Source organism: Balaenoptera acutorostrata, chromosome 7 (assembly GCF_949987535.1).
Source record: "Balaenoptera acutorostrata chromosome 7, mBalAcu1.1, whole genome shotgun sequence".
NCBI lineage: Eukaryota > Metazoa > Chordata > Mammalia > Artiodactyla > Balaenopteridae > Balaenoptera > Balaenoptera acutorostrata.
In genome coordinates this window covers 111,959,362-112,031,450 of record NC_080070.1, presented here as the reverse complement: position 1 = coordinate 112,031,450, position 72,089 = coordinate 111,959,362, and the positions used below count along the sequence as shown (strand labels likewise).

Here is a 72,089-nt window from a genome sequence, read left to right as displayed (position 1 = left end):
GGAGAAAGACAAATACTGTGTGATATCACTTATGTGTGAAATCTAAAAAACCATTCTTGCCACTTTTATTCAACATACTTTTGGAAGTCCTAGCCACAGGAATCAGACAAGAAAAAGAAACAAGAGGAATCCAAATTGGAGAAGTATAATTGTCACTGTTTGTAGATGACATGATACTATACATAGAAAATCCTCAAGACGCCACCAAAAAACTACTAGAGCTCATCAATGATTTAGGTAAAGTTGCAGGATACAAAATTAATATACAAAAATCTGTTGCACTTCTGTACACTAAAAACAAAGTATACCTAGGAATAAACCTACCTAAGGAGGTAAAAGACCTGTATTCAGAAAACTATAAGACACTGATGAAAAAAATTGAAGAAAACACAAACAAATGGAAAGATATACTGTTGTTCATAGATTGGAAGAATTAATATTGCTAGAATGACCATACTTCCCAAGGCAATCTACAGATTCAGTGCAATCCCTACCAGAACACCAAGGGCATTTTTCACAGAACTAGAACAAATCATTTTAAAATTTGTATAGAAACATAAAAGACCCCAATTAGCCAAAACAATCTTGAGAAAGAAGAATTGAGCTGGAGGAATCATGCTCCTTACCTTTCAAATATACTGCAAAGTTACAGTAATCAAAACATCATGGTACTGGCACAAAAACAAACACTTAGATCAGTGAAACAGAACAGAGAGCCCAGAAGTAAACCCACACACTTATGGTCAATTAATCTACAGCAAAGGAGGCAAGAATATACAATGGAGAAAACATAGTCTCTTCAATAAGTTGTGCTGATAACACTGGACAGCTACATGTAATAGAGTGAAATTAGAACACTCTCTAACACCACATACAAAAATAAACTCAAAATGGATTAAAAAACCTAAATATAAGAACAGAAACCATAAAATTCCTAGATGAAAACATAGCAGAACACTCTGACATAAATCGTAGCAATATTTTTTTGGATCTGTCTCTTAAAGCAAAGGAAGTAAAAACAAAAATAAACAAATGGCACCTAATTAAACTGAAAAGCTTTTGCACAGCAAAGGCAACCATCAACAAAATGAAAAGACAACCTACTGAATGGGAGAAAAGATATGCAAATGATTATACAAAATATAAAAACAGCTCATACAACTTAACATCAAAAAAACAAACAAACACCCAGATTTTAAAATGGGCAGAAGAACTGAATAGACAGTTTTCCAAAGAAGATATGTATACAGATGGCCAACGGGCACATGAAAAGATACTCAACATGGTGAATCTTCAGAGAAATGCAAATTAAAACCACCATGACATATCAACTCACACCCATCAGAATGGCTATCATCAAAAAGAACACAAATAACAAATGTTGGCTAGGATGTAGAGGAAAGGGAAACCTTGTACACTGTTGGTGGGAATGTAAATTGGTGCAGCGACTGTGGAAAACACTAGTTCAAAAATATACATGCACCCCGATGTTCATACCAGTATGATTTATAATTACATTGCTTTTTACAACAGCACTTGTTTTTACAATTGCATTTACAACAGTGTTATTACAATACAAGATATGGAAACAACCTAAATGTGTATCAACAGATGAACGGATTAAGAACATGTGGTATATATATTCAATGGAAGACTAGTCAGCCATAAAATGAATGAAATTTTGCCATTTGCAAGAGCATGGATGGACTTGGAGGGTATTATGCTAAGTGAAGTAAGTCAGACAGAGAGAGCCAAATACTGTATGATGTCACTTATATGTGGAATCTAAAAATTACAACAAACTAGCGAGTATAACAAAACAGAAACAGACTCTCAGATACAGAGAATACCAGTGGGGAGAGGGAAAGGGGGGGCAAGATAAGGCTAGGGGGTTAAGAGGTACAAACACTAAAAATAAAAAAGCTGCAAGGATATATTGTACAGCACAGGGAATATAGCCATTATTTTTAATAACTATAAATGGAGTATAACCTTTAAAAATCATGAATCACTATGTTGTACATTTGAAACATATAATATTGTACATCAGCTATACTTCAATAAAACAAGAAAAGGGGAGAAGCATGAGATGGATGATCTCTCTCTCCACCATGTGAGGACACATCAAGAAGACAGCCAGGAAGTGTGCGCTCACCAGGCGCTGGGAAAAAACCCTAGGCTTGAAGGGCTAGCAGGTTTGAAAAGTGAGTTCCAGTCTCTTATCTGCCATGTTGGACTTTTATAACCTAAACACTTGTTAATTTTTCTGGGCTTTTTTGAACATGTAAATATATGGGGGCGGGGAGGTGGAGTAAGTTATATTTTATTTCCCTTCTGCCTATACAATTGCCTGATTCACTAATAATTAACGTAAGTATACCACGTAAAGTGTTATGTTCAAATTCAAGTTTCTCTTCTATGAACTGTTGAAAGTGTCACAGTTGCATTCATGACTTGACTTGCAAATTATCACTACAGCTTTCGTAAGTAAAAAGCAGACCATCTGCCAATAAACTTGAACAGAATTGAAGCAGCTTGAAAGCGAAGCCTACTTAAATCATTTATAGACAATTTTCTCTCCTACAAATTTTAGGAAAAGTTTTTCAAAGTTTAAATAGAAAACAGTCAAAAGAGAGAAGCTTCTGGATGGCTTTATCTCCTCAGCTACTACAAGAATTATGGCAAAATTGGACAGATGCCATCCTGTTAAATTTATGTCTTGGTGAAATATATATTATCATTAAATATGAATAATTTTCAACAAAAAAAGGAAGTCGTAGCAAGATGGAGATTTTGGTTTTATTTAATCAAGTTAAAATGTGCAATTTTATAAACTGTAACCAAATTGGACCAATTGGTGAGAAAATAAACTATTTTACTTCCCACACAAGTTAAATAAGCAAGATTTTTTTAAATTCCTCTTTCGTCTGAAGTAATCATACAAAAAACAAAGAGAAACCCTGTAACTCTAGGGAGAGATTGACTGAGATAAGTGTACCAAAGTAATTTAAGCCAAAACTTACTTTTACAAAGAGTTTACAAGAGGAAAGGGAAAAAAAAAAGTCTTAAGTAATGTCTAAAGAAAATAGTAACTTACATAGTATTGAAATGTTTTAAAATAGAAGTGAGCCTTAAAAAAATCTTTTAACTAAAAGTTGTTAAGTAGTAATTAGCTATTTAACTGTAAAATACTTTGCCTCAAATTACTTTATATGCTGATTTGTACTTTAAGATTTTAGTAAAACTTATGAAAGAAATGGCGTCCACATGCAAATCCACGTGTCATGCAATCCCCAGTAACAAGAGTCTCTGTTATCTGAGATCCTTCATAGATCTAACATATTTTGGGTCATGGACTGTGTCCCCATTTTGTTTGACAGAAATTACATTTGAACTCTCTTCCTCTCTAAGACGACCTGTAATCCAAGAGCTACCACTTATCTACAGTGTCTATAGCTCACTTTTTTACCCATCAGGGTGAATATGGGTAAATAGCAAGTAGGAAGCATCACTGACAGAGCTGGGTGTAGGGCTGAGCAGGTCTTCCTAGGAGAATGTCTCTTCAGGTGGGGTCTGGGAACTAGCATCAGAAATCCCTGGAGGCTTGCTTAAATCATACTTTTTAATTGAGATAGTATTAAATATAACCATTAAAATAAAGAGAATTGACACCTCTATAATGTTGAATTGTTCTATCCATTAGCATGGAGTATATCTTTATTTATTCATATATGTTTTAAAACTTGAATAGTCTTGTGCATACATTAAACTACAGTAATTGCTAGCTATTGTCTCTGTTTTTATTGTAAATATTTCATTTTTTCCTGTAATTTCTAGGTTTTTACTCAGTTCTAGAAAAATGCAACTGTTTTTCAAAACTAATCAATTATCTACAGTAACATTTCCAGAACTTTTTATTAATTTTGTGTACAGTTGCTAACCTTTTCCATCTAAATCTTATTCTTCTTTCTTGTTTTGTAGAATAGGCTTGGATTCTGGTACAGTATTAAACAGCAGAAATAGGACATTGTTAAAGTAAAAGAAATGACTAAATTTTCTCTACTAGATATGATTTCCTTAGGTTTTGTTATATCACAAAACCTGCACCCCCTGCACCAGAAGGCAAAGTCTTAACCACTGGACTGCCAGGGAAGTCCCTATTTTATGTTGTTCTTATCTGATTTGAAAACATAAGTTGAACCAGCCACAAAAAATGAATTGGGAAGATTTTCTCTCTTTTTCAACCTTACTACCTTTACTTGTATAAGATAGAAATCATCTGTTTTTTGAAAGTTTGGTGAAAAATTACTTTAAAAAATATGAATCCTTTCATAATGTGCATGCATATCAAATAACCATGTTGTACACCTTAAATGTATTACAATTTTATTTGCTAATTATGCATCAATAAAGTTGTAAAAGTGATACAATAAACCCTCCTCAAATTTGGGAAACATGGGAAAGTAAAAAATAAGAAAATAAAGTCACTCAACATGCCAACACTGAGAGTTAAGCCCTGGTAGCATTTTGCTGTATTTCCTTCAGGTCTTTTATATAACTCGCCATTCACTCATTTTGAAAACATTCGTGTGAATTTAACTGATTCTGAGCATAGTGCAAGGCACAGGGATACCCCGGGAACAAGACAAACACGGTCCCCTCCTGGCAGAGCTCACCGTTTGGTGACAGAGGCAGACACTGAACTGGGGTCCACAAGTGCAGCTGTGCTGTGACAGCAGGTCCGGGGGGCATGAAGTGTAGGGACATGATGCTGCTGAAAGTCCAGGGAAAACTCGGAGTTAAATCTGAGGCTGAAGAGGAGGCGCTGGGCTGGGGGAGAGTGTTCCACCTGGAAGCGAGAGGATGTGGTGAAGGCACTAAAGTGGGGGGAAAGATGCGCTTCTGAGGGACAGAGAACTCTTCAGATATGGCGGAGCACATAGAGTAAGGAGGAGAGCGGCACGAGCTGAGTTTGGAGACCTTGGAGGGACTTTGGAGGCCATTTAAGAGAGATGGGAAGCTGGTCCAGTTCCTTCCGCAGCAGTTACGTGAGGACACGGGATGTCTGGATCCCTCACGCTTGAGAGGATGTGGAGGACCTGGCAGGAGGTGATGGTGTTCAGGTGAGTGACGATGAGACTGGACGAGAGTGTGTGCGTGCCGGGGTGGGTGCGTTTCTTAGAGGGTGAAAGAAACTCTAATTACTTCAGTAGTGTAATAACTATTCAGTATAGTAATAATTATTACTTCAGTATAGTTTGATCTAATCAATTTCCTGTTTCTATTTGTGCTACTTTAGTGCTTCATATTTTCTATAAATATATCGATTTCTTCTGGGTTTTTTACTTTATTGCTATACTTTTCATAATATTCTAATTCTTTTTAAAAACGAGTTTATCTTGTTTATTTCCTATTTTCATTCTGTATTTTATTTCTTGTCTCCCCTTTTTTGTGATCAGTCTCTCTAGAAACCTTTTTTGGCTTTTTTGTGGGTTTTTTTTGGGTTTTTTTGTCAGTCTTTTTGTGGTCAGTCTTTCTAGAAACCTTTTTTGATTTTTGGTTTTTGGTTTTTTGGGGGTTTTTGTCAGTCTTTTTGTGGTCAATCTTTCTAGAAACCTTCTTTTATATTTTTAAACAACCAGCTTTCATTTCTTGTTATAGCCTTATCAGATTTTGCTATCAAAGTTATGAAACCACTTGAGAAGTATTCCAATTTTTTTTGGTTTCTGAAAGAATTTTTTAAATATTTGTGTTTTTATTAGTATTCTAATGCTTAGAAGACTTCATTTGTGAAGTTATATAGACCTATCCTTTTATTTTGTGAAGATTTAATTATTAAGATTCTACTTCTTTACTAGGTAATAGGACTAGATTGTCTATTTCTCTTTGTGTCCGTTTTGGCAAGCTCTATTTTTCTAATAATTTGTCAATTTCGTCTAAATTTAAAATTTATTAGCAGAATGTTGTCATTCTCTGATGACCTTTCTTAATGTCTCTTCGATCTGGAGATATTCTCCACCTGATTTTCAGTTCACTAAGTTTTTCTTCAATAATGTACACTGTTATTTTTCCCAACATGTGTGTTCTTTATCTGAATTATTACATTTTTATAACCAATGTTTCTACATGGCTCCTTTTTATGACTCGTTGCTTCAAAATACAAAAATCTGCCTTTATTTTGCAGGGGATATGTATTGTACTTTTTAAAAATACTAATCCTTTCCTTCTTTCATTTATTCTTCATCACGTGACATTGACTATGCAATGTATTTTCTTGGCTCTTATCATAGTTGCATTCCTTGGGTAGGAACATTCTTCTCTGGGAGATTTAATAAATGTGCATGAAGAAGAACGAGTTTTAAGAAGGGAAGTGATGTGCACCAAAACCTAAATAAAACCAGAGGCACAATTGTGCTGTGATTTTGACTGCCCTTCCCCCGTATCAGCAAGAATATATGGTATTCACTTTAAGCTCTAAAGAAAGCAGCTCTGGGAAATGACAGTTTCCTTTCTTATAATCTACCTGTCCTGGAGGTGTGAAGCAGGTGAGGAAATGTAGGAGTAGGGGATCCTTGGAGCTGGTTGTTTTTGTTTGTTCCTTACCCCAGCAGGTTATTAGGACTCCCCGGAGCTTCACCCCAGGTAACTTGCCTCACATGTCTAAACAACAAAAAAATAATGAGCCCCTAAGGGCACATGGGGTCGAGAGAAAACTTTCTCCAGCCTAATTCCTGAACATGGAGACCTGCCCATACTTCCCCAGAGAGCTCTGGGGAGAGCCTCACCCCAAAGATCTGATCAGAACTGCCTCCTGGGCCCCAGACAGTCTCCACAGTTCCTAATTTAGTTCTCAGATTATACTGCTCATGTGTCCAGAGCTTTAAACCATTCCTGATCTTTCCCTCCCTCCCTCCCTCCCTCCTTCCCTTCCTTTCTTCCCTCTTTCCTTCACCCCCCCCCCCTTTTATTTTTTTCTCCTAGTCCAGGAATAGAGTACAAACTGAAGAAACATTCAGAAAGAATGAAATGAGACTTTGCAATGCAAGACAATAGAGAAATATTGGCTACATATTGAAATGCAATGGAAACATTCTACTCACAGCTAAGATATTCTTCATAGTAAGTACCACAGAAGGACATTCTTAAAATGCAAGAAATCCTGGTATCTATGTATTTTTAAGAATATCAGAAATTACTGAAAAATGATATATTTAACATTTTGCTTTATATAATTCCTGGTTCAAATGAAAAAAATATATAAACATAATAAAAGCAGAAGGAAATGAGTACAAATAGAAGCCAAAAAAATGATAACATTCAAAAACAGAAAGACAGGACAATAGATAAACGAATCCAATAACAAGTTGTTTTTTTTTAATCTATAAATTAGTTAATCATCTGGCAGGGATCATTAGAAATGAGAAAAATACATAAAAATCAACTTTTGAGTCTTAAAGGGAGAATAAGAAAATGACAATGGCATCAAGCTATACAGGGTATCCTACTTAAAGTCTAGGAATATGTGTGTGTATCTCCCAGACTTTCCCTGGTTAGCGTTTGGCTCCCTCTCTTTTCCAGGTTGAACACTGTATTTCATGTTCTGATTTTTCCACATCCATTAAACAGAGGCTCAAGCTGGTTACCTTTGTCCTTTAAAATTCTTTGCTGTTATTCTTATATAAAAAATGTTGAATTATTTTTTAATTATGGGAATAAACCATTCTTGGTAATGATATATCAATCTTCTGGGGATTTCATTTGTTATTGTCATATTTGTATTTTTCATCTATGTCATAATCTACAGTATTAAAATCTGTATCCTCTAGTTTTTTTTCTGCTTTTTGTTTGTTTGGTTGGTTGGTTTTGGAGACAAGTAATCATAGTTCTGGTTTTAGGTATGTTCTTTACATTTTGTGCTCTAGAACATTTAAAGTAGCACAAGAATTCTTGGTTCTTGGAGGCTTTAGAAATAAGTCCTTGGTCTCAGATATGTGGGTTGGATTCTTAGATGATTCTTCAAATTCTGCCATGTTTCTCAACTATCTAGTTTCTCAGTTCTTGCTTGGGACAATTCCAGTTCTTATCCCCAAATTCATGAGCAGAATTGCATTCAATAATCTGTTTTGTCTGTTTTTTTCTAAGATTCTTTCTTTTAAAAATCTTTTTATAATTTGTTTTTAAAATAGCATGAGGCTTATTGAGATATAATTTATGTAAAATAAAATACACAAGTACATAGTTCAAAATTCTGACAGATGTAAACACCTGTGTAATCAATACTCAATATATTTCCATCACCCCCAAGACTTTCCTTGTGACACTTGCAGTTAGTCCCCACTGCTGCCAGGCAAACATTGTTCTGATTTATATCACTATAAATCAGATTCACATGGAATATATGTATGTGTGTGTTCTCAATATAATGCTTTTGTGCTTTATGCATGTTATTACATGTAATAATAATTGCTTTAATTGCTGAGTACAATGCCATTGTTGGAATACACCACAATTTGTTCATCTGTGCTCTTGTTAACAGATATTTGAGTTGTTTCTGGGTTTTACCTATTATGAATAAAGCTACCATAAATATTCATGTGCATGTCTTTTGGTTGACACATGTTTATTTTTCTTGATAAACATGTAGGAGTAGAACTGTTGGATTGTAGAGTAGATGTAGGTTAAAAAAAAAAAAAACCCACAAAGGGACACAAAGAAACTCTTAGAGGTGATGGATGTCCATTACCTTGATGTGGTAATAATTTCACAGGTGTTTACATATGTCCAAACTCATCAGATTGTATATATAAAATACATGCAGTTTTTTTGTATATGAATTGTAACTCAATAAAGCTATTATTTAAAAAAGAAAGTGCCAACCAATTTCCTAGAATGATTTTACTCTTTTACTTCCAACCAGCAATGTAGGAGTTCCAGTTGTCCCACATCTTTTCCAACACTTAGTATTGTCAGTCTTATCAATTTTAGCCATTTTAATCTTTCTACAGTAGCATCTCATTGTGGGTTTAACTTGCATTTCTTAATGTCTAATTACAATAAGCACCATTTAATGTGCCTACTGGATAGTTTTTCTTCTTTTTGGAAATGTCTGTTCAAGTGATATGCCCATATATTTTTTAATTGGGTTGTTTATTTTTATCAACATTCATTTTTGAAAACTTCTCCTTAGTGCTGGCAGTTATAAGTTTATTCTTTCATGCTAATTAGTGTGAATTCTAATAAATTATTCATCATAGTGATTAATAACAACCATATCTCATTTAATAGATGTTATAATAGTTGTTAAATTTCAAAACTCCATTTTTGTACAAATAAAACATAATTATAAGAAGTAAAGGAATAAAAGACCAAGAATATTAGCCTCAATAAACAACCAACATCATACTTAAATGTAAAACTCTAGAAAACACACTTCACAAATCCTGCTATATCATGCACTGCTAATGACATTGAGGATGGAAAAGGATTCAGAAAAATTTGGCCTTTTTTCACCCATGATCCTTTAAAATGATCATACCATTGAGACTGAAATTTCACTTATAGAAATTTTTAGATATTCATGCAGAGCTCTAAAAAAGAATTTCATTACAATATTATTTACAACAGTGAATAAATTAAAGCAACTTAAATGTCCAGTATAGGAAAGAAGTTAAATGAACCATGCTAAGGCAAAGTGATATCAGGTAAAAAAAAAATCACATTTTAATAACACAAGAGAATGTATAAAAGCTATGTATAATGAGAAGGATCATTCTCGAAGTGTGAAAAATTAAAAAAATGTTCAAAGAAAAAAGAAGAAATTATATCTCATAGCTTTAAAACCAGAGGTGAGATTGCTAACAAGAATTCTTCCCAACTGTATGGAAAGATAGATTTGTGATATTTGTGAGATACATCTATTATTTGCAGTATATATTAATATTTAATACACATACATGTGATATATATCATATGTATGATACTGAAATTTATCAGATATGAAGTGCATGGGTTTTAGGTTCAGATGCCTGGGTTTGTGTCTTCACCTGCTACCTTGAGAATTAATTTTTTCCCTTTGACTCTCAACTAAGAACAGCAGCTTCCTAACAGGTTTGTTATAAGTACTGAAAGAGTTAATGAGCAAAAAGCAAAAGGCCTGGCAAAAAGTGAGAGGTATCTTAGTAAGTATTAGCAAAACTTGCTGGCTTTCATTACAGTATTATTTTTACTATTATTATTTAGTTATTACTTTATATTATTGTTATTGCTACTTTTTCTCTGTATTTCCTATTGCTATTTAAAAGCACATTCGTTATTATCATTCTGCATGAAATGCAATTACAAATCATGCTGCATATAGCGTGCTCATTTAGTACAATATGCTACCTTTTCGAAATTATGTGTAAATATATTGATGATTGCATAATGTTTCAACAATGATGGTGTCACTATTTAACCTCCTGTATAAGAAGGATGATTTCGTAAGATCCCAATCTTAGAGGTGGAATTAGCCCGGCTGCCAGTTTGTCTCTCAGCTCCTAACCCACTCTTGTCGGGCTCTTCTCTGCAAACCACGTTTCAGTTTTTCGCTCCCAGACACTTGGCGCGGTTCGGCCCACTGGGACGTTAGAGGGATTCTGGAATGTTCAGAGGGGGCAAGGACTTGCTCTGCCCTGCGCACTTTCTGTCCTTCTTTGCTTCGTTCCCCCGCAGGCTCCCGAGCAAGGCTTCCTCCCCCAGGCAGTGGCTGCCCTGCCCGCAGACGCTGGCGACAGTTTGCCTCGTTTGCAGCGCTCCAGGGTTTGCAGGGAGCAAGCCTCACTGCCCTCTGCTCCTCCCAGACCCGGATCAGCTCCCTGGGAGCTCTGGTCCCACCTGCACTGGACCCTCCGCGGAATTTCTGAAGCATCTACGCCAGCCTAGCAGCGCCCTCTTCAGAGACCTGACTCCCAGCTCCTCAAGCTTCGAATTTCAATTATCTCCAGCTCCTCTGTCCCCCCTGTCCTGGAAGTGGTACCTTCATAATACCTTCACATCCTATTACTCAGTCTCCAATACTCAATTAAAATCCTTTATGTTAAACTTTGTCTGTTAAAACAACTAGCATGGTTTCTTTGTCCGGATTAGATCCTAACTGGTGGAATGGGTAAAAATGTGAGTCCCTCCAGACTCAGTACCGGTTTGGCTGTGAGGTTGGAACTGCCCTTCAGCCAGGCCACTGTCACCAGCAGTAAGCTCCCCTTGCTGTCCCCTCTCCATCAAACTGGACACATCTGATATATTAACTATTCATTTCTGTGATTTCTGGCTTGAAGAGTGCAGCCTAAAATTATTGGTCATTTATTTGTTTTCTTACTAAATAATATTGTCATGTCCTTCAACTCATTTTTTTTTTCATATTTTCTTCCTTTTATTCTGGTTCTCTTCTACTTCTTAAATTAAATCTTTATCTTTTAAAGCAGCGGTCCCCAATCTTTTTGGTACCAGGGACCGGTTTCATGGAAGACGGTTTATCCACGGAAGGGAGGGGAAGTTGGTTCAGGTGGTAATGAGAGAGATGGGGAGCGGCACAGGAAGCTTCCCTCGTTAGCCCGCCGCTCACCTCCTGCTGTGCCCTCCAGGTTCCTAACAGGCCGCGCACCGGTAGCACCTGGGGGTTGGGGAACCCTGTTTTAAAGTATTTGTTAATACTTTGATTTCAATTTTTCCTTACACCAATTTCTGAAAGTTTTTTTTTTTTTTATTCTTTTTAAAGCAAATCGACCACTGTCTGATAAAGTCCTAACTGTGGAAATACTGTCTTCTTTGGTCCCATGTTTCTAGTTCTGTTTCTCAACTTACATCCTGCTCCAGGCATAGCTCTGTCCTCTTTCCTCTCAGTTCCCTCACTTCTCATGTGTGTTTGATTTTGCTCCCAGATGGCTTGCCCACTCTCTTCAGCACTGAGTCCCCCAACACTTGGCAAGCCCAGTCTGCATGCTCACCTGGGGGCAATTGAGGAAGGCGGTGGGGAGGGAGGCTCTGCTCCAATATCTTCACTTTGATCACACATTGCAAAATAGTTCCTTGTTCAAAAAATATTTATTAAGTACCTGCTTTGTACCAGATATGGTTCTTAGCACTGGAGACAGCAGAGTGAAGAAAGAGACAATGAACAAATACACACACGTGTGTATCTCATTTTGTCACACAGAGTATTTTATATGTATTTCTGTGAGGTAGTTAGAAGTGCTGTGATCAAGAGGGTATGTAACTGATTAGAGAGTAATGGGCATAAAAGTTCAATAGAAACACATAGAAAAATCCCAAATGCCCACTGGAAGGAAAATGGATAAATAAATTATAGTATTGTCAATGAAACATCAGCAACAGTAAATGTAAATAAACTGCAGCTACACACAGTAATGTAAAGAAAAATTCACAATATAAAAGTGAGTGGGAGAGTTAAGTTCCGAAAGATTAAATAGTGCGTAATACCATTTTTATGAAGTTAAAATATTTTTTTTTCTTACACACTGGACACAAGATTCAGTATGCCTGTTATGTCTGGTGGGAGTTGCAATAGGACAGAACAGAGAACTGCATGTTTAGATGTAAGTTACTGTCAATATTCTCTCTATGTGTTAGGTGGTAATTTCAGGATGCTAAGTAGGGGAGAGAAAAAGTGAGAAAGGGAAGAGGGAGAAACAATTCTAAAAATTCTTTTAGAAGAGAAAATTTCCTTTCTTTTCTTCCTGAAAAAATTCAGTTCAAAACCCTACAGGCAGGGCGGGTGAACGTAGGTGTCCCTAGAGGGGTGGAGAGACTAGATGCTACAATGGTCCAGGAGGGGACGCGGAGTGTGGTGAGGAGGGCAGGGCCATGGGTGGGTGTTATGGACTGAATGTTTGTGTCCCCCACCCCTAATTCATATGTTGAAGCCTAACCTCCAGTGTGCCTGCATTTGGAGCTGAGATCTCTTTGAACTCTGAGGTCATATGGGTGGGGCCCTGATTCGATAGGATTAGGGTCCTTCCAAGAAGACTTGTGAACTTCTAAAGGTCATAAAGTCAAGAAAAGAGTGAAGAGCTGCTCCAGAGTGGAGTGTACTAACAATTATGACAATCCACTCAGCAAAGGATCTCGGATTTGATCCTTTTGTGGTAAATGACATTAGTTGGTCAACGGGTGAAACCTGGTTGGGGTCTGATGATCAGATGGACATAGTGTATCACTGATTTAGATGGTTGTTTGTGGTTATGCAGGAGAATATCTTTGCTTGTAGCAAATACACAGCACAGTGTTCAGGAGTCATGGGCTTCAGGTCAGCAGCATACTCTCTCATGCTTCAGGAAAAATATTATTTGTCCTATTATTGAAACTTTTTGGCGAATTTGAAATTGTTTCAAAGCAAACAAATTTTTAAAAAGAGAGAAAAGGGAAATAATGATGGCAAGTACAGGCCAAGATATATGTCTATAAAACTAGCAAAACAAATAAACGAACAAAAAATACCATAGCTCGAGTGGAATCAGCTGAAGATTATCTTAAGGTGGGTATTGGGTATATCCAATGTGTTTGTAAGTTATTGGGAGTGACACAGCAGAGAATGAAAATCTATTATTGTGTAAAGAAGGGTAGAGTGGCCCTTGAATCTAAAGCCCTTGAATAGATGAGAAGGGTGGGATTCAGGCAGGAGGGCAGGAGTTGCCATTTTCTAGGAGCATAGAAAATTAATCTACTGAAAGAAGGACAAGACAAAATCTATCAGTCTAGAGGTATGTGAGTTTGTAGATTTAATCATGGGATTATAGGTAGGTTCTTTGTTCTATTTTGTCAGTGACATATCAACTTGTCAGGCAAGGGAGAAAGGATAAAAGAAGTTGATTGTGATATGGATAACGGAACGTAAGCTGGATAAGAAGAGAAATAAAGAGATAATTAGGATGATGGACCAAGAAAAGGTGATTAGGTTAATGGATTGGAAGCTTTGATGCGATACAGAATTGAAGAGGTCATGCTGGAGAATGTAGGAAATTTAGGGATGAATTTTCAAAGACTGGGAAGTTTGAAAATATGACACTCATCCTACTAAGTTGTATATCATAATAATATCAGAAATAACATAGTTCAGTTATCTTGGGACTGGAGATGTGTCAGTGTCAGAGATGATGTGGGTGGATAAGAATGAAAACATTTTTGGAACAGTGTTAGATACAGGATTGTGGAGATGGTGAGTCTTAGGAACATCATTCAGGAAGACACTGGTATGCAGGAGAATCAAGTCACTCACATTTTTTAGTACTCATGTTTTAGTTAAATGTATAAGTAAGGGATTTAAAAATCATAAATGAATAGATTTAAAAACACAGCCAGTAAATTTTTAAAACTTTATACAGTATGATAGAAATATATTCAGCCATTTTTCTATGCTTAATTATTTGCCCTTATTAGAAATGGGTTTATTTTACTAAGAAAAGTCTATGTCTTGCCTAATGATTGCTGAAGACAGGTAAACAAAAATGAGGAAACATACTCATTTTGATAATGCCTATGTTGAGCTACTTAAAAATATATTTGTTAATCAAGACCTAGGAATCATTGCAGAAGTTGTGGAAATCTTTATAACAATATGAGATCTCAAAGTTAATTTATATTTTATGATAAACAGTAATGACAAGGAATACGTTTGATGAATAACTTGGGTCTCTTTCTGCCATTGTTTTGCTTTTATTAGAGAACACAGGGGACCAACTGAGGACCATTCTGAGGTCCTTCTGAGGTCTGTGAAGTAAGTGCAAACGGAAGGAGAGATGATTATTTTTGAGAAGAGCTGGGACTATAGTAAGTGGCTAAAAACATGAGTATTTCATCTATTGTTTCAAAATAATTAAATCACAGAACATTAATGGTGAAATATGCACATTTTAATGAGTTTCAGGGTGCTTGTTTACTCCAGACTTATCTTTAATGTATTCTCAAAATTTCTTTCTTCCTTTCTCTTAGTCATGGTTCATTAAATGTAGCTCACAGTTTCCATAGAACCTTGCATTTCTTCTTTTTTTTTATAGAGCTGAAATAGATTTTTTACAATTTCCATTTGTTCTATTATGCTTTAGAATGTCAGCACAAATAGGTGTAAAAGTTACTTTTATAGGTCATTATTTTTCTAAATTAAATGTACAACTTTTAAGTCCAGAGTTTATGGAATTATAGTGTAGAACCAGCAGTTAAAAAGATGAATGAAGTCCTGTGCACTTGTTTTCATGTTTAGGAGCTGTCAAAATCATCCTGGAGACAAAGATTGAAAATAAAAGCCTGGCAATCAATACTGTATTCTCTAAAATTGATAGATTTAACTTAATAAAATTAAAGAATGTCCCAATCCAAGCAATAAATTCCTAGCTTCATAAAATATAAATATGTGTTGCCTTTTAAATATATGATGCATTGCTTACATGTAGGAAAATATGCAATCTTAATTACAATTTATGAATTTTGAAAAATGTATATACATTTAACCTACACAACACAGCAACAAGATACAGTGCATTTCCATCATCCCAAAAGATTCATCAAGCTCTCTCCCATCAGTCCCCCCACCTCGCACCAGAGAAAATCGTCATTGACTTCCATCATCATAGATTAATTTTTTCTGTACCTGAATTATAATCATTCATTATTAAGCTATTATGTCTAATCTCTTTTACTGAACATTACAACAATGTGGTTCATTCATGTTAGTTTGTGTAGCAGAAGTTTGCTCTTTTTTATTATGTAATATTCCACAATTTATTTATAAATTATATGAATATACCACAATTTATTTATCCCCAACTCTACATTAACAGACATTTGGATTGTTTCTTATTTGGAGCTCTTAAGAATAAAGCTGCTATGAGCATTCTAATTCAAGCCTTTTGACAGACATATTTATGCATTCATACTGGGTATTTACCAAGCGTAAGACTGCTGAATCATAGAGTAAGTGTATAGTTATTTTCAGTGATCCTGAAAAAGTTTTTGACTTGCTTGTTCCATTTTATACCCGTACAAACAGTAGATAAGAATTTCCATTGCTCCACTTTGAAGCCAGCATTTGGTACTGTCACTGTTTAATTGAATTTAATCATCCTGGTGAGTGTGCATTTTCCTGATGGCAGGGCCAGGACTAGGGTAGGCAAGTAAAATTCTACCTCAGGCACAATGTTTAGGAGGGAGGACACCAAAAAATTCAGTAGTAAAGATAAATAATATTTTAATTCAATAATTTAAAAAACAAATATTAATGAGAAAAACCCATGTGGAACAAAATATCAAAAATTTAAGGAAATATGTGTCATACTGACAAAGATAGGGAAAAGCCTTTGTGCTTTGCCATTTAGTATAATGTTAGCAGTAGATCTTTGGTAAAAAGCCTGATGATCAGATCAGATCAATTTCCTTCTAGTCTTAGATTTTGTGCATCTATTGAGATAATCATATGGTTTTTTTCTTGACTATTAATTGATGTTAAAATTTTAAACCATTCTCCATTAAGTCGTTGTGATATGCAAACCTATTCATACATTGCTGAATTCAATTTGTAAAGATTTTTGTAGAAATTTTATCCCTATGTTTCTGAGATTGAATACCTGTGATTTTTGTGTTTTGCCAGGTTTTGGTATCAGGTTTACATTAGCCTCATAAAATGAGATGGAAATGTTCCCATTTTTTCTACTTTCTGGAAGAATTTGCATAAAATTAACATGATTTCTTCCTTAAATGTTAGGAGAAATTCACCAGTGAAGACATCTGGACATGATAATGTCTTCAGAATCAATCTATTTATAGATAGTATATTCAAAATGTCTACTTCTCCTTGTGTTGGTTTTGATAAAATGTGTTCTCAAGGAATTTTTCATTTCATCTATGCTGTCAAATTTATTTGCACATAGCTGTTTATAATATCCTCTTATTATTGGTTTGTCTTACATTTTCTTTCCTGTTTTTTCTCTACCAGTCTTGCTATGGATTTATTAATTTTACTAATTTTTTTGAAAAACCAAGGTTTAGTTTCTTGGTTGAGTTGCTCTGTTGTATGTCTCCTTCCTGTTTTATTGATTTTTTTCTCATATCTTTATATTTTATTGCAGTTTGATGATTTATTCTGCCACCTTTTACTAGCTTCTTGGAATGAAAGTTTAGATCATTGGTTTTCAACATTTTTTCTTTTCTCATATATACATTTAAAGCCATAAATTTCCTTTCAAACATTGCTTCAGCTGTATCCCACAAATTTGAGATGCCTTGTTTTTGTTTAATCTTTCATTTAAAAATATTTCAAAATTTTATTGTGATTACTTGAGTACACTGTAGGTTATTGAAAAAAGTTTGTTGCTTAATTTTCAACCCTCTGGGGATTTTCTAATTATCCTTCTGTTGTTAATTTCTAGTTTAATTCCACTGTAGTCAAAGATTATAATCTTCATTATTTTATTCCTTCAAAATATGTTAGGACTTGCTTTATGGCTCTCTAAATAATTTTTTTCTTTTTTGGCAAAGAATCTATGTGCCTTAATGTATTTGAAAAGAATGTGAATGCTACATTTGTAGGAAGTGGTATTCTGTGTGTCATTTAGGCCAAATTGTTGATCAATGTGTTAATTGTGTTGTTCTAATCTTCTATATTGTTTATTGGTTTTGAGATTGCTTGTTCTGTTATTGAGGGAGTGAGTTAAAAATCTCTAGCTATAATTGTGAATTTATCTATTTCTCCTTTTTTCTCTTATATTTTTGTTTCATATATTGTTATTAAATGCATACAAATTTATGATTTTATTCTTTTAATTTTTTAATTTTTTAAAATTTTTATTGGAGTATAGTTGCTTTACAATGTTGTGTTAGTTTCTACTGTACAGCAAAGTGAATCAACTATACGTATACATATATTCCCTCTTTTTTGAATTTCCTTCCCATTTAGGTCACCACAGAGAACTGAGTAGAGTTCCCTGTGCTATACAGTAGGTTCTCATTAGTTATCTATTTTATACATAGTATGAATAGTGTATATATGTCAATCCCAATCTCCCAATTTATCCCACCCACTTTTATCATTATAAACTCTCCCTTTTTATTTCTAGTAATATTTCTTACTATAAAGTCTGATTTTTCTGATAGTAACATAGCCAAGATAGTTGGTACCTGTCAGCTTCTAGTCACAACATATTCACCAATTGATAACTACATAACCTTGTTTTATATGTATTTCTGGCTAAAGACCCCTTATTTAAATACATTGAACTCATGGGCAATAGCACTATAACACATGTCTGAATGAAGCTTACCTTAATTTCTCTAGAAGGCACATAAGAGCCTTCTTGCCAGTAGGAACACTAGACATCACTTTAGTACTATTTTGGGGGGCCATTTAAACACAAAAATTCACAAAAAAAGAACCCCACAAAAATGTGAAAAAAAGTGGCACTAAATAGACTGCAAAAAGGACACTTATTTACAGTATGAGAGTGGAAACAAGAAGGCAGACTGTCACCCTCTTCAACCTCCTCTGGAAACCTGTGTGTTGGGAGACTCAGATTTTTCACCACTCTGCACAGATTCACACATGACTTGAAAGCACAGGAGCATTGATTTCAGGGTTACAAATAAATTTTAACTAGTAGGTGAATTTGAATATGTGAACAATGTGGATCAAGTATATGTCTTTTTTCTCTCCTTTCAAGTTAAATCTTTCTGTGTTCTTATATGTAAAGTGTATCTCTTTTAAATAGCAATGGTTGACTCATGTTTGTTTTTTAATATCTATTCTGACAACCTTTATCTTCTAACTGGAAATTTTAGTCCATTTAAAATTAATGTAGTAATTACATTAATTTTTGATGTAATTTTTGACTACAGTCTTTCTATTCATTTTCTAATTTTTTCACATGTTCTGTGTTTCCCTATTTTACCTTTCTTGCCTTCTTTTGGAGTAATTATTATTTATCTTACCTACTTTTTAGTTATATATTTTAAAAATTTTATTTAGTGGTTCTCTGTGGAGCTGAATATTAGTCCTTTTCCTGTTACAATTACCTTAAGTGAGTCTTGTAAAAACTTTCCAAGTAAATCAAGAACCTTACAACAGTTCACAAGAATAGGATCCTGAAACATTTCAATAGTACAAGCCCCCAGAACATTTCAAAGTCACTTACATTCCCTTCCTAATTCAGTTCACTGCCATCACCATGTCGAAGAATAATTCACTGTTTACAGTAAAGCATTGTTTTAAAGAAATCAACTGAGAATTGTGTTACATTTATATTAAATTGTATTATGCAGCTCCTACCGCAGGAGACATCGCTCAGACATGCTTTTTTTATTGTCAAACATCAGCTCATCAAAGAGGAGGTAAACATTAATATTACATAAAACCTGCAGAACAATCTCGTGCAAAGCTTAAAGAGCTCCTTGAAACCATACCTTTGTTGCCAAAGTAAATTATAAAGTGTTGTTTAACATTGAGCAGTTATTGTAATTAAACTACAATAATTTGTAATGTAATTTTATTCTCAGATTAGATTTTTAAGTTTCTTTAATTGAGGTATAGTTGATTTACAATATTATATTAGTTTCAGGTATACAACATAGCGATTCAAAATCTTTATAGAAATAAATCCATACACTTAATGTCAATTAATCTGTGACAAAAGAGTTAAGAATTTACAATGGAGAAAAGACAGTCTTTCCAATAAGTCATGCTGGGAAAACTGGACAGCTATATGGTAAAGAATGAAATTAGGACATTTTCTCATACCATAAAGAAAGAAAAAAACTCAAAATGGATTAAAGACCTAAATATAAGACCTGAAACCATAAAACTCCTAGAAGAAAACAGGCAGAACACTCTTCGACATAAATTATAGCAATATTTTTTTTGGATCTATCTCTTAAGACAAAGGAAACAAAAACAAAAATAAGCAAATGGAACCTAATTAAACTTAAAAGCTTTTTCACAGTGATGGAAATCATCAACAAAATGAAAAGACAACCTGTTGAATGGGAGAAGATATTTATAAATGACATGTCTGATAAGGGATTAATATCCAAAATATATAAAGAGCTCAAACAACTCAATATCAAAGAAACAACCCAATTAAAAAGTAGACACAAAACCTGAATAGACATTTTTCTAAAGAAGACATGCAGATATCACCTCACTCCTGTCAGAATGGCTATCATCAAAAAGTCTACAAATAACAAGTGTTGGAAAGGGTGTGGAGAGAAAGGAACCCTCCTACGTTGTTGGTGGGATATAAATGTAAACTGGTACAGCCATTATGGAGAACAGTATGGAGGTTCCTCAGAAAACTAATGACCCAGCAATTCTACTCTTGGATACATAGCCAAAGCAAAGAAAAACACTAATTCAAAAAGATAAATGCACTCCAATGTTTGTGGCAGCATTATTTATAGTAACTGTCACATTAGATTGATACAAGATTAGTTTAGCTTTGCAAATGATTTTTATGCTTTTTCAGCTTTTTCTATTCTCTGCAATAGAAATTTTCTGAATCTTGGTACTTTAATAACAGACCTAAAGCTACATGGTGAGGTATTGCCAAAGAGTAGAGTGAGAGAGAAGCAGAAGGGTATAACTAGTGAGTAGTTACTGATTTTTAATCCATGATTTATAATCCATAATTTTGTAAAAATAAAATTGTCTATATTATTAATATTTTCTCCTTTTTACATGGTTTGTACATATTGTCCTCAAACATATTGCATATGTACTTTAATTGTGAAAGCATTAAATTCTATCATAGTAAATTTTAAAATACATTACAAAAATAAAAGTCACTATTAACCTTAAACATCCAAAGAGAATCATTGTTAAACTTTTAGGGATTTATTAATCCAGTAATATCCATTCAATCTACTCATCTCAAAAGAGTTAATATTTGTATTGTCTCTATTTTATATTATTATGGGTTTGGATTGAAAAAGCAAGTTGTAAAAAGATACATTCAATATAATAATATTTAAGAATATTCAAAAATAATGATGAAATTATATTCTGAGCACATACATGTATAGAAAAATATACTGGAAATAAATAAAAATTGTAGCTTCAAATACTCGTTAACTAATGAAAGGCAGAAATAGAAATGGGATGGGGATACAGGGGTTTTTAACTCTGTAACATTTCTTGGATAAAAAAGAGAGTTGAAGCAAATATGATAAAGTATGTTTTGTCTGGCTGCCGAATATGTTGTTGCTTTTATTACTATTTTCTGGATTTTTCTATATTTTATTATTAAAAATGTATTAAGCAAATAAAAAAGAGCTAGTTACTGAACATACTTACCAATTCAGTGTTTTCTACTTGCTAATGCAACCATTTCTCCCCTTAAAATTCCATCCCTCCACCCACTTTCATGAAGTTTTACTTTTGATAACTTCTTTATTTGAATGTTTAATTTATTTATTTTTAATTTTCTTGGTTAGTAAGAAAAACATTTAAGTTGAGAAAAATTTTTTCTCAGTACAGCTTTAGAAAATTCCATCTGTTTTGGCATAAAGTATCCTTATTATTACAAATATATATATTTAAACAAATATTTAAACAAATACCTTACATCTTTTGGATCATTCAGTAAACATTGATTATTTCCTAATATCACTGTCAGATTCTTTATTATACATTCATATATTTCATGTTGCTTAATACACTCCAAATTACTCAAACGTATTTTTAAAAAATCAAAAAGTTACATAATCTAAAATCTGTCCCAAATGTGACAAATTCATGGAGAATTCTAATGTAAATGTTCAAGTTGTACAATTTTTGTAACCCTCAGCATTTGTTACAGTATTTTCTACATTAAAAAAAAAAATCAGAGTACAAAAGTCAGTGAAAGCCCATAAACACACTAAAAACTCACTCATTAAAAAAATAGTAAAATGCAAGTGGGAATTTTTGTTATTTAAAAAAAATCCCAATTGCACTATCATATTCTTATTACACTTACGTATTCTTCAACAAATTAAGTGTTTCTAGACCACCATTGGCAAGATCACAGTTTTCCAAGTAAAACTAAGACAGAAAACAAAGTAAATTACATAGCATCTTCCAGTTTGTTGTTAGCTCTCTGTGAAGACCATTGAAGTACTTCTTTCAAGATATTTAAATTTTTTACATGTTTAAGTCATCCTACATCTGTTTTACATCCCTCTCATGGAAACAATTGGAAAAACCTCACCAACTTTATTTCACACAAAACAATCAAATTTTATATGACTTACTTCCAACCCAATTAAAGGAAAATAAATCTAAAAGTTGAAGAGTCAAAGTGAATTATTATATTAATAACTATTATATAAATTCATCTATAATAGAGTACTATCAAGAATATTTAATTTTATGAATCAAAAGAATATATACTTTAAATATTTCCAACAAAGAGATACCTAAAATAGTTGACTCTTTCCGTGTGCACTATAGTTTATTCTGGGGTTTCCTATGGCCTTAGCTGCTCACCCACTCCTCAGTTCCATTCATTCAACAAATAATGTTGAGAATCTATGGTAGCCATCGAGTTAGGTGCAGTGAACACCATCGTAAATAAGAGAGACGTGGCCAATGCCCTCTTGGGTCTTATAGTCCAGTATGAAAGAAAAACACTAAATCAACTAAATGAGTAATTACTTATCTGGCATTGTGATATACTCTGGAAATACATAGGAGACAGAGTGCTTATACCAAGAGGTCTGAACTGGATTCTTGGACTGCTGAGTCTCTTACACAAATCAACCCCAAGTGTCTGTAAAGAAAGCAATCATACATTTGTGGGACAGCTATGTCTGAATAGATTTCTATGCAAACAAATTGAATAAACAAACTAGCAAAAAAAAAAAAAAATGAAACAACTATAGATAAATTTGGTAAAAAAACTTTGGAGATAACCCCCAAATTCTAGCTAATAAAAGAATATATAGCTTGAAAGATATAGCATAGGAAATAAGCAATTTTTAGATAGTTACATTCTGTGCACTCAAATTAAATTACAAATTAAAGAAAATGTGTGTAACATATAAAAACTAGATTGTAAGACAATAGCCTAAGATGAAAGAGGGAACAAGCTGTGATAACACAGTAACATCAAAGCAGAACTGAAGATCGCACTAGGAACTGAAGACAGCCTAAGAGGCATTTCGGAGAACTGAGTTAGCAATTGTAAGTGGATCTTAAAACACTATTCAGGGACTTCCCTGGTGGCACAGTGGTTAAGAATCCGCCTGCCAATGCAGGGGACACAGGTTCGATCCCTGGTCCAGGAAGATCCCACACGCCATGGAGCAACTAAGTCCCTGCGCCACAACTACTGAGCCTGCCCTCTAGAGTCCGCGAGCCACAACTACTGAGCCCATGTGCCACAACTATTGAAGCCCATGTGCCTACAGCCCGTGCTCTACAACAAGAGAAGCTACCACAATGAGAAGCCCACGCACCGCAACGAAGAGTAGCCCCCGGGTAGCCCCCGCTCGCCGCAGCTAGGGAAAGCCCACGAGCAGCAGCAAAGACCCAACGTGGCCATAAATAAATAAATAAAAATTTAAAATATATTAGTAAAAAAAAAAAAGCTATTCAAATACGCAGCAGAAAAAATCAGAATAGAGTATAATGAAAGACGAGATAATAGATAGGGAAGACAGAAGAATAGTGATAAACTGTATAAAGGGAACAAATCAAATGGATCTCAATTAATAATCAAAGTTATAAATGAAAAAAACATTTAGTTGAAGAAAAACAATGATGTAGAATAGAATGGCCCATCAAATTCAAGACAAGAAAACAGTAAAAATTACTAGTGGTTAAATTCTTTTTTGTGTCTGTCAATAATTCTCTGAATTTTTACAATGGATATATAATTTTTAAAAGTAAAATCTTCATGTATTATTAAATAAACTTTTTATTTTAGAACAGATTTAGATTTATAGAAAGATTGAAATATCATACTGATAATTCCTATATTGTACACTTCACACCCAGGTTCCCCAGTTATTAGCATCTTACATTTGTATGGTACATTTTTTACAAATAATAAACAAATACTGATAAATTATTATTACCTAAAGTTGATAGTTTATTCAGATTTTCTTAGTTTTTACCTAATGTTCCTGTTCCAGGATTCCATTCAGGTTACCACAATACATTTATCCATCATTTGTCCTTAGGTTCCTCTTGGCTGTGACAGTTTTTCAGACTTTCCTTATTTTTGATAGTTGTGAAGAGCGCTGGTCACGTGTTTTGTAAAATGCCCCTCAACTGTTATTTATCTGATGTCTTTTTTCATGATTAGACTTAGGTTATGGGTTTTGGGGAGGTAGACTCCTGAATGCCATTTTCATTACACCATACCAAAGGTCTATATAAGTATAGATTCATATATATTTATTTTATACTTTGGGTTATAATACAATACTACCTCACTTACATTTTGTTCAAATTGTTCCAACCTTGACCTCTGAGAATTCTTTCTGTTGGCCCCAGTGTCCCTTTGAAATGTCCCCATCACTGTTTATTGTTGTCTTCAGCACTTCCTTACTCTCTGGCACTACAAGACGCTCCAGGCTCACTTTGTGTATATCCTGCCACTGTCCTAGAATCAGCCATTTCTCCAAGGATTTCTGGTTACTTTTACTGGAGAAGGGTGTTAGAAACCAAGTTCTGAGAGGTAGGTGTGCTCATTGCTACTGCATCTAGGTCTTCTCAGCTGATGGAAACAGAAATATAAGTAGGTACTGACCATGTATCAATACGTGCACACATGTATATTTATTTCTGTGGGTAACCAGCTGCATCTAAATTACTTCAGACATGAGTACATACTGATGTCTCCAACTCTAATCTATGACCACATGGTCCTTCTAGCCTCCTCTCATTACTTGTCTGTAACTTCCCACTCCAGCCGTGACTTGGCTCCCAACCACCTACCTCCTGTTCACATTAATTCATGTAACGTGCAGTGGCTTGTGAATTGTTCATTCATGCCCTCATAGAAAACAGCTCTATCAACTAGAGCACAGTGCTTGTGCTCATTTCCTCTTCTCGTTAGACTTTCCTACACACTCCACTCCATTCCAAAGTTACTGAGGTCAGCACCTTTCCCCCACTACATTCAGCAAGTTTGATTCACACACGTGTGATAGAGCGTGTGATAGAGGAGTTAGACCCCTTTGTTATATTCTGCATTCCATCCCAGAATCCTCAAACGTCTACTTGATTTTTTAAATGTGCATATGCTAAGGTTCAGTCTTCGTGCAGTAAAGTTCTATGAGTTTTCAAAAAAACATAATATTATATATCCACCATCACAACATCATACAGGATAGTTACATTACCCTAAAAATGTAATGTTCATCCAGTCAACATTCTCACCCTCTTTGATCCCCTGACAACCACTGTTCTATTTACAGAATGTCATATAACTGGAATCAAACTGTATGTGGTCTTTTCAGACTGATTTTTTTTTTTCACTTAGTAATTCGCGTTTAAGATTCATCCATGTTGTTGTATGGATTTGTTAGTTAATTCCCTTTCATTGTTTAAGAGTATTCCATTACATGGATGTCCTATATTTTATTTATCAATTAACCTATTGTAAGATATCTTACTTGCTTCTAGCCATTATGAATGAAGCTTTATATGGCACTTTTGTATGCTGGTTTTTGTGTGGACCTATGTATTCAAATAAGTTTGGTAAACACCTAGAAGCACTATTGCTCATCATTCAGTAAGGCCATGATTAGCTCTGTAAAAAGCTGCCAACATGTCTTCTAAAGTGGTTGTACCATACTGCATTCCCACAAGCAATGAATGAGAGTTCTTGTTGCTCTGCATCCTCTTCAGCAATTGGTATTGTTAGTTTTTTGGATTTTAACCATTGTAATAGGTATAGGGTTATAATTATAATTTTAGTTTCATCTCCCTGATGACAAAGATGCTGAGTGTCTCTTCACATGCTTGTTTTCACTCAGCGTGTCTTCTCTGCAGATATCGCCTTTGGGTATCCTCATCTCCTTGGTGAGGTGTTTGTTCAAACCCTTTGTTATATTTTAATTTTGTTGTTTCCTTATTGTTGATATTTAAGAGTCTTTGTATGTTTGAGATCAAATATTGTTAAGTTCCTTATCAAACATGTTTTTCAAACATTTTTTCCAAGTCTGCAGCTTGTCTATTTATTCTCTTAAGACTGTCTTTCACATGGTAGACATTTTTAAATTTAATAAAGTCCAACTTAACTATTTCTTTTCATGGATTATGCTTTTGGCTTCGTATCTACAAAATCATCACAAAACCCAAAGTCACATTGATTGTCTCCTGTTTTCTTCTAGAAGTTACATAATTTTGCATTTTAGATTTATGTCTATTATCCTTTCTTGAGATAAATTTTGTGAAAAATATAGTGTATATGTCTAGGTACATTATTTTACATACAGAAGTCCAATTATTAAAGCACCATTTGTTGAATACTATCTTTTCTACATTGAGTTGTCTTTGTGCCTTTGTCTCTTAATGTATTTTTAATCACTGACATGGACACATATTCCAAAATCTCTTGAAGTAGGGATAATAGATTTAGACTAGTTTCATTATTTAATGAGCAAGTATTTATCTCAGCAATGGTCCAGGCATTGAACAAAAAATACATCCAGTTCCTAGGTATATAATGTTTTATTGAGTTGTGCTTGTTATTCCTTCCCAGGAACAACATTTTATTGACAGACACCAAGTTAGGAACTGAAGAAAAAATATTGAGCAAAATAACTCAGATTCTGCATCAACAGAGCAGAATATTAAATAAGCAATTACCAAACAGTATAACAAGTTTTACAAGAGAAATACAGGATGATTAGGAATCATAGGACAGTGTATTCTAGTATGAAAGGATTGGGAGCGTATTATTTTCATGTTGATTTGGAGGCATAGGGTGGGAGTGGGGACTACAAATGGCAGGGGTGGGAGTAGGGAAGGTATTGTTCAGAGAGAGATTTTGTGCTGACAAAGCATAGTTCTTCACCAGGTATGAGAAGCAACGTAACATTTAAATGTGTCAGTGGCAAGAGATACGGCTAAAGAGGTAGGCAGGAATCTGGTCATAGAAGTCACCCTAAGACTTTGCAGCAATTATTCCAGTGATCATGTTGAGATAGTGACAATATCTGATTTGCAGTATTGGAAAAGCCTTATTACTACAGAGTGGAAAAGACATGGGGTAGTTAAGAGTGGAGGGAAACGATCACATTCGAAAGTTGTGTGTGATTCAAGTAAGTGATTCTAGTGACCTGGTGTTGAAGCTAAGAATTGAAATTTGAGTAATAATAGCAGGTAAAATCAGCAGTACTTGTTGGCTCGGTGAACACAGGGAAAGAAAAAAAACGAAGGAAGCGAGATGACTCGCAGCTCTTCTAATTGCAGAGTGATTTACAATCTAAGGCCATTCCTGAGTTAGAAAGCAAAATAAGTACAGATTTGGAGAGGAGATCATAAGATAAGTCCTGGACACGTTGAGTTTAGTGTGACTGGGAGATATTAGAGTTGGATATTTTCAATAGTCTAGTGGGCCTAGATCTCAGGAAAGACATTTTAGATTAAATTGCAGGCTCGGGAGTTACCAGTAGTGTAATGAAATTGAAGTAGCTGAAACTGTTAAGAATTAGATCAAGAACAAACAAAAGTCCAATTATTGGTAGTTATGCTCATTATGGCATGGAACAGAGTTCTTAGCAGTACTGACATTTAGTGGAGGGTGGAAAACAGGGCCTTGAAAAAAAGATACTGAGTGAAACTGAGAAGGATCCTGCAGGGCTCTCCCAGGTGTTCCCTGTTTCTTGTTTGTAGTAAAAGGTGTTAGTCTCTTAGGCCTTCCCTTAGTTCCACAGAGTAGACTTAAGTAGTTACTAATTAAGGAAGTGAGGGAATGCAGAAACAAAGGAAAAGCAATCCAACCAGAAAAGTAATGAGAGGTTAAACAATAGTCAGTGATAAAACAGAGTCCTAGTTCTTCCTCAAGAGATACACATAACAATCTGATGCATATCTTTGAGTTGTTCTGCAGAAACTAAGAAGACCCCTACCCACGTGGAGGATGGTGGTGACTACATGCTGAGCACAAGCCCTAGACCCCAGACTGGTTGGAACCAGAAGGTTGACAGTTAAGATTCCTGTTATCTCACTACCAAACAATCAGAAGAAAGTCATGCACCCTGCAGCCCTCACCTCAAATGTTGCCTTTATCAACAGTTCCCTGAAAACCATCAGGGAGTTTGGTCTTTTGATTGGAGGTAAAAAATCAAGAGAAAGATGTTCAGAAATCAAGGGAAAAGACAGTTGGTGAAGAATGGGGTAGCCTTCAGGATGAAATGATGTTAAGAAATCAAAGTAGATAAGACGTGAACAATGTCTATGGGTTTTATTTTGCAAGAGGGATTTAAGTCATCATGGTGAAGTAATTTCAGGGAATTTTTGTTGGCAAAATCTAGATTACACTGGATTAAGTAATGAATGAGAGGGAGTATATTATGTTATTTTTTACATGTGCAAATGGATGGGCTGTTTGCACTGGAGCTGGCTGCACTTTATAGAAGCTCTTATGGATAAAATGTATTACAAATGGGAGAGAGAGCCAGTTTAGAACCATTCTAAATTTGGCCCATGGGGATGCTCTGGGAAAAGGTGATTCCAATAGAGTGAGTGTGGAGTGAAGTACAGAAAATCAGTAAAACGGAAAAGCAGACCTAGAGGAACGTGCATTGTCCATCACAAGTCCCCCGCCCATCTTCGTGTTTGTCCTGTGTCCTTTCCTTTCTCCTACGCTGCTGTCTGGAATGCACATGTGGCCGTGCTGAACCGTGAAGACAAAGGCACATTCTGCCTTTCTGAGGTTCCCAAGAGTAGAAAGCCTGATGGGCCCTGAACCACCGACTTCCATTGACCTTGTTGTTTACGGGACTGAGAGATGAGGTTCAATCTTGCTTAAGGTTATTATTATTTGGGTTTTTTTTTTTTTTAATCACTCTGAGCAGAACTGAATTCTTACTGATAAATCTGTCCTCTTTAAATAATTAACTTCAATCCTGCAGGTAAGTTTGTGTGTCTGGTGACAGAAAGTTGGATGAGCTTTTCTTCTGATTGAGAGATTCTATTTAATATCTGGAGTGAGAACAGAGGGTATCTGCACATCATAAAAGGGGAGCTCTGAGGTTGAAGGTTGAAGAAGCCGGCAAAAGTCTGAAATAGTAACTGTGGAGAATGTGGAGTGACCCAACTAAGAAAATAATAGATTTGCTATTGCTGCAGTGAAAATAACATAGTTACAGGCTTCATTGAGGGCCGTTCGAGGCTGGTGAAAATGAATGTTTAATGATGTCAATTTAATGGTAATGATTTTGAATTTCTTGTTAACTTTTTATTAAAGGGAACTACAGAAAACATAAATGTTCAAATCAATAAATTATCACACTGAGGATACCCATAGAACCAGTTCCCAGGTCAAAAAATAGATATGACCAGCCCCCTTCACGCCACTTCCTACAATTTCAATATTGACTTCCAGTTGTGTGGTGTAGTGATATCTGGGGTTTTTTGTAATTGTATTGAATAGTACAATACAATACATATTCTTCTGTGTCTGATTTTTGTGCTCAATATGTGTATGAGGTGTGTCAATTTTGTTGTCTATAGCTGTATTTGTTAATTTTCTTTGAAGTCTGATATATGAATACAGCACAATTTATTTATCTATTCTACTGTAGATAGACCTCTGGTTTATTTCCAGTTTTAAGTTATTAAAAGTAGTGCTACTGTAAATATACTTGCACAAGTCTCTTAGAATACATATATACACATTCCTATTCTAATATCAGAATAGCTAAAACTAAGAAATTGATATTCCCAAGTGTTGGCCTGCCTGTGAAGCAATATAGGAAAACTCATGTTATTTAGTAGGAGGAGTAGCAAATTGGTGCTACCATTTTTAAACAGAGTTTGATATATCTATGAAATCTAAGGTGTACTTAACATTACAAACTGTAATTCCCCTTCTATGTATATATACCATATGAATGTGTATATATCTATATATACAAGAGAAACTTGTGCAAATATATTTACAGTAGCACTACTTTTAATAACTCAAAACTGGAAATAAACTAGATGTCTATCTACTGTAGAATAGATCTGTTTTAATTTCATTTGTCCACTTGTAATCATGCTAATGTGACAATATCTTAAAAATTCTTTACACTGTCTTGATATATCTAGTAGACCAAGTCTTCATTTCTCTTTTCTTCTAATCTTGCCTATGTTTATACTCACAAATTTCCAAAAGAAATTTCAAATTAGTTTATCAACTACTGCAAATAACTTCTTGAGATCTTGATTGGAATTGCATAGATACATATGTCCATTTGTCTTTCAATCAATAAAGTTGGAAGTACATTCATTTTATTTAGGTCTTCCCTTATTTCTCCCCAAATGTTTATAGTTTTCTGTATAAAGACACTTGATATTTTTCATTAGATTTATCCCTGGGTATTTGACAATTTTATTCCATTGTAAATTCTATATATTTTTTGTAATTGTAATAGTCTAATCTTTATTGCTAGAATATAGCAATGTAATTGATTTGATATATTGACCTCCTGTCCAACAATTTTTTCAGGACTTACTCATAAATTCTGACAAACTATCTTCATATTTTATATCTTCTACATATATAACATATCAACTGCAAATATTAATAGTTTCAACCTTTTTTAATCCTTACCTATTTTATTTATTTTTCTTAACTTAATGCATTAGCTAGTACCTTCAGTACAATGATGGGTGGTAGTAAAGATTGTGGAAATCTTTGTCTAATTCACAAACTCAGAAGTATGCATTAAGACTTTGTGATTAAACATGATGCTTAATATTGATATCTAATAGATATTCCTTATAAGGTTAAGGAAGTTCTGTTATATTCTTTGTGTACTAAAGGATTTTTTACAATAATCATAAATGGATATTTAGTTTTATCATATTTTTATTAATTTATCAAAATGGTTCACTAAATGAGATTCAAGATTTAAGGTGGTAGCATTAGAAGTTGAAAGTAACCTTCAGAATTGACTTGACTCAGTAACTAAAACTTGGATTTAAAGATGGCTTACCTTCAACAAAGTCAAAAATGATAAATTTCCTTAGTATAATGTGGAGGAAGATAGCTAAATGTTTAGAAACATAGGAGTGCTGTATGTATTTATTATATGAAACACATTAACCTTCCCACTGTTCCCTATGAAAGATAGGAAGACACCTCATTCATGAAGACTTTGGCAAATACCTTAGTGAAGTGTCACCAGCTTCCATGAAACCAGCGCCATGGGGTCAATATTCTGTAGGGCATCATTGTAATGAGCTCCTTTTCTGATGGGAATAATTACCTGGTGGCAGCACTCAACCACAAAAATACAATAATAAGCCAAAGGAATGCTATGGTAGTCTAAGGGTCTTGACCTCTAGGGATCTCTGGTTGTGGCCAATTGATCATGAGAGCACTAGAAATAAAATAGATGACTACTCTTTCAAAGCATTACTCAATCTGTACAACTTGGGAGAAAAAAAAAAAAAAAAACCTTTACGTCTGATGAACAGAAACATGACTTCGGTCATTATCAAAAGATTTTTTAAAAATCCTCTCACTAAGTTTCCAGACACAGGTTAGATCACAGATGGGACCTCGGTACACACTGAAGTCATGCCAAGCCCTTTCCCTGATGTAACTGTGTTAGACAGAACATGGCCCCATCAAATATAGAATTCTGGACTGTTGCCTTGGCACCTCCTCATACGCATCTCATGAATACAGCCTCAAGGCCCTAGTGTATTTTTTATTTAGTGTTGATGTTTTGAACTAACTCCAGTGTTTCTCTCAAACATCAGGCTCTTTATCCCAGAAACACAATTTTAATTTACTACTGTTTGCCTTTGGAGGAGCCCAGAATACTCCAATACTTTCCTCTTAAAAACTCATTGTAAGGTTTAACAAGACTTCCCTTTTCATTCAGTCTGAATTTTATAAAAAGGCTCATGAGTCAAAAATAGGGATAAATGACAATACAATAATAGCTAGCTTTTACTGAGCCTTTACTGTGTACATGGCATTTTCCTCACAAGGTACAAAACAGGAACTCTTATTTATGGGGAAACTGGCTGACATCTAGGGATGACGTCACTTCACTTGCTTAAGGATGTAGAGATAATAAATACTGAGGGGAACCTTGAACTCAGTCTATTAACACTCACTAATTGGGAAACGTGTACTTAAAAATGTAAGGCTAGTTAAATGTTTATAAATTGCTTTTGTTTCTTGAAAGCTTTTCAATGGCATTATTATAAGTTATTATTAACTTTCCTTCAAATTGTAAATATAGGCAAAGAACCATGGACAAGTTTGAAAATTATAGACTCTACCAAAAATTGTTGGTTTTCTTGTATTTTGGTTTTCTTTCCCCAGATAATTATCCATTGTACAAAAATAGGTGTAGAAGGTAGTTATTCATGTCTAATCAAACCCACAGAATTTTTAATGAATAAAAAGCATATGTTAAAATTAACATCATAAACGCTGTGTTCCTACTGCAGCATAACTTTGAAGCAAGAAGAAACAATCTGGACGTAGTAGATTCAGTTACAAGAGCCTCAGCTTTCTTTACCTTGTGGCTTCTAGTTACAGATATTTTACCATGGGACGGACACGTACCATTCATGTTAACTTTTTTGCTAATGAAGAACTTAACAGACACAACTTATATTTGATTATTAGCCCATTTCAAACTCTCCTAAGAGAAAAAAGATGGATATAAGGGTTCATGAGTTTTGGGAGGGGCAAGATAGGGGTAGGGGATTAAAAGGTACAAACTATTATGTATAAAATAAATAAGCTACAAGGATATATTGTACAACACAGGGAATATAGCTAATAGTTTAGAATAACTATAAATGGAGTATAACCTTTAAAACTTGTGCATCACTTTGTTGTACACCTGTTACTTATATAACATTGTACGTCAACTATATCATAATAAAAATAAAAGGGTCCATGGGTTTGTAGAGGGCATCTAAGTGGATCATGATATTAACTTTTAGAGAAAATGTGAAGCTTACCTTTGCTCTTTCCAGAGGTCACCTCTAGGCCAGACATTACATAACATGACCTCATGAATAACATGAGTTCTAACTTCATGAACTTCAGTTCCAAAGTTACATAGAGCTCCACAGAATATAAGTTAGATCTAAGTAATTTACATCTTAGTCATGTGCAAAAGGAAAAGATAAAGGGAGAAATCCCGCACAGAAGTGTAAAATGAACAGGAGTCATATGATGGACAGTTGGAGTTCATATAGGCCACCTGGCTCTTTGAAGTGGTTGATCATTTCCAACAACCATCAGTAGCCTCTCTCTCTGAATTGTTTACTTTATAAGACATGAGATACGAGACAACAAGAAGTTGTATACAGGAGATTCAAAGACTATTCTCAGAGTCTGAAAATTCAAGTAACCTGTGTACTAGTGTCTAGGAAAGAGTTTGGGTGCAACTAATTTTGTTTCTAATGGTCACTTTTTCAGTATAAATAGTAGAACCTAGAGCATGAACAACAAGGGTTTTTTTTTGTTTGTTTGTTTGCCTTAAAATATTTAATCCTCTGCCCTCTGTTTTAAGCATTTTGGAGCTGAGAACCTGAAGAAATAAGATCCTGATTTCTTTTTTGTGACTCTTGTGACTATACTAGCAGCCCTAGTCCTTCACATGTAGAATGAGTGGTTTGGATTAATTCCTTACTGAGCTCCATTCCAGTTCTGAAATTCACTCATTTTGTAAAGAAACGCTGTGTGCATGTCTGAAAAGAATATTATATATGCTGTTTCTTCTGTCATTATTGTGTGTCGTTGACTCAATCTTTGGAAATTCAACAATGTGGAGGATACTGGTAAACACAGCATTACCAAGGCTTCTAGAATTCAGTGGAAAACAAATTTTAAAAGGTCATCTTTAGTTGATATGAGTTAGTGGCTTTCTCCTGGGCACTTTCTTCAGTTGAAATAGAGTTTCTTTGGATTTTTAACATTGCTTCCATATTTAAAGACTCTGTAATAATTCCTCTTATTTCCCCAAGTGAGAAAGAAATAATACAGGCATTAGGTTACAAATTAAAAATTTCCTCAATACCCTGAAATATTCTCTCCTACTCAGTTTTGAGCTTCTCCAAAGAATGTGTTCAAGACCACAGAGGGACGCACTTTAGGTGCAGGAATGGAAAAGCGTGCTCAGCTCCATAATCCAGCGAAATGCCTGCAAGAGAGGTGAAGAAATAAAGCTTATGCCTCCAATCCCTAAGGGTGATCTTCCTATTCCATAGTTGGCTTTATTGTAAAGGTCATTTCTAAATAAAATACCTAATTTTGTGTCTTCCAATTATTCAGAAAATGAAAATTTTTTACATTGGGCACTTAAGTCCCAATTTAGGAGAGATGATGAAAATGTAATATGAAACATCATTCTACCATGAGCCTATGGCAGTGAAATATGGTGATTCCCCATTAAGTCCAAGATGCAAAAATGCCCCAAAGCCTTCTTAGGAGGATATAGTCTATAATCACAGAACTTGAAGAGACCCCTCTCCAGTTCGCTCTTGGATAAATCAATGGCTCTGAAAGCCTTTGTAAATGCCTACAGATATCATAAGGGAGCAGTATTTGAAAGACAAAGTTAAACAAGTTTTTATACACACACACAAAGAATAAATCACAATCAAAATAAGATACCAAAGGAAGGCAATGGAATGAACTCAAACTGAGGAAGGAGTATATAAACATTTATATTATAAATTTTAGGGGAAAGGTAGCTGTAACAATACACATATTTAAACTTTAAAAAGAAAAATAAGAAACCAAAAGCTAATTTAAAGGGCAAGAACACAATAATAAAAATTAGATCATAGGATTTTATTTTTGGAGCATCTATTTCATAAATAAGTATTTTTAAAGAAGAGATATGCAATCACTTTTATAGGATAAGGCATCAGCAATAATTTCGGGTAGGAAGAAATGGGCAGGAAACATCTCTCCCACATCTGGATGCAGACAAGTTGTCTTTCCTCATAAGTTACTTCCAATCTTGTAGCAGAATATAGTGTTTACAAGGACTTATTTAAAATAATGGGCCTTAGTCTCAGAACTGTATCATTTGATATACTGGATATATTTGGTTTTTAATTCAATTTTCTTATTTCAAACTGTTTATACAGAGACGCTTTGTCTTTAATAAGGCAAATGTTCTAAAGGAGATAATGCAAATGTGTTTAGAAGCACTATTTACAGTCCTTGAGATGATGTACCAGGTATTAAGAGAAAATTTTTGGTCTACACTGGCAGAACTGAAAATAAAATATATATCGGCACTTTTCGTAAGGAAAAGAGCATAAATCCTTTTCCAATTTTATCTTCTTTCTTCATTTCTTACTTTTTCCTTTTTTCCTTTGTTCCTTTCCATCATTCTTTTTCTTTCTTTCATTGCTTAAATGCTTATCATTTTCTGTTTAAAGTAGCCTGATGGTTTATCTGTCCTATAAAAATTTTCTCAGACTTTACTTTTCACATTTTTCAACTTATTTTTATTGTACTTCTGCAGTTACAGTGACCAAGTTCCCCTTAAAAGGAGTTGAAGTGCTTTGCTAAATTAATTCAGAGCTTCCCTTGCTTAAAATGGATGCCCTTTTCTTTATATTGGACACTGCTCTAACAGCAGATAACCTTCAAGTCAGGTCATATTCATGACATATTAATCTCATGTTTATGTCAAATGTTCAAAGAAAGCTAAAACCTTGTGATAAACACTGAACACATCTTGTTAGGCATACAATTTAAAGCTGGAGGTGACTAACCTCTGAGGATCTAATACCTGCAAAGTTTTGTTTATTTTTCAGATAATGTTTAATATGGGGTAGGTGGATTAACTTGGATTTTTTTTTCCTCTATTGTGAACACATTCCCCATGAGAGAGTGTTTGGGTATTAAAAGATTTATTTTCTTGAAATGACATCCTTCAGAATCCTTTGCTCAATGAGGATATGGAGTCTTGCTGGCCTAAATATGAAGAGATATAAAACATCCTTCATGACTTTCTCCACGTCTTATATTCTGCCACACACCACAGTGAAAAATAAATATATCTTCAGAAAATAATAATATTGTTATGAAGTTACTGTGCCTTAATTTTCTGATCATTTAAGTTACTGCTGTATTCAGCAGAAGGATAAGCGGTTTAATAATCCGACAGTAATTTTTTTTCTGGTCAGTGAAGGAATTAGCCAACTACAAATTTTATAGCAACAAGATGAAAATGCATATACTGCACTGGTTTCCTGACAGCACTGTTAACACTGAGTTATATTTCTAAATAATACCGAACATCTGTGGCAGAGTTGCATAGAAGTAAGCGTGGGAATGAAATATCTGGTACTGTGCTTAGATAGCAAATGATTTCAATTTTGTTAAAAAGATTTAAATGCACTAACGGTTAGACTCCATATGCACAAAGAGAGTCTTTAAGGCGACAGATATTGTTTTTAGATTCTTAATAATTAATAGAATATACATCTCAAGTCTTCTCCAGGGAAGATAGCTAGATTTGTTCCAAATCCTAAAACTTACTGTGTTTTTTCATCCTAACACAATATTCCTTATTAATAAATCTTAGGGAACAGTAAATCATTACTGTGTTAGGCAAAAAAAAAAAAAAAAAGAGCAAATAAATAAAACAAAAATAGACCTTGCAATAAAGACCTTAATGGTGTTTGAAACCCCTCCTCCGCTCCACAAGACAAAATACACGTGAGATGGAGGCTGGGAAAGCGGAGCGGTATACGAATTAGCAAAAAAAAATTAAAAAATAAAAATAAAAGTAAACGTGCTCTGGGTTTTCTTTCTGGAAAATTCTCTCAAGACGTGACTTTTTGTACTTTACGTCTCTTCCATTCACCAGCGAGAGTGGTACGGTCCCTGCAGGAGCTGCTTCTCTTCCACTAGAGGCTGCTCGGCAATAAATTCGTGTGAAATAATAGCCTGCGCTCATTCTAGTTAGCAGTTAATAACTGGTTAACAGACATTTCCCTCCAATGGCTGTTTTCATCGCCCCAGAGCAGTGTCTTTCGCCCCGTCGCATCCGTCCCGTCTTCAGCAAAGCCCCAACCTCCCCCTCCCACCCCCCAGTCCCCCGGAGCCCCGCACCGCGGTCCGCCCGCCGAGCCTCCGCCGAGGCGACAGAGGCTCAGTCGACGGGGAAGAAGCACTTTGCGAAGGAACGATGCCGCCGCTCTCCGGAACGCGAGCGTAGACGGAGCGCGGCCCGGCGCGCACGGAGTTAAAGGCGCCGCGGCGCGGAGAGGGGAGCCGGCGCGAGCCCGCGAGGCCCCCGCCCCTCGCCCGTCCCCGCGCCACGCGCCCCACGCCGCGGGCTGACGCCGGACCCGCCGCAGGAAGCGGAAGGCGGGCGGCCGAGCGGCCAGGCACTGCCCCGCGCCGCGATCCGGGTGTGCACGCGCAGCCCGCCGGAGCCCAGCCCGGCGCCCAGCCCGCCACCGCGCCGCCGGCTCCCCGCTCCGCGCTCCGGGTCCCCAGAGCCGGTCCGCGCCGGCGAGCAGCAGCATGTTCGCGGCGCCGCGCCCCGGGCGCTGAGACCGAGCCCGCGAGACAGTGGCATTCCTTTCTTTTAGGGCTCTTTGGCTGTTGGCTACACGGATGTGACGACCCCCACCCCCTTTTTTTTTTTTTTTTTGGAACGATGGGGATCTTTTTGGCGTATGTTGGATTTGTTTTCTTTTCCGTTTTATATGTACAGCAAGGGCTTTCTTCTCAAGGTAAGTCTGTGCTCACTGGCACATATACATTTGCTTGCGCTGTGAGTGTGTTTGTGTGTCTTCTCTGTGTTCAAAGAATGGCCAGGCAGATGTGGTGAGGTTCTCAGCAAGTAACAGAGGAATAGTGTTCTGTTTGGCATTTTTCTTTAAAGTTTTTTAAATAGTAGCCCTGCTAGATTTGAGAGCAGATCTAGTTGGTGCCCGACAACGAGGTGGGTTCCTCGGTGAGCACAAACACAGGGTTATAAGTGTGTGTGTGTGTGTCCCTTCTGTGTGCACGCACAGGGTGACCACTCGTGCATACATAATCATCGCAAACAGAGCTGGGGATTGGGGACTGTCCATGGCCAGCTCTCCTCCTCGATGTAGGCAGTATGAGCTTCGAGTTTCCTTTTTCTGGGTCCGTGTGACTTCGTTTGCCTGTGTGTTTATCAAAGGACAGACTCCCCTGAGGACCCATAAAAAGGCACGGCTTGCATTACAAGCAGCAGCAGCAGTAGCCTGCTAAATCCAGTTGTTAGGACTTCGCAGGCTGCAGTGATCCCTTCAGCACCATGAACAAATCACACCTCTGCTGTCAGAGGACTGCATCGCTTCTGCAAACAGAAATGCCACACTCTTCCTTCCAGCTTGAACGGAAGAGTCCTTTTCAGATCAGAATGTCTTCTTAACGTCTCCCATTTCCTCTGGGTATAAATACAGTTCAATTTCAATAGAGATCATGTTGGGATCTTATAAAAAAAATTTTTTGGAAAGAGACACTGATGGTGCCTCGCATTGAAAAGTGGGGGCAAAGTGCATCCACCCTGAATCGGCCCCGCAGCCCCCTCAGCCCTCCTCCCCATGAGTTCGCGTTGTAGCCGTGCACTTCCTTCAGCCACAGATCTCTCCAAGACTTTTAGGGAATCATCAGCTCTTTGCAAAATATTTCTTAGACAAGATAAGAACAACCATCCAAAGCATTCCATGTTGGAGAAGTGCCTTTGGGAGAGAGGAAACATATTTTTGTGAGTTTCACCATGACTCCATGAATCTTGCAAACTAGCAGTGTCGAGATTGGTAATGAAAAGGCTGGGAAAAAATGTCTCTAGTGACTTCAGAACAATCTTTAATCTGAACCAAGCCCAGGTGTGTGATTCTTACATCCCACGATGTATGACAGTTTACAATACAGTTGCTTGATGGGAACAAATATGAAGGTTAATTTGGAAAGAAATATCCACAGCTTAGAAAGTGTGCAACTTGTTTCACTGCTGTAGCCTTTGAATCACAATTGCTAATCAGTGTCATGATATATCAGGAATGTAAATTTTGACAGATAATCACGATCCCTTCTCTATAAACATGAAATGTCCAGTTAGTCATAGATTGTTTAGAAACTTGGAGGCAGGAGGCTCTGGTCTTGTATCAGCTTGACAGATTTGTGTAAAATATACTTCACTGAAACCCTCAGTAAGTTTTGGGGAATACTGCAGTCTGACAAAAGGTATTTGTATCTAACTGTGGGCATCTTAGCTAACAGAGGGGAGTTATTGGCAAGCTTGTTAACCTTTCCATTATCTGGACTTGATCAAAAACAAAATGATTTAGGCACGATACCAAAAATAAGAAAGAGGCAAAGGAAAGGGGGTTGGGGAGCCTCTGGGATGTCACAGAGGGGTTTTTGTTGCGGTTTTTATTTGTTTATTTTTAAGTCGAAGGAAAATGTAGTGAGCTCTCAAGAGACGCTGTCAAGAGTGGTGTGTATATTCCAAAAGGGTGCGTTTCTGTTTTGCAGCAAAATTTACCGAGTTTCCGCGGAACGTGACTGCAACCGAGGGGCAGAATGTGGAGATGTCCTGCGCTTTCCAGAGCGGCTCCGCCTCGGTGTACCTGGAGATCCAGTGGTGGTTCCTGCGGGGGCCGGAGGACCTGGACACCGGGGCCGAAGTGGCCGGGGCACAGGTAGCGGAGTCCCGTCGCCTTCGCGTCCGTCCCACCCACTGACTTAGACCTCTGAGTGTCCAGTCGGGGTCGGGCCCAAAATGATGCCTGGGCGCTCATGGGGCGCCCCCTGGCTCTCTCGGCAAGGATGACGCCCAGGGATGCCAGGGGGTGAGCCGCGTGCCCTGGCGACACCACGTTAAAACCAAGGGAAGGCACGTTGTCCAGTCTTTCCCGGTTAAAGACTGCGAGTAGCCTCCTCCTCTTCGTACGGGTCATTGTGGGCTGTCCGTGATGGCACTGCTGTGTTGATACATCCCCGGACACTCAGTGTCCCCTTCGGGACGGTGGTGTGAGGACAGGAATTATGTCGGTGTTTCCATCACCCCCGCCCTCCACCCCCGTCGGTTTCTCTCACCTCCGCCGTCATCAGAGGGGGGAGGGGAAGTGGAGGGGGGGAGGGGAAGTGGAGGTGGAGAGAGGGAGGTGGGGGGAGACAGAGGACGGGGAGAGAGGGAGGAAAGGGTGACAGGGGAGAAGGGGACGGGGACTGACGGAGGGGCGACCCAAGTGGAGAGGGGGCGGGGAGGGGAGGGGAACAGAGCAGGAGTGGAGGGGCGGGGAAACGAGGGTCTGAACGGAGGTGCACACAGTTCTGCAGAAGAGGCGGCGGCCGTGCGGGGGCGAGAGGAAGCCTGTAGAAGGGACCGCAGGGAGGGGACGCGGGCCGGGGACGACGCAGAGTCCCGTCCCGCAGACGGGCGCGCCCCGGGGGCCTGACCCGAACGCAGCCCCCCGAGTTCCCGGGTGCCCCCGATTCCCCACCCTGCGGAATCCCAGCCTCCGCGATCCACCCCCCGACCCCGGAATCCCCACTCGTGGGAGTCCCTAATTCTCCCGCTCCCCGAGCCCCGCCCCCCAGTCCCCACCCTCCGGAGCCCCTAATCCCCGCTCCCAAGTCCCCGAGCCCGACCCCCGGACGGCGCGGGGCAGCGCCCCCCCCCCGCCCCCGCTAGGTTTGCACGGCCGAGGGCTCAGGCCGGGGCCGGTCTGAGCGTCCGTTTCCACCCCCCTTCCCCCACCCCCGCAGGCGGAGCTGCTGCCATACCGGGACCCGGACGGCGACGGGACCAAGATCAGCGTGAGTGTCACCGCGACGGCTGCCCTCGGGCCCGCGGGCACCGGTTAGGGCATTTCAGGTTTTCAAAAGCCTATTAACTTACTGCCCCTGAAACAGGCAACTTGCATACGCAGGACGAGAGCCCGCTGTCTGTGTCGTGTCTTACCTCACTGGATACACACCCACTGAAGCAGAGTTCATACAGTAAAATTATTTATCTTAATGACGTAGATATTTGAACAATTACTAGGGAGTCATTTTGCCACCCAAAGAAGTGTGTGAGACTTTATTCTTGCTCTTATTAACAGTTACGTAACTGTTAAAGGGCTGCGATGCTAATAATATCCGTTCAAAATTATACCAGTAATTATCCTTCAATAGCAAGTAAAACACTAACGGTACGAAAATCTTCCCAGGCTGAAAAAATTTAGAGCATCCAACAGAGTGTTGAAGTTGTAATGAAACATCTCAACTTCAACGTCATTCATAATGCATGCAACGTATTTCTAATGCCAATGCTCAAAATCATATAAATGTAAATATAAAACCAAAAGCCAATATAAATATAAAAACATTATTGGAGGAGGTTAACCTGTTGATAATACAGAGATGTATTTCTACTCTACTGGTTATTTTCATAATTGTGAGTGAAATTAGAAAAAAATCTTTTTCTTACTACACCTCAGATGAAGCCATCTAGAATCATTTTATACTGTACAACTGCTCAGCTTGTTGATAATTAGTAAACAAGTTACCATTACTAGAAATAATATATGTATAAAGAATCTAAAAATCCAATGACCCACATTTTAAAAAGAAATTTATTCTGAGGCTATTACAACTAAAAGTGTAAAAATGTATTGTACTAATAAAATCAGATTCTCTAATCTAAATGTATAATCTCAACATGGAAGAAAACAAATCAAACAAAAATAAGATACAAACCAGAAACTCCAGTTTCTATTCATAAACTCATGGACTTTTTAGAATCTTTCAATTCAATTATTCTTATATCACAGAAACTGTTGCTTTCTGACAGTGCTAGAAAAGCTTTATTGGTAAGATCCATTATTAACGATGTTTTTCTTAAATATTTCATTTTTCATATACACATACAATTAGATAGTTTATTTCCTATTCATCTTTCATCCTTCACCCATACGCCAACCCTCCAAAGACCAGTGGTGAAGCAGCCTCACACATCTTGAGCTAGGGAAACATGCAATCAGATGCGTAGCCATGCACACAACTGCTAACAGTATTATCTATGTCCAGAGTTCATATAATCTAGTAAACTGGAAAGAGTTCTAGACACAAACTGAGGTAGAAAGCAGTGTGTTCCCAGTTTACCCGCTGTGTGACCTTGAACATATGTCCTAAACCAGCAGTTAATTTGAATTCTCAGGAGAGCTTTCACAAAATACTGATATGAGCTTTGCCACCCAGAGATGCACACAGTGTTTCTGCATTAATCCAAATGAGAGCATTTTCTAAACCTCCTCAGATGATTCTAGTGGGCAGTCAGTGTTGAAAATCACTGACCCAAACCCCCTAAGCCTCAGTTTACTATACTGTAAAGTGGGATAATAATAATATAAGCACTCTGACTACCCCAACCTTAATCAGGAGACCCAGCTGAAAATATATTTGAAACTATCGATTCCCTTTATTTTTACAGTATTAGTAATATTCATATGTAATTTTTCATACACATAAATGCATACTTATGGTTCAGATGTTGGAAACTATTTGTATATACAACTCTATATGTAAAAGCCAGATGAACACTTCCCAAATTTTCTTAATTACTTATGGCTATTTGAAAGTGTGAGGGCCAGTAGAGAAATAACTTTATGCCTTCCTCACTTCTTTTATATTTTGAGATTATCCAAATCCTTAAATCTTGAATGTCTTATGAAGTCCATCATTCTGTCAATCGTGGATTATATATGATGTATATCAAATCTAGTTGTTCTGATAAAGATGCTTATAGATATATATATCTATTACATATTATAGAATTTTATATATTATACATAACCTTGTATATAATCTTGCTGTTAATCTGGCATATAAATTATTGGTAGAAACGAGAGTCAATTTCTATTTTGAAAATCAAAGCAGTGTTTAACTGATGGCATCTCAAGTTCCAGTAGCACACAGACCCTATGGTAGCAGGGGGTATGTACTCGGAGCCATAGGATTTCAGGTGACATTAATCTGCTTCCTAAATCATGCCACCCCATGACTATAGGTCAGACTGCACCAACAATTTGAGGAAAACACATTACTGTCCAAGTCTATTTTGTCAGCCCCTTTAGTAATCATCCCAAAGTGGTGATAAAAGCACATTCTCACTTAAACTCAGTCGTGACCAACAGCATGTCTTTGTGATCTCTCAAGAGCGGTCGCCAGCAGTGAAGAAGTGAGAGAGGCTGTGTAAACTACACACTCAGCCTCATTAGGGCGTGCTTCATTCAGCTGAGCTCACCAGGCAGAGGCCAGTCCCATGATGGGAACATGGCAGAGCTGGTCCCACAGCCTGGGAAATGGGAACCACGTGGCTAATGGAATCTGGCCCAGCTGTATTGAACTAAAGTCTCCATGATCTTGTGAATCCAGGTGTTAGTAGAATAGGATAAATAAGATCTTCCGATTTGGCTGCTGAGAAAATAAAACGCTTTCAGCCTATGGCTGTGAGGCCAATGAGATCCTTTAATTTTCCAGCGTTAGCAAGCTCGGGACAAGGTACTGGAACGCAGTCTCTTGATATAGCACTTTATATTTTTACTTGCAATTTTTCAGACAGTGAAAGTCCAAGGCAATGACATCTCTCACAAGCTTCAGATTTCCAAAGTGAGGAAAAAGGATGAAGGTGTATATGAATGCAGGGTGACCGACGCCAATTACGGAGAGCTTCAGGAGCACAAAGCCCAGGCCTACCTAAAAGTCAACGCCAACAGCCATGCTCGGAGGATGCAGGCCTTCGAGGCCTCGCCCATGTGGCTGCAGGATGCGAAGCCTCGCAGGAACGTCTCGGCGGCCGCTCCCGGCAGCACGCACAGCTCTGCCAGCCAGCGAGTGCTCTCCACTTCCAGCCCTCAAGCGGTAGCCAAAATCCCCAAACAAAGTCCACAATCAGGTATGGAAACCCATTTTACCCCTCACAAACCCTCCACAGGAAGATGGTCAGAGTAGACAGATTTATGTAGGACGGTTTTAAAATTGGAGACCTAGTTCAGCTGAAATGAGGATGAGCTATGAGAGCCAGGGAGGCTGGCCTTCCCAGAGGATGTGAATTGCCCATTAGGCGTTGGCAGTGCCTCATGTCCAGGGGATCTGAGAGCTGGACTTCTTTTCCTTCTGTGTTTCCACATTATAAGCACAATAAATCATCTAATGTTTGGTTTCATTATAAATGCATGTTTATTTTCTCTACGGATTTATGTATCGATAATGGCCCAAATTAAGAGACTTTCACTTAATCAACATGTAAATGAAAGAGACACACCACATTTTCAGGGACCCGTAGCCTTAAGCAGGACCAGTCTCCAAGGGCTTCTGATTTTGAAGGAGAAACTTCAGCTGCTTGTGATGAAAGTGATGATGATAATGGGAGGAAATGAGGGGGGTGGGGGTGAAAGGCAGAAAGCAGTGCAGAGATAAGGCAGCTCCTATCAGTGTGGCTCTGATGCCAATTTAGAAGCTTAGTCAAGCTTAGTCACACGTTTCCTAAGTCAGCTGTGCAAGTTAAAGCTGCTCCGAATAGCATTAATTTATGCGCTCATTCAGCCAATGGAAACTCGTTGAAGTTTTAACCTTGGGATAGGCAGTACCTTACACCACCCCAGACTGTTCTGTATTTCGCTCACACACTTGACGTAATATGATAGGATGAAGGGAGCATAAAATCTTTAATTTCTCATTTTCAAGTTTTTCCCTTTATAGTTTATCGTTGAAGAATTATTGATACTACTGTTGATAATAGAAAATTCTATTGCTACCATTCAAATTCTTTTTAGCCATTACATTTAAAAAATCTCATCATTTTATCAGGATGATATTTATATATATATATAAATATATATTTAAATCTTTATATATTTACATTTATATGGAGAAATATGTATATGTATATATATCTTTAAATCCTTATTTGTAAACAACCCTTTTAAAATAATGTGTGCTGCCCTAGGTTCCTCCTTAGGCTTCATGTGCTAATGGAGATGATTTGTCCTGAGCTTAACTCAGGGTCTCTGTGAGTTTGTCCTGCCTTTAAATGTAGGTGAGCAGCTCTCCCAGCTTGCCTTGGTCATGGCAACTTATGTCAGTCTGATGACTAGACATCTTAGCCTCTCTGAAGCCAAATTTGTGTGACTTTGCCTTATTTTCCTCTTTATCATCTCTTTTATATCCCAAAGTAAAGAAAAATCCATAGCTAGAATATGTGTGTATATATATTCACACACACACACATATATATATACACACACACACACACACCTAATGGTTATAATTTTTGTAGCCATTATTTGATAAAGATTTTATACCTTTGGAGACATTGCCCTCCTCCCTTTCATACCATCAAAAGAAGAAGCTAGACACTATATGCAAAATGACAGAGTACCCTCAGCCGACAGTTTACAACCTAATTGGTGAGGACTCCACATCATGGAATTGAAATTATTAGCCTACATAGACTATTCCAAGCCAGAAATCATAAATCCATTCTGCGGAATCAGACAGACAGATTACCTATCCCAAGTGAAGGATTCCAAGCGTAGAATGAAATGTTCTATTTCTAAACTCTTTACGTTTTGGATTGAATAACCTACTCTAAGAAGATCTATTTTACTTTAGTCTCTTTCTTAGTATTGTGACTGGTGCTAAGTGGTAGACTCTACACATCTTCTAACAATTTTCAAGTAAAAATCACTGCTCATTTTCCACCCCATCACCAGCCTCACTCATTGCTTGTCCTAGAGGAAGAGTGAAAGGAGACAGGGGGTGCTGACTCATGGAAGCCCATATCCATTCAAAGTCATTTCCACTAAACATTATCTGCTATAGCAAAGATTAATCGGAAATACATCAACATTTTTCATTTCTGTTTTTTTCTACCAGTGAATACTCGAAAATATTTTATATACATTTAACATTTTCTAGCTTCTAGTGCAGAAGCTAGGGTGGCTCAGCCACCCATTTTATTCATGTGTAAGTTTCTGTGCTTGCACAATTATTGCATAAAATACCATATTTGGGATGGATATTTATGTAAGATATTTCCTGTAACACCCACGTCCTGATTTATAATTTCACTTTATAATTTTTCAGGTTATATTCAAATAAAGCTGATTTCAATACCCACGCTTCATTTATTCACTCATTTATTCACCCTCCATCCTTTCAAGAGCTTATATGCCAGGCACAGTGACACAAAAATGGAAGACATACTTCCATTCTTCAAAGGGTTTATATTTTTTTATATTTTCATTTGTGAGAAAACAAAGTATTTGTAAATTCCATTAACCATGCATCTTTCTTTTCTTGTTCTGTTAAAGGCAAGACATGATGAAGACACAAAAATTAAAACCTTGCCTTTACAGACCGAAAGCTATACTATCCTTTTGTTATTTTCATTTCATACAGGGAAGGCATGTGTCAGCCGTGGTATATATGACACTGTAATACAAACTGTTACCAAAGGCTGTTCTGTCAGCCTTTTAGTTTCATCATAGTTTTTGACTTAGTTGACTGGACTATTTAGATTGACTACTCAACCCTTAATTCATACTTTTTTCTGTCAGAGAATTTCTGTGTCTCTATGAAGGAAAAGTATTAGCTGAAAATAACTCTGTAGGTATACACATATATGACGTTCAAATTGTCATAGAATTACCCAGTTTTCCTAAAGCAGAAATTTACATGAAAAAAAGATGGAACAATAGTCTATTACCATCTACGTATCACAAGATAAAGAAAAGATTTAACTATCATTCAATATAGCTACTTTTCCCAGATATTCTTCCAAAAGCTAGAGAGCATGTGACTATCCCATTGGGCTGTATCTTTATGATATCTCTTTTTAAATTCTTTTAATTCTACCTCCAGTTGATAATCCACAATTAGAACCAAAACAATGAAGAAAAATGGTAAAGCAAACAGGTCGAACTTGGCTTTTGCCAAGTTAGTTGTTTCTTAGTTGAAACTTAGTTGTTCCTTAGTTGAAACTTAGTTGTTTCTTTTCTCCAGCTCTTTGTCTGTACCCATAACTGACATTGAAGAGTGTCTTGTAGGTGCTCTGAGGGTAACAATTCCTGATTCTAGCATGAAGTGGTTTAGTTCCACCTGCACAGAGAACAGATCCCCAAATACCTCAATAAACTACACCGTTCTCTACTTGTTTCTTCCTGTCTCATGGAGAACATCTACTCCTTACAGAAGCCAAACATCCCCTCCATTCACCACCACCCCACTGCCCTTCCCTTGTTCCCCCCGTCCACGTTCCCTTCTATGGGTCCTCTCCCCCAACCCCGGCCAAAAGGCCAACAAATCTGTGACTACAGCCCAGCCCCGCCCCCCAAAGGTCACACTTCCGCCCTCCCTCCGCACCCCTGGACCTCCCGTCTCCCCTTCCCGTGTCCCGAGTCCTGGGGGGCGAGGGGAAGCTCTCCAGTCGCTGGTCTCCTAAACTCCCCTCTGGCCCCTGCTTGTTGGCCGTTAGTGTCCCCCTCTCTTTGTGGGCTTCTCCTCCTAAATTCCTCTCTTACGTGTAGTTCTTTTCCCGTTCTCAATGCCCTGATCTCATCCGTTTCTGTGGTTTCGACTGCTGACGTTTCCTTAGAAAACTTATCAGTTGATATTCCGATGCTGATTTCCCTCTGGAGAGCCGGACGAGAGCACCCCGCTGTCGCCGTCGTGCTCCCCATGTCTGTCCCACGAGCACAGAGCAGAGCAGCGCAGAGCAGCGCAGAGCAGCGCAGAGCAGAGCAGCGCAGAGCAGCGCAGAGCAGCGCAGAGCAGCGCAGAGCAGAGCAGAGCAGCGCAGAGCAGCGCAGAGCAGCGCCCCTGCATGTTGTCGACACCAGCCATTGACACGTGGTGCCTCTTGTTCCCCCCAACCCCGAGCCTGGGCTGGCCTGTGACCACTGTGACAGTGAGATGGGAAGGAGACACGTTGCTGACTGAAGCCAGCCTTTGACCTCAGCCCCAGCTGACTGCCCCCCCCCCCACAGACTCCTGAGAGATAATAATAAATTGTTGTTTTAAGGCACTAGGTTTTAGGGTGGCTTGTTTCACAGCAATAAATATTCAGGTCAGGCCCCTAAACTCAAATATTCAAAATCAAATTTACTATCTTAGCTTTCTCACCAAAAAAGAAATGTTCTTCCTCCTACTGTCTTAGAATTGCCTGTTTCCTCATTCAGGTCCCCACAGCAGTTTGTTTACACTGACTTTGAAGCCCTCGTTGTGTCTTATAGTAATTTTTCCCTGGGGCTTTTCTCCTTTTAATGCTGGAAGTCCCACTTTCTGGGAAGCCTGACCCTCAGGCAAAACAGGGTAGGTGATAGCCCTAAAGATAAGTTCTTGGCTACAAAGATCACCACTTCCTTTTGCATTCCTCTAAGTGCCTAGAACACGTGGCGCTCACGTGTGGCAAGAAAAGGAAAAGAGAGAGGGCCAGTATGTCTCTGCTTTTATCTTCTTTTTCTTATAATTATATTTGCATAAATAGATAATATTGCCACTATTGCAAAAATGATCAAGACTCCTAAACAGTGTTTCTCGAAGTGCAGATGTCCTGTGCCAGACTTACCAGAGAGCTTGTTAAAAATTCATATCCCAGGACAAATTTCTGAGTCTAGAAGCAGAAATATGCATTTTTATGTGCAGTAAATTATGAGAATCATTATCTCTAAAGAGTTCTTATGGGTGAGAGAAAAAAAAAATTTATTATTTACTATGAGGTGTATGTGCATGTGTGTGATGCTACAAAATACACTTTTAGAATCTGGTCTTTTGCTATTATTTTTTCCAGTAATGTGATGGACTTTTGTGAAACTTTTCTTCACTCCTGTGATCAACAGCTGGCACTCGTAAGAAAACTGGCCATGGTTAAGTTGTAGTTATGTTTCCACGTGTAGTCGCTCAGCAGGAATACTGACTCTCTGAACTCAGAAACATGATGATTGTGTTTTCAGCATGATGTGAACCTGAGCATTCAGAGGCAGCTGCTGCTACAGCTGCTAGAAGCCAAGGGCTCCGGAAGCTCCTCTGTGGCTGGCTGACAAACATGGCAGCTTTCCAAAAGTGGCCAAAGTTAGCAAGAAAGATCTTACAGCAGATTTCAGAGCTGGTGAGGGGAGGGAGATAAGGGGCTGAGTGTCTTGCAGGAAATTATTTTCCTGATTTAAAACATGAGGAAATGGTGCACGGCATCCAGGTGGAGAGCCACTTGTATAATCCAGACCTCAATGTTGATTTTGGTTTAAATGATCCAACTTGGCTGTTTACACAGGCTAAATTAATTTGATCATTGTAATTCTATCAGTTAACTGGCTGCTATGTAAATCAAGCATCTATGAATAAGGTGAAAAATAGATTTGAGGCAATGCTTTGGATAATACAGGCTAAGGAATCTGCTAGAGCTATGTTTGAACCGGAATTATGTAGATTAGGAGTCTATACTTGCTAAATTCTCCTGCAAGCTGTATTTAACTCATTGAAATTCAGTAACTGGCTGGGTCTGTAAAACCAAGGCTCCGCTGTGTGCCAGAGGGGTTTTTCAATGCGTGGCCACCTTAGGGTTCCTTCAGGTTCATTTGTGATTACTAGGAGCTCTGTGATGGAGGAGCCATGAAGCAGATTTTGCCAGTGTTTTAAGGTCTTGTCTCGAATGACTTCGTGATCCTTGAGATTTCAGGAAGCTTCCAGAGGATCAGTTTTCTGGGTAGATGACCAACAGGTTGAGAAGTTGCTGGAAAGACCTCACTCTGTTGGTTAACATAACAAGAGTCCTCCAAGAGAAAAGAAAGGCAAAGGCTCCTTCTCCCAAGGAACACTGCTGCCACCTATAGGCTGACACAGGTGCATTCATTTCAGCTGCCAAGGAGCAGAAATCCACTGGAAGATGCTCCTTTGACCTTCAGGGGCCTCTCACCAGTAGAGGGGGTGGGCACAATGGTTAAGGAGAGAGACTGTTCACACCTCATGGCCATCACACAGAGCTGCGTGTACTTCCAAGTCCTCATTTATTAAATGGAAACTGTCGTATGATTCTCACAGAGTTTTGAGGATTAAATGAAATTACATACATAGAGAGCATGACACTGATCAACTCTCGATAAGTGACAACTAGTTGCTCTATTAGTATGACTATTATTGCATGTGCTTATATACTATTATTATTAGCAGCAGCAATGAAATGATGAGAGTAAATGATCCCCACCACCTGGCTCTACTGTGGCGAATATTTTCCTGGTTGGCTGTGTGTAGGTGACTGAGTTAAAGAAAGGAGACTAGGTCTTCATTCCTGACTTATGTTTTATTGTTCATAATTTCAGAGCTTCCTTTTTTCCTTCTATCACAATGATGTTAATTGATGATAAATTGTCCCCTACATAACATAACTACATACCATACTAGCCACCAGCTGTCTTGCCTAAGGCTGTAACTAGATGGTTAACTTTATTGGTAAAAAATAATAAAATTCCAAAGGATTTTTAGGACTTTGAACTGTGTGACCTGAATAAAGAATGGGTCTTAGGAAGCTGAAGTTATACACACTGGCTGCTACCGTAATTAAATTCAAGCTTTCCAAAAAGACCCTTGGAATTTCTTAAATCAGAAAATAGTTATAGATAATATAACTGAAGATATAAACATGTGAGAATATAAACATGTGAGAATATTATTAAAAGCTTTAAAAAGAGAGAAAAACAAAATGCATTTAGAACCTTTTACAAAGAATGGCATAGTTTGTGGTAGTAGATAGATACAGATTTGACTCCTAGATTCACTCTCTACCAGCTCGTTTGTTGAGTGAGCTGCACACAGAATCTCTTGGAGCCTCAGAGTCTTTATATGTAAAACTGAGGCAGTGACACATGTGCTCCAAGGGTCATGTTAGCATTAAGTGACATGATGTATTTTAAATGTCTAGCAGAGTAAACCTGGCACATGAGTGAGCTTGGCCCTTATTAGTTCTCTTCCCCTTTACCTACCAGATATTAAAGTATATTATCAAATAACCATGAGTTAAGAGGGCCATAAAGGAACAGAAATATGAATAGAGATGAAAGAAAATAAGAAGTGTGGAAGCTCTAAAATTGGTAAGATAAAATAATATCTGATGAATTAAAAATGTAATAACTAAGGGAGGATTTATTCAATTAATAAATAACAAGTAGATATTATTACAATTTATGATACATATCCAAATGAATGTCGATTAATTAAAGAGCTGACCAGTAAAGAAATATTCGACATAGGAAGATCAGCATGAAATCAGAGGTCTGAGACTTTGAAGATTTAAAGTTAAAAAATATACAAGTGAAAATAACATTTTACTATAAATAATTTAAAACATTTGTTTGATTAAATGAAGTGTAACTAATAAGTGATATAACAGACAAGGAAATATTTGTGTCTAATATTCAAGAAAAGAAGGGAAAATGTCCATTTTACAGATGCAGTGATTATATGATCCACTCCAGATGACTTAGAGATATCAGATGTGATCAAATAATATTGATAAAATCAAAGTAAAGATAAAATTAAATCAATTCTCCATATGACAGCAATAACCAAAGAGAAAATATTTGTGGCATAATATATAATCCTCAATAGTAGCAACAAGAAAAAGGTATGAAATATCTTATTTTTTAAGGCAGTAGCAAATAAGTAGTATAAAGATGAAAACCATTAGAACACTTTGTTAAGAGTTTAGGTTTGAATAAATGAGTAAATATGGTGTTTTTGGATGAACAAGCTCACCATTATAAATACGTCAGGTTTTTCAAAAGTATTTGTAGACTTACTGCAGTCCCAGTCAACTCCCTAGTCATTTAAAAAAATTTGACACGTATAATCTTGGCAAAGATTTTAAAAATCAGCATGTGTCAAGCTTACAGTGACTCAGGCATTCTGCTGTATCATTACTTGCAAGGTGAATGGTACTTCCCTTCTGGAGGAAAACGGGCAGGAAAGATAAGTCACAGGACTTGAGATTGTCCCTGAGATGATACTCCTGGGAGGAAATTCCAAGGAGCTCAGCAGAGAGGCAGACCCAGACCCAAGAACAGGGATGCGTATCACAGAGGTCTGCCCACAGCCGGAAATACTCAAAGGGCCAAGAGTAGTAGGGAAGTGTCACAGTGAACGTGACAAAACCATACAATGAGTATTAAGCACCTTCTAGAATCATGTTTTCCAAAATGTTTAATGAAATTAGAAAACAACCAATATATAATATAATGTGAAAAAATATAGGATACAAAAAATATAGGATACAAAACTTTGAAGTGAAAAAATAAAGAATATATAATATAATGTGAAAAAATATAGGATACAAAACTTTAAAGTGAAAAAATAAAGAATACTAAATTTTAAATCGATCTCAGGTTTGTGCATAGAAAAATGACAAGAAATATATGAAAATGTCCATCAAAAGTCAAGATATCTTACTATTTTTAATTATTTGATTATTGTGTTTGCATTGATAACATCTGTACATTGATAATTTATTACTTTTGTTATAGGAAAAAAATAATATTATTTTAAATTTCCCAAATTTAAAAATAGGCCAATGACAGACAGCTCCTGAGAGAGAAAACAAACTAACAAACAAAATATATTCAACAAATAAACAAAGAAAGGCAAAGTAAAATCAAGGTGTTGTGTGATTGTGAAGCTCATGACAAAAATATACATATATGCATGTACACGTGTGCATATGAAAATTGACAGCACTACTATGAAAGTGATGTCCTCAGAAATTGCTAGTAGCATTGAAATTAGGAACGTTATATCTTATTTCCTGGGAGCTGGGTGGAGAATCTGACCATCAAATTATTCTTTTTGTTTTTCTAAACGTAATGGGTGTGAGCTTGGTAAATATATTGATAAAATAAATCAAGCACATAATAACGTTCATAAACAAAATGTCATGCAATCATTTCCCTCTCCATTTTGTGACTCACTGAGCCCCCAGTTTGGAGGGAGATCAAAGTGGTGAGCAGTGTTGCGGTCATTGGCAGATGATGACTGCACCATCATTTATAAATCAATACACTGGGAGATTTATAAATGATTATTATGTTGTATTTCATATGACTGCTTCAAAAAAGTCTGAGAGAGCATTTCTTCATGAATTCAGAATCCTATCTGCATAGAAATATAGGTTACATTGTCAGTGCTTGAATTAAAGCAAATTGTAAAAACTAGGAGCACCTCTTATCAGCTTCCTTAGGACACTGTCCCCACTAAGTGCTCTGGGTCACAGCCCCTCAGCAAAGCCATCCCACATTGGCACCACTTGTCCTCATAGTTATTCTTGAGTTGAATGTGCTTCTTTAAGCCCTCAGACAAACTCGATACTTCAACAACAGTGTCAGTGCAACAAGGCTACACATGTGTGCAATCCCTAATGTGGATTTGTGATCATTCCAACAAGGTGTGGATGAATATCTACCTTCCCATTATGAATAAAGAGTTTGATCATTAATAATGAAAACATACCCACAGAAGGCATATTTAAACTGTGAGTAAATAGTTTCAAGCACTTCAGCAGCATTTATTTATACACCCGTAAGTGGAGTGCCATTAGTGAATCATTCTTATTTATGCGTTAAAGCAGTGATTAAATATATGTAGCATTAAACTTAATTCTTGGAAAACTTTTTGTTTTTCCATGAATTTATATTGTTCTCCCATTTTGGCAAAACCACTCATATTTCCATATATTTCTAATAGGCAGAATTGAGAAAATTTAGAGTTTTCAGGAATGAAGACTCTCCAGATGAGATTATGATGCGAATCAGTTCGTAGCGTCAGACAGAACTGGTTCTGAGTCTCAGCGGCCGCCGTGTACTCACCAAGCAAACTTAGTGTGTTATATAATCCCTCTCGGTGTCACTTCCTTAATCAGCAAAACGATCATATAGCAGCCTCCCGGGACCATGGTCAGAGGTAAAGAAATATTAGCTGCTGCTGTCCTAATCATCACCCTGTCTGCACCAAGATCAGTTCCTACTTGAATGAGTCAATTACAGTGAAAATGTGCTGTTTCGAGAGATGCACTGTGGCCTTAGCAGGCAGGAAGCAGCATCAATTTTTTGCCCGTTCTTGAGTCGCTGTGGAAGGTAGGAACCCTGAAAGCCTGCAGGGATTAGCTGTAAGCAAGAAAGTCTAGAACATTCTGTGGTGAATGGGGTATCACCCATGCACCTTGTCACCTAGACCCTGTGTATGTGGACAGCTGCACTTGGCTCCCTCAGTTGCAGTAAGAGGCCTGGGAACTGAATAGACATGTAAATTTGCTGACTAAAGGAAAGCAGGAAAGGAAATTTAAACAGCTGCTGCCGACATGCCTGGGCAAAGCAAAATAGGCGATTTATGTATTAGGTCAAAATGAAGCCTATTTCTTCTAAAAAATGGGTTTCTGGAAGAAATCGGCCTTGGACCCATAAGAATCTAATACAAAGATATTCTTTTCAAAAAATTATAGAATAAAATCATCCTATTATTTGACCTTTCCCCTTAAGTCATGATTTAGTATGTGCAAACCTGAATAAAAATTGCATTCAAAGCTAGCTCAGATTTTCTCACACAGCTCTTTTCATATCTTAAAGCTGGCATCTGTAATGAAAGAGAGGTAAGTCAAAGGCCTGTCCATCCCTAGAGCTGTAACGGACACTCCATTCTTTATAAGCTTAACCTCTTCACAGGCAAGACAATTATTTGAGGGTTGCTTCTTTTATAGTTGGAAAATCTCCATTTTTAGGTTTGTTCATATGATAAGCATCACGAATATTCACTTTTACAAAATAAAGATGCTGGAGTCAGACCAGGGATCCACAGCAGGACAGAAATTGTGTTCTTTCTCTTTTCTTGCTCCTTTTGACCCTACCTGATACTCAAACAAGAAAAGAGAAAAACCTATGAGAATCGTACTTAAATCTGTAGACAGGTGCCCTGAATTATGACTCTTCCCCATATGGAAACCAAGAGTTGTGCTCACGGAGGAAATTAACCCATCACAAAATAATCCCAGCCAAGAGAAAGAGGATATTTGAAGAGCTGGCAAGATATAGTTGGGATAAATTGTCTAGTTAGTTGTCTTAACGTTCTACTTACTTCTTTGAATTAAATACCCATATCCTGTATCTTTTCTGGTGGCCAAGAGCGCTGGTTGTCTTTCTCTCCCGTCACTAATGGTTGCACTTTGAACATCAACTTGACCTTTCCTGGCCTCAGACTATAAAATTTGAATCAAAAGTTTAGAAAAGAGAAGTTCATAGAAAGAAGAGGGCATGCAAGAACAGTGGTGGGACCGCCTCTCATTCAAATATTTAAATGAATTTGGAGGAACCTTCAAGATCTAAAAGACTACAATATGAAAAGTTCCAAATATTATATCATCAGACATTTGGCAAAACAAACTTTACTTATTAACGTTTAGGAAAACAAAGAAGCTGATAGTGTTTTCATATCCAGTATTTATCAGTTCAGACTTGGGGAAAAGAAGTTTTCTAATTTTTCTCTAAAGTGTGTTATAGCCAGTGCATTTTCGCTGAAAAGATAAATGTACACTTCAATAATAGCTTCACATCTTGATCTAACAGGTGTGGAGACAGTGAGGCAAGGTTGCTTGCCTCAGGGAGTTTCAGAAAGAAGCACATCCAGACTCTGAGTCGATCTGACTGCATTGCTCTTTCTTCATTTCTGTACCTTTGCTTTACTACCTATTAACCGTGTAACCTAGGGTGAGTTATTCCATGCTGCTAAGTTACATTTTCCTGACCTGTATGTTTACTAGGCTGATGAGAGGATGAGCTAAGACAGTGTATGCATGTAACATGTATGCACATTCCCTGACATAGCAGGTACCCAATCCACTGTAGCCATCTTGCAGATTGATGTGAAGGAGAAGAGGGTGCAGCTGTGTTCAGTATGCCCAGTGTCTTCCAGCCTCATGGCTGTAGATGCAGGAAAGACATGGCAATGTAGATGGAAGGTGCAAAAAGGAGCCAAGTTCTTCCATCAGGCAAGACAGATGAGGGCCAGGCAGGCTTTCCCGGCTGGAAGGCTGTGCTGAGTTAAACAAGGCAGGCAGATGGCAGTGACTCTGAGGATACGGTGATAAACTTCTCCTTCTCTACCTGATCGCTGAGGATGCCAAGGTCTCGACTCTGTGTTGTTGTGATTCGTTTTTATTTTGTTTTGTTTTTCTTTTAAGAAATAGATGGAATTTTCTGTTATTCTCTGAAATAATAATTATACATACTGAAGATAAAATATTTGAGGCTTTTTTTTTTTTCCTATTTCTCCTTGGCCAAACTCATTTGTCACAGACACTGTCTTGGGCCATGCGTGATGTCCACATCCCAGTGAGGGCAATGTGATGCGCTATCGCATGAAGTATAAAAAGGGCTGAAAAATGGAAGCTAAGTGTCTGTACTCATTAAACTTCTAAGAAGACTTCTTAGACTTTTCCATTTGCAAAATGGAGCAAATCCTCCCTCCCCCTACCTTACAAAGGCATGAGAAATTACACCTGAGAGAGCACCGAGGAAACCTTTAAGCATAAAAACAAATGAAAGGCATCATTATTAAGTTGAAGTCAAAGGACATCATGAAATCACACTCTGAGTCAGAGAGAAATCTCTAGGTTCTATTAGGCTACTCTTCATCGAGGCATGTTATCTGCACATTTTCTTCCCATAATTTAGATAATAGCATTTCCCTTTCTTCTTCACAGGGTATTTTGTGTTGGGGACAAAAGTTTAAAAACTCAAGGCATTGTTTTAAACTTTGAGAATAATAAAAAATTGCTAAAATTTCATCCTTGCCTTTAATGAGCTTATAGTGTAATCAGTGAGGTAAGATATGAATATAATGAATTACAAGTCAATGTGAGCCATGTTAAGGCCACAAGAGAGGGAAAACCAGAATACAGAGGAAGTTCAGAGGAGAGAGAGCTTACAACTAGTTGGTGGGAACAGACACAACGGAACGCAGCTATTTGAGGGCAAGAGTTGCTTAAATGCATGATCGTCTTAGGGGATAACAGGTTGTCCTGCTTGGCTTGGGCATAGAGCAAAAGGAAACCAAATAAAGCAAAACAGATAACCAAACACAATCTCTGGCATACTCATGAAAACATACATATAAAATAATATGCAAACAATTATTATGCTCATTTTAGAAAACATCAAAGAAATAAATACCTTATTTGGGATTTCAGAAGTGAGTGGCTGCAGAGGAAATTAGAACTCAGGGCTCCTGATTGCAATCCTGAATCTCATTATTTCAAAACAGTAAAATGTTTCTATTTGTAAAAATGAGACTAGAGTATGACTCATGGCCAAAGTTTGCATTTTACAAAAAACATTTGCTTAATTTTCTCTAGAATAGACCATAACATGTTTGATAAGTAGTAATATTATATTCAGAATAGTGTATATCTGAATGAAATTGACCACGATGATTATTTGTTAAAATTACACAGGATAAATTATAGCATTTTAGATTCTTAGATTTCACTGTCAAAGTCTTTGGGATTACAAAGATAAAGGAGCACATACCCCTTCATTCCAGACATAAATAAAGCCTAGAAAGAAGAGCAAAACAATCAGTGATTTGATGACAAAACAGATTTGCTTTAGAATTTACTGTGCAGGAAAAAAATATATATTTGGCTTGACAGAAATAAATTTCATTTAATGAAAAATATGCTAGGAAATGCAGGTGCCTAGAGTGGATGAATGATTACAATTTGGAAGAAAAAGTGGTGTGTTGCAATGGTTTATTGCATATCTGATGGCTATTCAAATTTTTAACTTTAAAATACTCTTTACAGTATATAATTGGGTTTTTTCCAGTTTTACTGCTCATGTAAATTTTGTTTTAACTTGCACATACTGGACACAGTGTAATAGGAAATGTTGGGTTAGAATGACGTAGCTGTTCCCTTCGAATCTCACAGGAATGATGGGCATCTCCTGTGAAGGGTTGATTAGTCAAGAAATGAGCTGCATAATTCACAGTTTCAGCAAGTTGGAGCCCATCTGCAATGTTCATGCTGAAAAGGAAACCATTATTTCACAAAATATTGTTTTTGAAGAGCAAATCATTTTCCTTGGTTTTATTGTTTTTAGCATTTTTTAAACCTTTATTCAACATCAGACATACTCTGTGTCAAGTGCTGTTAGCAATTTAAGGAGCCATGTAATCATTTTCTTTCTTTCTTTTTTTTTTAATTGACTGAATCCCTGTCAAAGAGTCTCTCTTCAAAAGATAACAAGGGCATATATTTAATTTTGGAAAGCACTGATGTTAGTGGTTCTACATAGATTTTATATGTTTTCCTTGCATGATCTTTGTACTTAGAGCCACATGTGGCCTGTACCTTTACTTTTGCAATTTGAACCTTGTCTCCCAGCTTGAGTGAAGCAACACTCTCCGGAGACCCACCACTAACCTCTGGGTCCTCAGTCATTAGGTTTCTGTGTTAAATACATGACTCACCTCCTGAACGGAGGCAAATCGATGGTGACACTAAAGTAACCTAGCTGAAAACAGAAATATGAGTCTGCTAAACGGCCCCTTTAGAAGCCCAAATATTTACTCTACAGAGATTTTTTGAGAGCATGTGTTTTCACCACAATTTCTATCATTGCCGATGTGGACTTGAGCATGATTTAGCTGAAATATTCAAAAGATTGAATTTTCCTACCCTCACCCCCTTCAAACCTTTTTAACCTTTCTTAAATTAAAAAAAAAAAAAAAAGAAGAAGAAAGAAAAGAAATGCTTTGAGGTCCATCCCATTTTTGTTTTCTCACTAATAAAGGTATTAAATACATCATTTGTAGCTTACTGGGTAAAATATGTGAAGAAAAATGCAGAAAGACAATTTCATTCTCTCCCTTATGGAGTCTCAGAGCGCTTTCAAAAATTTCCAATTCTTGATAGCGCTAACTTCTCTTCAGATTTTAAGGATAAAAAGTTGAGAAAGATCTTCCTCTAAAAGCAGATACCCCAACGCACCCACTCCGGAACCCATTCTCCAGGCCCTTGAGAAGGCTACTGCTCTCGGTTTGGGTTTTATCTCCTGTGGTTTTACGCTTGCAGTGGTAAAACAGGGGATGTGTTTTAGACACCCGTATAGGAACAACCAAATGACTATAGGGAATGATCCTCAAAGAATTACTTGAGGGAAAAGTATCTGCATTTGTTCTTCCTCTAAGTGTTCCCAACTGTGGGATGGCATGGCTTGAAAACAGACAAAGCAAACAAGACCACTTCCCGGGACTGAAATACTTTGTATGTGTTGTTATTTGCAGTGCATGCCAAGACATTCATGGGCACCAGAGCCAAGCTGGCGAGCTAATTAAATATATATATGTATGTGTTTAAAACAGCCTAATAAGGAGCATTGGAAATCTTCGAGATGAGCGAATATCTTATAACTTCTTCCGCAGGTGCGAGGATAGCTACAAGCCATGGACTTTCTGTCCTGCTTCTTGTCTGTGGCTTTGTGAAGGGTGCTTTGCTTTAGTCTAAGTGCTGACTTTTTTCCAATATCACTTTCTCTTCTTAAAGCAAAGAGCAAATCGCCTGTAAAATCTACGGAGCGGACAGCAAAGTTGACCCTAAACTCCAAGCACCACTCTGCACCCACTGTACTCTAATTACCTACACAAGGAGCACCTGCTTTCGGAAACAAACGAAGAGGCTATCTCACTTTGTTCATAACATTTTCTTGGGCAAATCATTGATCTTTTATTTCAAGAGAATTAGTGTGAAGTGATAGAACATTTTCTAATAGCAAGATCTATTTTTTTTCCTTTTCTTTCGGCTGCTCAAAGCATCATCTCACTGACTGCTCAGGGGTTGGCCTGACCATCATCGGTATAGTGAATATTTACTACAGATACCACTGATTTCCTACTAAAAGACCCATTATCTGCAGGAAGTAAGCAGAGTTCAAAAGGCTACAGAACATAAACTATCATCAAACAAAACTCGTGTCTGGGGGCAAGAACAAAATTTTCAACACTGCGAGTCAACAATGAAAACGTTTTAAATAAGAAATAATAAAAGAGAATTTTTTTTTTGCATTTTTCCCCTTTTCTTGGGTTTTTCTCCTTTTTCTTCATTGTAGTTCTTATTCAATATGGCAAGTGCTGATTATGGCCAATCCCTGTCAATCCTGGGAGGTTTATATAAAAACATTTTGAGTGTTCTATATTTCAGTGCATTTTAATTCATTTTGCAATTCTTGTATATGCAAATGATAAATTCTGTAAATTGCTTATAGTATGTGTGATATAACTTCAAAGTAGATAGACTATGAGCCTCATGCAAGCTGATTTTTATCATTCTCTATATAAATATATACAAATAAGTATCTATATGTTGGGTCATCAACCAACTTTTTTTGGTTAAAACATATGTTTTTCACTGATTCCTATATTGTGGGGATTTTGTAATGCATTGTTTCACTTCCACAGGTTTGACTGTTGCAGATGGTATCTGTTGCCTTCTGCTTCCTTCTGGAAAATGCGTATTCAAAATCGTATCAGTCTCTGATAAATGAATTAATTTTGCTGTGTGTATGCTGTGTTGAAATTTGCTATGTTCCTTTATATGTGGTGTTTATTGAGGTTTGAGGATCTTTTGACTCTGAAGAATGTAAGCTCTCTGGTTTTGACAGCCATTCCTGTATTGTCATCATCATTATTGTCAAAAAGCAATGTCGCGTCTAGAAAATCTGCCTTGGAAGTGAATATGGGGTAGGTGAAGTGGTCATTGTGAATCCCTAAATTCATGGAAGAACACTTCTTGCTGTGGCTAAAAAATGCTGCTTCCTTTGACCTTTATGAATTTTTGTAGCTTTGTCATTCTGTTATTTGCTGCTAATTATATTTTAATGTCTCCTAATTAAAAATTAAAATTTGGTTGTTGGCTAAATATAATATGCAAAAGATGACTGCAGATCCCCGACTAAAGAAGATAATGTGTTCAGTTTCCACTAGTTAAGTGAATTATAACTTTAAATATTCCATTCTTATTTTTGGCTTTATGATAATTCAGACTATTTTATTTAGAACCTGTTTTCTACTCTGGCAAAGAATGATAGACAGGACTAGCAATGTGTTCCATATACACTATGGAGTAGATACGGTTGAGATGGAAATGACCTAAGTTTTCCTTCCAGAGAGATTCTTCTATTTTCTTTCATAACAAACCAGAAGTTCATCTCTATAGGACCATCAGCACCAAGCCTAAGGTCCTAGACTGAAGCTTGAAGGCAATGAATACCTCTGCTTTTCAAAGGTAAATGCATTGATTTTCTGCAATTCAATTACAAGCAATGTGATATTTTCATAATATCCTTGACATTATCTTCTGAGAAATAATGTTTCATGCTAAATATTTTATTGACATTTTTCTTGATCATTTGGTTTATTATTTCAGTCTAATGAGAAAAATAAAAGATTTGATTGCACTATTTTATTAACCTAGAAAAATTATTTTCTTTCAAAGTTTAATGCCTAAAACACATGAAATAATGATAAGACAAATATTATTTATTAAGTCTATCTGGACTCTAAAGATTGCATACATTCACATATAAATAAGTATATTGATTCAACTTCAGTCAGTCTGGGAAAATCCACCATGTAATTAACTTTTACCCAAAGTTCAGGTCATGAGATTGGTCAGTTCTAAAGCAAGATGGACATGTATCTCTGTATCAGTGATGTTCACCATGCTTGCTTGTAATAAGGACATTATGTTGGTTGGGAAGAATTCTCATTACACTCATTGTGTCAGGGTACAGAATAACAAAGATTTCTTTGTCAGTGTGCTACCAAGAGTCTGACTCGCTAACTTCTTTGAGAAAGAACATGGCATACAATCTATTTCTCCAAACTAGAAATTTTTATGTGGAATCTTAAATATTGGAACAGAAGCTATAACAAATTAAAGAGACATCTAGTTGTTTTCACCATACATTGTCCCTCTGGAACTATTCCGTGGTGTGTAACCATAACTATAGAAACAAATAAAGATCGAAAAATAAATTATTTGACTTTCTCAACCTTGATTTCCAAGGTTAAATGATAAATATTTCTATAAGAGTGAGTCACAAAAAGTTCAAATTGCTTACGTGAATTCAAGTCAAATTCGTGAGTTCTTTCGTAAAGACTTACAAACTACTTACAAATGAAACAATGCAAATGAAATCACTTGAAGATAAACTAACAAAAATTATCTAAAGCAAGAGCTCTTAATCTGAGTTAGTAAATAGACTCAGTGGACTTCATTATCCCACTGAAACTATATGCATATTTTTGCATATGTGTATTTGTTTTATGGAGATGGTCCTTCACATTCATTGATTCTGAAAGTGACTAAATTATGACTTACTGACCTAAAAGAAGAATGCTTAGATGCTTCTGAGCACGTAAAAGGTCCTACTTATTATAATTTTGAACTAGTTTACCTTAAAGTTCTTGGAGCAAGACATATTTAGGGAAATATTATATATATATATATATATAGGCAAAGTAAACATACATTTTTAAGTACAGGGAATTTTTATTAAATTTCTCATGTATAGCATGGAATAACAGATATGGGATGATGTTCATTGAATTTTTAGAATGAATGTTAAGAGTTTAAAATATGATTTTACAAAATATACACAGGTACAATTCAAATAAATAGTCCTGGTATTGATCATATATAAAAGACAAAATACTTAATTTAACTTAGTGGTAAATTCTATGATAAAAAATAATTAGAAAGGGCAAATGTAATCAGTCTCAGATCATACATAAACTCTGATGACTGCATCTTGGAATTAAGACTGTGAAGCTACAAAATATGTATTAGGCCCAAATAATTTTAATTTTAGAACTTTTCATTAATAAGGGGAGAAGTCTATTATTCAGGAAGTGTTATAGACCTCATGGTTTCAGGGATGGGATAGATAAGATTGTTTCCTGTATCTAGGGAGAGACAGACAGTAAACATTCAAAAACAAGAAAATATAAGGTGGTGGTAAATTCCAAGAAAACGCAGTAGGATGACATAAAGGAGTTTGATTCGGAGTGGTCAAGCGAGGCTGCTCTGAGGAGGTAACCTCTGAGCAAAAGTTGAATGATGAGAAGCCAGTCAGGAGAGGATCTGGGAAAAGAGGCTCCAGAGAGAGGGAACTACCTGTGCAAAACTCCTGCTGTGAATGCATCCAGGCTCCTGGGCTGGAGGGAGGGCAGGGGTGTGGGAAGTGAGGGTCAGAGCAGCCAAGGGAAAGCCAGATAAGGCAGAGGAGCAGAACAGTGCCGTGAAAACTCCAGTGTGAGCTGCTGTTCTGCCATCAGGACACAGGCTCTCCCCGGAGCCCACTTCTTATTGAGTGGAGTTTAGCTTGTAAGCAGGACTTCCTTGGGAAGTAGTCAAGTTATACTTTTGCATAGAAGCTGCAGGACTATATTAAGCATGAGGGAATTGAACTCAACATTTTAATGCTAATTTAAAATTGGTAATTTTGAGGAGGAAAAGGAAAAACTGAAAGATAATCAGGACTGCTTTTTGTGTAGCACTGAGCTAGTTACAATAATTACAAATGTCATTTGAACTAAAAACGTGTGTATATAAATTGAAAGTGCAGACAGATTGAAAGAAAGGAGACTTGCCAATAGACACTTGTTGGTAAGCATTGTGATTAAAACAGTAGAAGGAGGGGGAAAATATCTACATGTACCCAGAAAAAAGAAAAAGAGAGTGATCCAAAAATCAGAAAATAGGGGCTTAGACTTCTCTGTAATACAAATGCCAGAAGACAATGGATTAAAGAGTATAATGGGGAAAATATTGTAATAAAATAGTTTTATACTTAGTTAAGTTATATTTTCATTGTTAAAGAAATAAAATTATTCTGAGGTAGGTAAGGCTCATAGAAAAATAACATGTATGTACTCCTGAATGCTCCAACCAAGATAGGAATCAAATGTGATGTTAAAAATAAATAGGCATAGTATAAACTGTCTACCATATGAGCTTTGAAAGTGTTAAATCCAAAGAATCATTGAATATTTTATTGTATTTTACTGTATATGAATGAAACAAAAGTTTCACAAAACAATATTTACCCTTATTTTGTGCATGCAATGAAATGCACTCTAGTATTTTCTATTTTGTTCTGTTTCTTTTTTGTTAACACTTGTCACAAAACATTAAATTGATTTTACAATGCAAAATTTGGGAAAAAAAAAACCATATCACAGGTGTAGTTTATTCCAAAATTTGGTACAAATGGCAAGTATAATTAAATGACAGTATATAATATAAAACAATAATTTGAGTTCTGAACTCTTATTATGCTCTGAAAAAAACAGGCAGTTAGAGACCATCCAAGGGAGAAAATAATGCATTCTTTGTCTCTCCTAAAGTGGCATGACTCGTGTTGGGGGCAGGAGAGTAACAGGGCTGTTGTATGTGTCTGTGTTCTTCCTGTTCTGTTTTAGGTTCCTGTCTTTTTCTTTGCTGGTTTATCGTCATCTGAACCCCCTTCCTGTTTGAGATATCCCCAGCCCCTAGTTACAGCTGATGAGGTCCTTCAGAAGACTTTTCCTTCTTCAAAGCTGAGAAGTACATTGGAGAGTGGCATGCCAGCATATGAAAATCCACTCCCATGGTTGTCCCCAGAGACCAGGGAAGTGGTGGAGGACATCGAGGCAGTGGTATTTAACCACTAGAGGAAAGGCATGCATGGTGACCATAATAAGAAGCAACCCCAAAAAGGTAATAAGAAACATCTGACCCCATTTGGAATAGTCAGTTAATTGTGGGATCTCCAGGAGGAACTAGAAGGGCAGCCTTCTTGAAGTCACACTTGATTTGTGTGAGACCTTATAAGAAAAATCCTTTATTTCTTGAAAACAGAGTTTTGAGCCACGACACTGAAGTCACAATCCTCATCTAAACCCATCACCAGAGTCAGATTCACTGAAGCGATCACTGGCCTCAACGGTAATACTTCGTACATACACTGGTAATATTTCTCTCAGCCTCCCGCAAAGGGAACCAAGATGCTTGGAGAGTAACTGTGCATCGAAGAAAGAGGAATATCCAGACCTTCCTGTGTTACCAGGCAGACCTAATACTATATCCTGGGGCCCCTGGGGTGCACTAGTCCAAGACTTAGGGGGCTAGTGATTAATAGGATATTTATCATAATCCAATGTTGGCCCTATGGAGACCACTATACCCACCTGCAATTATTTCCCCAGCTTCTAAAAACACAGTTGAAACGTATACATTTAGCAGTGAAGAAAAACGCTGCATTGGTATCTGTCCCATAAGGTGATGGCTATAAGTTTTTAAAGGACCCTAGAGTTTCTCCTCTTTACCAAAATAGTCAATAAAAAAACATGACAGAGTAGTCAATTTTTTTAAATGACAGTAATGAATTACATGACTAAAGTCACGGATGAAGCATTTCCCCTTTAGTTTGGTGTACAAAGGATAGCTGAGTCTTGAGTCTGGGTTATCATAAGCATAATTAGGTGCTGAGTGCAGTTGTAGCTGCTGGTCCAAATTTGAGCACTTACTGGAACAAATTAGCAGAGCGCCCGTTAATAATTTGGTAATTTTCTACTTTATTGCAATTAGAATAAATTAAAGGGATATTTTTCTACCTGGCAGGGATGAAAATACTCCTTCACCATCTTGCCTCAAAGTTACATTGATTCTCCAGGACTGGAGAATCCATTACTTACACTCACCAGCCCCTCAGACATCCTGTTGCTCTGTTACAGCAATGGCAGCATGATGGTGAGATCTGGAGGTCAGGAAGAAACAGCACCCTGGAGGCCTTAATAATATACATATACTCCACAGGATGGAAGATAAACTCTATAAAACATTTAAGGCCATGATAGCTTCAGGCATACCTTTAAACATTCAAGGAAGTCATAATCTCAGTCTTTCACAAAGTATTCCAGTAAATGGAAAAATAAGGGTTGCTCTCAACTCATTTTATGAGACAAGCATTACTTTGCAAGAAAACCCAACAATGGCAGTGAGAGAAAGGACCGTTACAGGCCCTAACTCATGAATGTAGGTGCAAAAGTCATCCACAGAACAAAAATGAATTCATCAATATATAATATATAATACATCATATGGAATAAACATGGTTTATTTCAGGAATGCAAAGTTGGAAAAACCAACAGCGGTCTTGGATTGTTGTCCCCAGAAGCAGAGGCTGAGACCAGGATTCAGGTCTAGTTGGTTTTTCTGGGGATTCATGGACCACGAGTAAAGGAGGAGGTAAGACGAGAGAAGGCAGGCTGTGTGTCAAGCCAGCTACCATTGCGGAAACTAATCAAGCGGTGTAAGACACACCTCAGAGTTACCCTCACGCGCAGAAGAAGGTGGAGTAGTTAAATACCAGCCCTGCCAGCAATCAGTTGAGGGTGGCCGTCCCTGGGGGAGGAAGACAATAGAAGGGTTCATTTCCAGGCCTTTCAAGCCTGCTTTGTGCACAGACAGAACAGCCGTCTGCACCTTCCGAGGCAATCTTCAGGAAAAGGACTGCAGGTGTTGGCAGTGAGAAATGAGCTCGAATACACTGAAGTGCTGAGGCTTATTGGATGTGGACCACAGCAGCTCCTGCTGCCACATTAACAAAACAAAAGAGAAATGATGCATTTATCTCAGTAGATGAAAGAAAGGCATCTGATGAAACTCAACATCCCTTCATGATTTAAAACTCTCAGAACACCAGGAATAGAAAAGTCCTTGCTTACCCTGGAAATGGGTGTTTTCAAAACTTTTGTAGCAAACACCATGCTCTATTATGACACTGAATACTTTCCCTTTATAGTTGGAAATGGGAAGCCCACAATCCCACATGTATCTACCAGATAAGAATGTTCTTAGAAGCATTTTAATGATCCATAATTGGGAAGAACACAAATGACCATTAATGGCAGATTATATAAATAAATGGCATGTTCATAAAAGGATATACTGGGCAGCAAAGAAAATAAATCAACCAAGGCTATTTACAACATTATGGGTGAATCTTAAAGCCATAATTGATAGTTAGTTGATTAAAGACATAAGGGGATACATACAGTAGTATTCCATTCATACAAAATTCAAGAATAAGTAAGATTGAATCAGTGTCTGAAGTGTGCTGGAAAATTCCCTCCAGAATGGAAAGATTTGTCACACCTTGTCCTTCCTAACACTAAGAAAGAGTCCCATGTTTCATGGATTTTGAAAACAACACATTTTACAGTCTTGTGTGCTGCTCTGATTAATTTACTGAGTGACCTGAAAGTTTTCCAAGTTTGAGTGTAAACCAAAGGAAGAGTAGAACTTTTACCTGGTCCAGGCCATGATGGAAGTAGCTTTGCCCATTGACTCTTATAACTCTATAGGTCCCACCGTGTTCAAAGTGTCTCGTTAGTTTCAGGACTCTCTTTGGGGCCTACTGAAAATCTTTCTAAGAGAATCATTATGAACATCAACCAACTTTTGTAAGAAAGCCATGCCTTCTCTGGCAAGTCACTCATCTCCTTTTAGGAAACCATTTACCACTGTTCCCTGGTAGAGATTAAATAAAGATGGGACACCAAGCAATTAAGCAACCTCTCAGGATTTAGCAATATCTATAAAGTCCAGAATACCACAATAGCACCATCAAGTAGAAGTAAGAAAGTATCTAAGAAGGTCCTGAAAATACAAGTAATTGCATAAAAATGTCACACCCTTAGATTCCCTGTTCCATCAATCCTCTATCAACCCACATTATAGTGTCGTGATGAATTAGTTCTCCATAAGGAAAAAGTTTAAATTCGGCTTGTGGATAATTTGCAACCAGAAAATTCTCTTCATTTAAGAAATCTAGAGAACATACAAAATTTGACTTGAAATATCCAACTCAGATCCTTGACAATCAAAATTGTATATATGCCTGTTTTACATATGAGTATATCAGATAGTATATGATAAAGACAACATTCCTAATCAACTGAGAAGAGAGTTGTTCTATAAGCAGTCTTGGAATAATTGATTAACTCTTTGGGGAAAAAGCTCAAGCAAAATAAAGTGAGGAAAGAATAAATTAAAGGGCAGTATAAAACAAAATTTATGTCAGTAATAATTCAAAATCAAAAGAAAAACTAAGGGAAAAAAGACTTCAACATACATGATATGCCCAAATCAATATCCTTTCCATAATTTTTAATCTTAAATCAGTAAGCAAAAGAAAAACAAATCAGTTTTTTAAAAAGCAAATAACCAAAATTTTTCAAGAGAAGAAATATAAATAGCCAATATACATGAAAATATTCAGTCACTAAAAATAAAAGAAAGTGATAACAAGAGCAATGCTTTGTAAAAATAAATCTGAATTTGAGAAAAATGGATATTTTTAAATGTTTTATTATAAGACAAGTAAGAAATTGTATAAATTATATCTTCAGCCCAAGAAGGTAAAAATTACCATTTGAATGAACCAGAGGATTGGAAGAAATAATAAACACAAAAATAATGAACAGTATAATAGAAAAACCTTAAAGAGCAGATATAAGAGAACGTTGTTTGAGCAAGCAGTAAAATAGGCAAAATTCTGGGTGATTGACTCAAAAAATGTGGAAGAAAATAAAAGGTTAAGACTTACAACAAAAAATGAGACACTAAACATTACCCAAGAATACAACATATATGTCCATGATAATCCATAGTAAGTTCAGTGGCATAAAAAGCTTCCAATGGCAACTGGTAACCTCAACTTCCAATTCAAGGAAGCCACTGTCTGTCACCTGATGGAGGCATGCCTCCCTCCAGAACCAAAATCGCCAAATGAGCAGAGGTGGAAAGGGATGGAAAGCAAAACTCCTGTGAGTGGGTAATTATGTATAATAGTATGAGGAACCACTCTCACTCCCAGCCTGGGTTCCTGCACCCATGTATGCTGACTTTGGGAAAATCAGCACCACGTATCAGATGCTGATTCAAACCATATATTATCTTTCTGGGTGTTGATACCAATTAGGGTATAACTGAGTCTTCAGTAGGCCATGTCGTTGTCTACTGCTGCTGCTTCTGGGTGATGAGGTGTGTAGTAACATTGGTGAATTCTATGGGCATGCATCCTCTAGCACACTACTGAGGAGTAATTCCTTGATCAAAGATAATGTTGGGATGATAGCGCCAAAAGAAGAAATCCCATGTGCAGAACGTTTGTATATTCCACACAGAACAAGTGGTATCCTCTCTGTGATGGAAAGAATCCAATGTAATCAATCTACTTCCAAACAGGTCTTCCTGGGAGTGGTGCCGTATCAGGGGCTCAGCACTGGTTTCCACTATGGGCAAGTTAGTTAGGTACTTGGCCAGAACAGACTTTGTGTGGGGAACCATAACCACTGAGCCCAAGCGTATGTGTTAATATAAGATGAAATAAGGTAATATAATAAAGATTGTAATATGCCTAAGAAAATAATGATCACCTCTACAGATAATAAATGATTTTTGATAAAGTTCAAAATTCTTTAAAAAAAACTTTGTAAACTTGAACAGCTAATTTTGTATTATTTCTGATAATATAAAAATAAGAAACAAAATCTGGAAAGAAGACTATGTATAAATTGGAGGTAAATAATTATCTGCTGAAAAAGCATAAGAGGGTAAAGTGACATATTTTAGGGCTAGTAATTGACCATAATACGATAACGGGTAAACGTTAATATACTAAAACAGCATGTACTTTCCTCTATGCCAGTTAGAAAAACCTAATGGAAAAGAAATTCATTCTCATTGAGAACACACACACAAATAAGAATAACAAATTAAATAAGAATAACGATATCAAGAAAGATGCCAAACCTAAATGAAGAAAACTCGAAAAAAAAAAACAAAACAAAACTGAAGGCACAAAAGAAAATCACTGGAAAGCATACCATGTTCCAGAATGATTCTTTATAAAGACCACAATCCTTCCCAAAGCTATGCATTTCCAAACATATCCTAGCTAGGGTTTGGGTGGGAGTTTTTTTTCAGGTGGGGGGGGGTTGGAATTTTGCCAAATTATTTTAAACTTAATCTTGGAGAAGAAAGGAAAATAGCCAAAGAAAATATTTCAAGAGCAATGAATGCAGAGTTAGCTTCCCAGATAATGAAAGCATGATAATTAAAATAATGTGGTTTGGGTCCCAATATTGACAGGAAGATAAATGGAACACAATGAATGTTCCAGAAAGTACTCAAGTGTACATAAAAAATAATACATGATAAAGGCGATATGAACAAGCAGCTGGGAAAGTCGAATTATTCAATCAGCAGTTATGATTGAATTCAAGAATATTAGACAATTAAATTGTGGATTAGACAATTAAATGGAAAAAAGAAGGAAAAACTTGGTAAAAAAGTTTAAGCATAAAAGATTAGAAAAAACAATTATACAGGCAAGTAATCAATAGATAAATATATAGAAATATAAAATTTCTGTAATATAACTTTTGAAAAGTAACAACTTGGAAAGAACAACAGGCAAAAAAGAAGCAGATGAGTAGATTATATCCTTAATATTTAAGGAGATCGTAAATATGGAAGGAAGGCAGTAACACCCCAGTTGGAAAATTGGCTAAAGACACAAATAGCTATTAGACAAAAGAAAAAAAAGAATATATTTAAATTAATTTTTATTGGACTATAGTTGATTTACAATATTATGTTAGTTTCTGCTATACAGCAAAATGAATCAGTTATACATATATATATATATACCTCCACTCTTTTTTTAGATTCTTTTCCCATATAGGTTATTACAGAGTATTGAGTAGCATTACCTGTGCTATACAGTAGGTTCTTATTAGTTATCTATTTTATATATAGTAGTGTGAATATGTCAATCCCCATCTCCCCATTTATCCACCACCCCCCCACTTTCCCCCTTGGTAACCATGTTTGTTTTCTACATCTGTGACTCTATTTTTGTTTTGTAAATAAGTTTGTTTGTACCGTTTTTTAGATTCCACATATAAGAGATACCACACAGTATTTGTCTTTCTCTAAGGGATAAAACAACTGATATGGAGGAAATTGAAATTATAAGAGAAGACATTTTATAAAGCTATGCAACCATGGAAGAAATATAGACATTACATACTCTTTCCATTCACTCAGTATTCTGTATATATTTCTCATATATTTCTCAGAAGATTTTCGGCATCTGGTATTGTGGACTGTCCAAAGCCAGACCAAATTTTATCTCTGGATTGGTCAACTGCTTTTTCCCCAGAAGCTTTTAGGACTTAAAAATTAAAAAAAATCCTTAATGTTGAATTTGTTGTGAAGATATTTCTTTCTCACCTAAATTATCTCTTCAACCATAATTCAAATATCATCATTTTTGTCGCTGGAAGATATAAGTTTTGAAATCTTTTGGTCAGAAAAACTGCTTTTAGCTTTAAGTCTGAGCTCATAACAGATCCCAAAGTGTGCAGGAAAATATATAACCATACTGCCAAACTAAAAGTCACCTGTCTGACAACAAACAGTTTGTAGAGAGTCCTCTTACCTGTTTTCACAAAAGTTTCCAAAAGTGATTTGCCCAGGTCCTGGCACATAGTACATGAAAAATAAATATATCCTTCTATTGTTACTTCTGATGATGAGGTCACTTCAGGGAATGGTTCAGATTTCCATTTCTGTTGTGTCAACCTAAGGTTTATTTTCTGATAAGGAGGTTAATCTACATCTAGGGAAGCACAATACAAATGATAAAAAGGGTGACTCAAGTCAACGCAATACTAAAGAAGAACAAAGTTGGAGGACTGACACCACCTGACTTCAAGACTTACTATAGAGCTACAATA

General features: G+C 36.8%; 1 protein-coding gene across 4 annotated transcripts; it reads left to right on the top strand.

Moving 5' to 3' along the window:
- Nucleotides 1–37,361: 37,361 nt before the first annotated feature.
- On the top strand, nt 37,362–64,759 carry VSTM2A (V-set and transmembrane domain containing 2A). Of its 4 annotated transcripts, XR_451473.2 has the most exons (6): nt 37,363–37,918; nt 39,696–39,862; nt 40,932–40,982; nt 43,767–44,103; nt 59,785–61,521; nt 64,722–64,759. XR_451473.2 is itself a non-coding variant. In XM_007187659.3 (5 exons), the coding sequence occupies exons 1-5, from the start codon at nt 37,843–37,845 to the stop codon at nt 59,738–59,740; spliced, it is 708 nt and encodes a 235-aa protein (XP_007187721.1). In that variant the 5' UTR covers nt 37,362–37,842; the 3' UTR covers nt 59,741–59,778. The 4 variants fall into 4 exon arrangements, 3 of the variants coding, with proteins under 3 accessions (XP_007187721.1, XP_007187722.1, XP_007187720.1); XM_007187659.3 differs by lacking the exons at nt 59,785–61,521; nt 64,722–64,759 and adding an exon at nt 59,664–59,778 and having other exon boundaries at nt 37,362–37,918; XM_007187660.2 differs by lacking the exons at nt 59,785–61,521; nt 64,722–64,759 and adding an exon at nt 59,526–59,615 and having other exon boundaries at nt 37,362–37,918.
- The last annotated feature ends 7,330 nt before the right edge of the window (nt 64,760–72,089 follow it).

Excerpts from the sequence above, each read along its gene's own strand:
- VSTM2A (XM_007187658.3), top strand. The coding sequence starts at position 37,843 with ATGGGGATCTTTTTGGCGTATGTTGGATTTGTTTTCTTTTCCGTTTTA. Across the intron at positions 39,863-40,931 it reads CCGAAGTGGCCGGGGCACAG|GCGGAGCTGCTGCCATACCG; the intron begins GTAGCGGAGTCC and ends CCACCCCCGCAG. Across the intron at positions 44,104-59,784 it reads CAAACAAAGTCCACAATCAG|CAAAGAGCAAATCGCCTGTA; the intron begins GTATGGAAACCC and ends CTCTTCTTAAAG.